The sequence below is a fragment of the Martes martes genome (genome assembly GCF_963455335.1).
Source record: "Martes martes genome assembly, chromosome: 3".
NCBI lineage: Eukaryota > Metazoa > Chordata > Mammalia > Carnivora > Mustelidae > Martes > Martes martes.
Window position 1 is genome coordinate 2224681 of NC_137890.1, and position 70008 is coordinate 2294688.

General features: G+C 54.1%; 1 protein-coding gene across 2 annotated transcripts; it reads left to right on the forward strand.

Annotated features, from left to right (window-relative positions):
- Positions 1-2377: 2377 nt before the first annotated feature.
- On the forward strand, positions 2378-34460 carry ANKRD10 (ankyrin repeat domain 10). Of its 2 annotated transcripts, none has more exons than XM_080799861.1 (6): positions 2378-2729; positions 5627-5779; positions 9857-9948; positions 21138-21373; positions 29588-29830; positions 32919-34460. In XM_080799861.1, the coding sequence occupies exons 1-6, from the start codon at positions 2520-2522 to the stop codon at positions 33392-33394; spliced, it is 1410 nt and encodes a 469-aa protein (XP_080655987.1). In that variant the 5' UTR covers positions 2378-2519; the 3' UTR covers positions 33395-34460. The 2 variants fall into 2 exon arrangements, with proteins under 2 accessions (XP_080655987.1, XP_080655988.1); XM_080799862.1 differs by having other exon boundaries at positions 2382-2729; positions 29588-29683.
- Positions 34461-70008: the final 35548 nt, after the last annotated feature.

The following is a 70008-nucleotide window of genomic DNA, read 5'->3' on the forward strand; positions in this document are numbered from 1 at the left end:
GCAAACCAGCTAGATCTGGCTAAGCCCACGCGGCAGGGGTCTTGCTGAAGGCAGGTGGCAGGGAGCTGACCCCACCTGGGGGAGCCTGGGAGGGGTGAGGGACTTGATCAGATACCAAGGACGGTGGGGTACTGGGGATAGCAATTGTAGCTAAACCAAGTTAGCGGGAATCTTACTAAAATTGGACAATGCAGAGACAAACACCTAAGGCCTAAAGTCTAAGCCTAGCTGAAATTCAGGGAAACCGGAGTAGAGTTTGGTGAAGGAGGGAATGTTCTCTCCATATTTATGGTTGTTTTGTCAAATAAATTGAAGCACATAAGTAATGAATCTAGCTCCCCCCGCCTTTTCCCCAGAGCAAGAATCCCAAAGAAAGGGGCGCCTGGGTGGCTCAGAGGGTTAAAGCCTCTGCCTTCGGCTCAGGTCATGATTCCAGGGTCCTGGGATCGAGCCCCGCATCGGGCTCTCTGCTCCGCGGGGAGCCTGCTTCCTCCTCTCTCTCTCTGCCTGCCTCTCTGCCTACCTGTGATCTCTGTCTGTCCAATAAATAAATAAAATCTATAAAAAAAAAAAGAATCCCAAAGAAAATCTGTAATTGGTAATGTAATGAATTGGGCAGAACTTGGGGCCAACCAACTAGAACAGTGGCGTTTGGAAGCCCTTATAACCCTCATATCCAAAGTTATCACGCAGGGACCCATCGCGGTTTCTGTGTTGATCTATTTCAGCTACGTAAGCACTTACTCAGTCCCAGAACTCAGAAAACCAGAAAGTCACGGCATTCTACGCATGGTGCCACTCCAACCCACTTCAGTTTGCTAAGCCTTAAGGCTCTTCATGCCAACTAAATTCCAAGGGTAAGAAAATGTAAGTGGTTTGGAAACGAGGTCTGGCTATTATTCTCAGCTCTGCCCCAGGCACCAGGTTTGTCCTTGTGCGAGCGTTCGGCGTCTCTGTGTCTCAGTTTGGTCCCCCTCAGCGGGCACAGTCAAGAGGGGTCGTCCCTCCCCGTCCACCTGACGGATGACAAGGCATGCTCGCGTCCTTTTCAAAATGGGGTGCCTCTTCCCCGGGAAGGACGGAAGTCATCCTCTGGGGCAAGCAGATGAACATCACCGCGGTCTATGCAGAACAAACGGCCGGCTCCCGGAGCGGACCGGGCTCGCCACGCGTGGACACCACAGCTCCACCCTTTCGGTCCAAAGGAAGGAGGTATTGCTTCCACCCTGGACAGGTTCTTTCTCGGAAGTATTTTCCTTTCTCGCCTCCTCTACTAGACGGCGACCCCCCGAGACAGAGTCCGTCTCATTCACACCGGCCACGCACTGAACTCCGTCCTGCTGTTGCCCACGCGCGGGACCAGCAGCGCCTGCCCAGTGCCGCCTGCACACGGCCGTCAGCACCTGGTCGTACGACCAGAGGCCGCGCGGGGCGCTCTCACCGCACACCGCAGCGCCCCCCGCTCGCAGCGCCCCCGCCGGGCATCAGGCCGTCCGCTTCCGCCCGCTTCGCCAACGCGGCCCGGCGGTCTCCACCGCGCCAGGCCCCCGCTCCCTGCGGATCACCGGGATCCCGAACTCTGCGCCAGACGGGAGGGGAGCGCCGCGGGAGGGAAGGGACGGCGCAGGCGAAGCCGCCCGGGACAAAGTGCCGCGAGGGAACCCCGCGAGCGCGGGCGGCGGAGGGTCCTCGACGGGGAAAGGCGGCTGTGCACGCACGACTCACAACCACTAGAAAACCTGTTAGAAAACTATGCTTTTCGGTCACCGACGGAGGACGCGCCCCCGTTCCGCCGGCTGCGCCCGCGGCTCGGCCGACAGGCGGGCGCCCCGCGAGGGCGGAGCCGGGCGGGACTCGGGTGCCCGCGGGCCGGTCGGGGCCGTGCGCGGCGGGGGTCCGGACGGCGCACGCGGCCGAGACGACCCCACCGGCCGGGCCCGGGGTCGGGCGCCGCGGCTCCAGGATGCCCAGGATCCCCGAGCTCCCCCGGCTCCCCCGGCTCCCCCGGCTCCCCCGGCTCCCCCGGCTCCCCCGGCTCCCCCGGCTCCCCCGGCTCCCCCGGCTCCCCCGGCTCCCCCGGCTCCCCCGGCTCCCCCGGCTGCGGCCCGCCTCCTAGTCCGGGCCCCGCCTCCTGCCCCGGGCCCCGCCTCCCGCAACAGGCGTCCGCCGCATCCCCGCCCCGCTAGGCCCCAGCTCGGGTCCAGACCCCGCCTCCTACTCCGGGCGCCGGCGCCTGCCCCCCGCCCCGCTAGGCCCCGCCTCTGGCCCAGGCCCCGCCCTCCGACGCGCTAGGCCCCGCCCTCAGCCCCGGCGTCCGCGGGCGCCGGCCTCCGACCGGCGCGCGGCAGGCCCCGCCCCCGCCCCGCCCCTCGCGCGCGCTGCGCTCGGCTCCGCTCTGCAGCCGGCGGGACGCGGCGGCGGCACTCGCGCTCCTTTGTGCTCCGGCGGCGGCCTCTCGGGTGCTCACCGCGCGTCCTCTCCCTCTCGGCCGGGTAGCCCGAGCTCTCCGGTGGCGGACCATGTCGACGGCAGGAACGGGCGCAGGCGTGGAGGCGGGCTTCTCCAGCGAGGAGCTGCTGTCGCTCCGCTTCCCGCTGCACCGCGCCTGCCGCGACGGGGACCTTGCCGCGCTCTGCTCGCTGCTGCAGCAGACGCCGCGCGCCCACCTGGCCGCCGAGGACTCCTTCTACGGCTGGACGCCCGTGCACTGGGCCGCGCACTTCGGCAAGGTGGGCGCGGGCGCTTTAAGGCGCCATTTTCCGCGGCTTTCCGGTGGTGGGCCGCGGGGGGCGGGGGCTGGGGCGCGGGGGGCGCGGGGACTGCCGGGAGCGCGGGGCGGAAGCGGGGTCGGCGGCCCTGGCGCCCCGAGCGGGGGGTCCGGGGCGCATGTGCGGCGGCGCGGACGGCCGGGGGGCCCGCGGGGGGCGCGCGGGGCGTGCCGGGAGCGCGGGGCGGAAGCGGGCCCCGCGGCGACGGCGCCCCGAGGGGCCCCGGGGCGCATGTGCGGCGGCGCAAGTTTCAAACCGCCGGCCCCGCGGGCTCGCCGGCCCTGGCGGAGGCGGTTGGCGCCTGCGGCGGCCTGGCTCGCGGGGCGGCGGCGCGGCCCCTCGGGGCGGCGGCGGGTGCGAGGCCGGGCGCTGCGGGCGGGGGAGCGGCCGCGGCCGGAGTCGGGCGGCTCTCCCGTGCGGGCCGCCGCGTCTGAGGAGTGCGGGAGTCCGGGCCGACGGGCTTCGGGAGCGCCGTCCCCCTCGGGCGGCCGTTCCCGGCGGCCCCCGCGGCTCCGAGGGCAGTGCTCGCCCTGGGGGGCCGTGCGGCCGCGGCGCCGGCAGGAAGGGGCTGCCTGGCCGCCGCTGCCGTCCGCACGGTCGGGGAGGCCGCGTGTCTCGGGACGCGGGCGCTCCGGTCCGGGAGGCCGCGGGAGGGGGCCGGGGCCGCGAGACCCGCAGCCTGCCCCCCCCCGGCCCCCGAGGAGGGGTGTTCGTCCCTGAGGTCGGCGCGACCCAGCATCTGCGCTCCCGCGTGCTGCGCGCCGACAGCCTCCCGACAGGCAGGCCCGCCCTTTGCCTTCGGTCCTCCCTTGGAGCGCGACACGGTGCGGTGGGACGGTGCGGTCGGGCGCTCGCAGTCTCACTGCAGTGTCCCCTCCGGGTGTTACCGGCCCAGGGAGCCTGCGGGTCCCGCCGGGGCTGGAGCCGGAACCGGCTTGAACGCGCTTGCCGGGTGCGGTGCAACAGTAGGGCGAGCCCCCCGAATTCAGGGCGGCGGATCTCCTTCTGCGGGTCTCCAGGAGGCCAGCCGTGGGCTCCAGATGTCCCCAGAGGCTGTTCGGGATTGGGCCGGGAGTGGGGCTCGGAGATCTCGGGCAGCCCCTCCCACCCGGGGCCCAGCTCCCCTGTTTGTACCTGCGCGAGGCCTGCCCCGTGCTGGGGCCTGGGCCGGAGCCAAGCTGGCGTGTAGCCCTTCGTGAGCCCTTCCCATCTTTCAGGCGGGCTTTCCTAGAATGTGCCGGCGCACCTCGCCTGACCCTTCACGGGGACCGGGCATCATTTAGAGTCTCTGATCGCGCTGGCTGTTCCAAGCTGTTGTGCAGAGCAGCGTCTCCCCCAGTTTCCTAAAGCAAGCCCCCGGGCACCGGATCGAGGTCTGGGGAGCTCTTGCTGGATCTTAGTAAGTACCAGCTTTTGGCAAGCCCGCTGATTTTGATCCTGTTTCATTTATTTTGGAGTTGAAACCGTTGGCCTTGTCATTACCGTGGGCACTTTTACTGCCCCCCAGTACGGGAGTAACGGCGACGTGCAAAAGCACATAGGAGGTCGTGCAAAAGCACATAGGAGGTGGGTCTCCTTGTCAGCTGTCCCTCCCAGACTCTAGTTCCTGAAGCTGGAGATGGTGTTGAACCTGCGTGCTCCCGGCACCAGAGTCCGTCTCCCACAAACAGGGATGGCGGTGACCTGTCCCTTGCAAGGAAAGGCTCGAACTGTGGAAAGGATAAGGGATGCAGGGTGACATCAGGGTGTGGCCGTCTATTCTTTCTCCAAGCTCTGTCCTCTGGAAGAGGATTGTTGGCACTGGAGCTTTTCCACGGCTCTGTGCCCCCGGAGGGGAGATGGGCCGAGGGCCATCTGAGGACGCATGGGCGGAGCAGTGTCAGTCTGCGGACAGCGGGCCTCGTGGGACAGCTCCTGGCTTGCGGGGGGCACTCGTGGAGTGTGCGGAGCTCCTCCAGCCAGAGGCCGGCTGATCATCGGTGCCTGGCTCCGAACTGTCATCTTACCACATGCATGGTCCCCTTCAGTCCCCTGGGCGGCCACAGCTTGGATGTGCTGTAGGCCTTTTCCTCCCCGGGCAGGGGTGTTCGGGGCCGGGGATGGGGGGCCGTGCACCCTCACTCTGCACATGGGGACAAGAGGATGGGCCTCAGCCGGGCTCTCCTCCAACGCGGCATGTGTAAAGGTGTACAGAGCGCCCTCGCGTACGGTCGAGAATGGGCCTTCACTGAGGTGTTCACTGCGGCTGCACCACTTTTTAATGACTGGTCACTGGTTTTGTCCTGTGGCATGGTGTGCGAAAGTGGCAAGACCCGGTTTGGTTTTTGTTTTTGTTTTTTTTTTTTACATTTTGTTTATGTATCTGATAGAGATCACAAGTAGGCAGAGAGGCAGGCAGAGAGAGAGGAGGAAGCAGGCTTCCTGCTGAGCAGAGAGCCCGATGTGGGGCTCGATCCCAGGACCCTGGGACCATGACCTGAGCCGAAGGCAGAGGCTTAACCCACTGAGTCACCCAGGTGGCTCCAAGACCCAGTTTTGATGGAAGTCTTGGAGTTTCAGTCTTCTGACTTTTTCAGTTGTAGGAAAAACAGAATATTTAAACATCTGTGGCATCAGTGTTTTTGACTCTATTCCTGTGTACCAACTTTTTTTTTAACCAGAACAAGGAAAAATACTTTTTCTTAATGCTTTTTTAAAATTTGTATTGGGAAGGAATGACTTCTGTTGTTCCTTTAAGCAGAGACAATGCTGGGTAACAAAAAATGCCACTTGTCTTCATCATGGACTTGAAACTGTTGGGGTAGCATGTGCAAGTGTACGACATTGACACGTGTCATCCCCTCCTGCCGTTTTCATAGCTGGAGTGCCTGATCCAGTTGGTGAGAGCCGGGGCCACGCTGGACGTTTCCACTACGCGCTATGCACAGACCCCTGCCCACATCGCTGCTTTCGGGGGACACCCGCAGTGCCTCCTCTGGTTGATCCAAGCTGGAGCCAGCATTAACAAACCGGTAAGGGCGTGCCGAGGACTAATGTGGTCTTTGTTTTCTTTTTCCAGTTATAATTACATGGTGTTGAGTTTTAAACGGAGGCCCTAATTAGAGTTTGATATGTTAACCTGTGGGCTAGCTGGGATTCGTGGGTACGGAGTCACTCATGGCCAGGAGGCCCTTCCCGCAGCCGCGCTCTCTGCTCCGAGAGCCCTTTGGCCCGTTCCGTGACTTAGCGAGATCCTCGGCGACCCAAAGTGGTTTGCCCGCGTCCCTGCTGGTGACTGAAGGCAACTGGCCCGGAGCCCAGATTTCCTGGCTCCCCTGCCCACGCAGCGGCTGCGCTTCCCTTGCACACGCAGCGGCTGCGCTTCCCTTGCACACGCAGCCGTGAGACGCCCGGATGCCGGCAGGAGGGTCGGGCCGCCGTCTGCCTGCCTCGGTTAGCACCGCGGCTCCTGGCGTGGAAGTGTGCGCCCCGGGCGTGCGCGGCTTCTCGCGGGGCGTGTCACTGTTGCTTTCACTTCCTCGAAAAGACCTCAAGGAGAGAGTTTCGCTTCCTGGGGACTCTTGTGTGGGCACGTGTGTGGGTATAGATGACTCGAGAATGTGTGGCCGGGGGTCCCCGCGAAGACCCCGCCCCAAGGGTGGACCTGTGTAGGGGCTTGTGCCCGCGGCTCTGCAGGGCCGCCCCACTTTCCTCTTTCCCTCTCACCTGTCTGCGTTTGCCTCTTCTGTCAGCCGTCCTCACGGGCCTGCCCTCTGCAGGACGGCGCGTGTTTCCTCTCTGCTTCGCCGTCTCTCCCAAGATTCACCCCTTGCTGGTGACCAGCCGCCCCCCCCCCACGGGTCACTCAGTGGCCACCTTCAGGGCGGGGCGAAGCACATGTCACCGTGATCTGTGTGTTCAGGGGCTGCGGGCTCTTGGCCCCACACCATCCCTGCGCCAGGCGTGCCTGTCCGCACCTGCCCCTTCCTGGCGCTGCCTCCTCTCTGCCCCGTCCTCCTAGCAGAGCACCTGGGGCCCCGGGGGTGCCGTGCTCACCTGGCTCTGCTCCCTGGCCTGGGGCAAGTCCTCGTGCTCGATGTCCTTGTTAATGAAGTAGGGATAATCCACGAATGGTATGGGTAGATGTTTCGGACCTTTAGAATATTCTGTTGGTTTTCTTTTTTTTTTTTTTTTTTAAAGATTTTATTTATTTATGTATTAGTTTGAGAGAGAGTATGAGCAGGTGGGGTGAGGGGTGGGGAATAGAGGGAGAAGCGATTCCCCGCTGAGCCCAGGGCGCACGGGGCTCCATCCCAGGACCCTGAGATTAGGACCTGAGCCCAAGGCGGACACTTCCCTCCTGAGCCCCCCAGGTACCCCTCTGGTGGTTCTGCTTTTCAGAGCATCTAAATCTAGAAGCTTTTTCTCACGTGCCCTGGGACAGCAGCCCAGTCTCTGCTCTGGACTAGGGGCTGCCGGTCTGGGTAGTGCCGTACGGGGCCCTGTGCGCTCTGCTCCGGGCACAGGAGTCCCCAGACCCCACCCCTCCCAGCACCCCCAAGCCCTCTGGCATCCGAGGCTGTCACCCAGGGTCACTGGGTGTCTGGGCATGGCTGCCAACAGGGTCTCGGCTGCGGTTTGCACATCAGCTGTCACCTTGTGTGGGGCATGGCAGCCGGCCTGCTGGGACAGGCCCCCGCTGACCTCGGAGGTCATAGCAGCCCTTGTGTTAGCTCCCCCCACCCCCAGTGTTGACTCAGCCTGAGGCAGACAGTTTCTCGTCTCCTGTGCAGACTCTTCTAGAACCAGATCCAGGATTTCCTAAACCCGTCTCCACGCGCTGTTTTTCTGGACCTGCCCTGGCATTTCTTCTCCTGCGTTAGTTCCCACCCACCTTCCAGATACCATCTTCTGGCCCAGTGGTTGCTGTCGTCAGTTCATTGTTCTCAGGTCTGACAGACACTGTGTTTGCGGCCTCCAGACTTGGCGCGAGGGGTCACCGAGACTCAGCCTGTGCCGTCTGGAGCCTCCGTTTACCCCCAGAGAAAGGAAGTCTGTCTCCGGGTGATTTATTCTCGGTGGGTCTGAGGCCACGACCCACGGGCCACAGTCCTGCAAGGATTACTAGCCATCATTTCTTTACTCCCTAGAATTCTAGAGTTTTGGTGACGCTGGTCCCTCTTTTAGCTTCTTGTAGCCAGATTAGAAGTAGACTTTTCTGTAACCGCCGTTCAAGGTGACCTGCCTGTCTTCAGACTCGTGGCGCGGCTCCCACTTTCCCCTGCTACTCAGTTTGCCCACAGTAGTTCTGGAATCACACTCCAAAGTAGTTGGTATTTTTGGAATGTGACTTGCCTGGGCTGGAGACGTGAGTAATTGAAATGGCTCCTGGTCTCGCCGTCTGGGCCACGTGTTCTTCGGTGCTTGTCCCTTCCCTCCCGGCCTGACGGTGTTCTTGGAGGGCGTGTTCTTGGAGGGCGTGCGGGAGCGGGTTTGGTTTCCTCCTCTGTCCTCTGCTACTGTCCCACCATCTTCTTGAATTGAGAGACTTTGACGTTCCTTTCTTGCTCCAAAGATAGCTTTAAAACCCTTTTCTGTCTCTGGGGGGTGGGGGACATCAGAGGCTCTGCCACCTCCCATCAGTGTCCTCGCCACTCCTCCTGGCAGTTCTCAGGTACAAGTGTCACTTGTCCTGATTATATTTCTCCTGTCCCCTCCGCACCTGTTTGGGAGGATGGCGTAGGTTTTTGCTTTGTTAAGCAGCTGAGGGGCGCCTGGGGGCTCAGTCGGTTGAGCGTCTGCCTTTGGCTCAGGTCATGATCCCACAGTCCCGGGATCGGGTCCCGCATCAGCTTCTTGCTCCACGGGGCACTTGTTCTCCCTCTGCTCTTCTCCCTGCTCATGCTCTCTCACTTTCACCGTTCCCTCTAATAAATAAATAAGCCTTTAAAAAAAAAGAGAATCTGAGTTCATTCATTGGATGGCTCCCTGGGTAGCCACGTGGAATTCTGTTTCTTTCTTCAGAAATGGGCTCACTCTTACTCTGAGCGCACGTCCAGTCGGGACTCACACCTTTCTGTCCACGGCACGCTGGAGCGTCTGAGGTTACGTGCTGCTGGCGGAGCAGCTAGCGCTCTTCTCCTGGGCTGGCTCCCTGGGACCGGCCCGTGAGCTCGGGTGCGCAGGGGAAGGGGCTCGGCTGTGTGCTGGTTTGAGTGAACTGTCCTCGGTGCCCTGCGCCGCCCCCCCCCCCCCGCTTTGTTATGGGGCGGCGGGGGTGCTGCTCTGCTGCCAGGCTCGACTTCCAGGGTCCGGGAGGTGTGATGACTCGGGCGCGGTGCTGCGGGGCCAGGCGGGAGGTCCTGCCTCTTTGTTCCCAACAGAAACGACTTCCTCCTTGATGGCTGCCTCCCTCTCCCGCTGGCAGACCAGAGCGCCTGGGAATGGCGGCGTGTTTCGGACGTTGTCCCGCTCATGCAGCGTGAACTGATCCGTCTTTGCTGTCCTTCCCAGCGCCGCTCGCCTTCCCTGCCTTCTCCGGCGGTGTTCCGAAGCGTGAGTCCCGCTTTGCTGCAGCCTTCCTCGGGGTCTTTGGGTGAAGCTGGCTGTGTGTGACCCCACGTCCTCTTCCTCCTCATTCGTGGTCCTTTGACCTCAACCCTCCTTGTCTAAAGTGTAGGCATAATTAGGACTCGAGGTGCAGGGGGGCACCCCGTGTGGGTAGACCAGACACCAGATAGTGTGTGCTGGTCCTTGGCCTCGGTTCCCTTTTTTAACCTGTTAGAGGATCATTGTTCTGGGTTTTGTGTACAACTCATTTGTGCTGAGATCCACCAGAAGATGATTTCCCGCCGTCCCTGTGGCGTGTCCGTGCCGTCCCTGCTGGAGAGGCCCCGTGACGCTCTGGTCTTGATGCAGGGGTTCAGGAGAACGCGCCCCTTCCGTGGCCGACTTTGATTTTCCGCCCCGTGCCTCTGGCCACGTCAGATCTGACTTGCGTGGCGTTTGGTCTCCAGGACGGATGAGGTGCTCGCTCTGTGTCCGTTATCTTACGTGAAAACGTCCGGCTCCTGTCGGGTCTGACGCCGCGTGTCCTTCTGTTGTTGCAGGACTGTGAGGGCGAGACCCCCATTCACAAGGCGGCTCGCTCCGGGAGCCTGGACTGCGTCAGTGCCCTGGTGGCCAACGGGGCCCACATCGAGTAAGTGCCTTCACGTATCCGTCCCGCAGAGACGCGGTCGGGGCGCTGTGCTCACAGGCGGCTCGTCCTGAGCAAGCGGCAGCCCTCCCCCCAGTGTCTCCGTTAGCGGGACAGCCCCGCATGGTAGGTCCGCTCGCGCGGGTGCAGGCTCTGGTGCGGGCTGGCGGCTGGCGGGGGGAGCTGCTTCTCAGCACCCCAGGCGTGTTGCCGCGACAGCGTGCGACGAGGGAGAGGGCAGTGAGCTAAGTACGTCGGAACCTGGCATTGTTGACTCGGCCGCTAACTAGTTGTGTCACCACGGGCAAGTCGCCAGACTTACTCCTGCCAGTGTTCGTTTCGCAGTGAGGCCCTTGCACTGGACTAGAACATCTCGTCGGGCCTCTCTGGCCCAGCCCTGGCAGGCAGTTAGCCGCACTAAGTCGCGATTTTCTCATCTCTTAGCAGATGTGAAAACCTTACGTTTCAGAGCCTATTTTGACTCTTAATGATTTATCACTACTTGTGAAACAGAGCCGTATACGTTAGAGACTTCAGACTCCCTCTGAGCCCTTGAGGCCGGTGACACTACTATAGTCTTGTTTTATCCAGTTTACGTGAGCTAGTTATGTGTGGTTTGATAGAAGAGCATTAATGTTTCAGTGCATTAGTTTAAAGGTGTGGGCTTATGTGCAGAAGTCATTAGCTAGCCATGGCATTAAACGTTTATATTAGGTATTAAGTTCATTTGTATTAACTTTATCTGAAAGATTGATATTGTAAACATTTTTCTCCTGCAGTTCACGGCATTAACACAATGGATGCGGTTTTTACCCTTAAATGTTGATGTAAGCTCTAGAGCTGTGATAACCTGAGTAACTATGATGTCAGCTTTTCTGTTTTGAGTGTCTTGAATATTTCTCAAAGATTAATTACAGACCACACTATTCTAATTGGAAATGTGAAAATCTAGACTTTGGGAGAAGTAAACCCCCAGAACTAACCTAGTTTAACCCTTTGGTTTCCACTTCATTGTTTTGACTCTGTGTTATAACAGATTCGTTGAAAACAGATCCTGGGTAGCAAACCATGTAGCTTAACTAATGCCACGCTTAATGCCAGGGGCTGTCTTTGGCTCCTAGGATCTTAGCTTCTGTTTCATTTAAGTATTATATCGTTCAGTCATTAGTTTGGGCTTGGATCTTTTATTTCTGTAGAAATCTGGTACTATAAGCACGCCCTGTGTTAACTGTTACATTGCAGGGCACCTCGTGATTTCATATAGCTCTGACTTCAGGTAATGTAAAAACGCTGGATAGTACGAATATGTATTATGCAATTTGAGATGATTCTCAATGGATTGCTTCAAAGTGAAGTTATATGTGCATTTTTTTTAGCTGCGTTTAAATTAAAAACTCAAATCTTTAATTTTAATAACAGAAGCTTTGATTATGAAATATAGAGTCATATAAGATCAATAATTAAATCGCTTGTCATTTGTTGAAATAATAATTAGAAATTGACCTTTTTAATGACTTGTTTTTCTAAACAATAGTCTAATTGATCCTGAACATTCTACTACTACATATTAGCTCTCTTCATTTCAATGACTACCTTAATACTTTGAGCCAATAAATATTTATTTCTATATCCTTTTTTTAATAGATGTCTTTCTAAAATAAGAATCTTTTATTTACAATTCTGTCCTTGGTTACAGGACCCTCGAGTGTCTCTTTCCCACCAAGTGTGACTGAGCCTGGCCTCGAGTGCCGGGCTGGTTTTCCTTCTCACTATGAGAGCCACTCCCTCGAGACCCTGCACTATGGTGATTTCCCTTGCCTGAACCTTCAGATGTTTTTTAGAAGAAATACTTAGCCTGAGCCACCTAGCCAAAAGCGATTCTTAAAATTCTAAGTCTTTGGCCTGGAGACAGAGCACAAAGAATCAATTGTATATGTGCTTACTTAGTGGTTACTTAGTTTTAACATCTGGAGAAATTGCTAGTTTTGCTGGGAAGCTAATTTGTAAATTGCTTTTTGATGTCTGTTCTGTACATTTTTATAGTTTAACACTTTTAGCCTACCTACAGGTGATAGTTTGAGTCCCCCAAATTATGGTACTTAGATCTGTCTTTTACTGCTCACATGGTAAAGAGTAGTCCTAGCGAATACAATGCCTTTTTTTGTTCTGTTTTATGTCTTAAGAGGATCGAGGGGCACAGTGTTAATTTACTTACCTAAAGTGATTTATGTTTTTTCCAGTTCACAATGGGCCAGATTATTAATTCTTCATATTACATGCTATAATGTGAACCTTTCCTTTTCCTGTGAAGAGATCGAAAGCTGTCTCCTATCAGTATTTTGTCACACTTGGTGGTGATTATTAATTTTGTCATTAATTCCTGCTTTTTTTTTTTTTTTTTTAATGTATCAGCTTCATAAAGTGGCCAAAATCTTAAGTTGCTGCTTTTTTGGTCACTGCGTAGATAATGATGAGGGCAAGCGTGCCCCATGTCTGTGGCTAGAGTGGTTTGTTGTGTAACTCACTTGTCGATATAGGCCGCATCTGTACGGTGAGGCATGTCAGCCGCTGGGCACCATGTGTAACATTTTCTAGCACCACACGTGAGTATGTTGATGGAGTTTTTTTTTCCTTCTCTTATTTTACATCTCGAGTTTTGGTGCCAAGTTTTCTTTTTCTCGTGAGGTTTTATTTCTGGCTTCTACGATGGTCATTGTCGTTTGCCACTGTTGACATCCCACAGTAGAGCTCCTGAGGACGGAGTGGTCCTTCTGTGGCCGGGTTCAGCGTTTGCATACTTTAAACTACCGGAACCTCTGCAGACTCTTGTCATCCTCGTGCTTCTCAAGCACGGCCGGCAGCTTTCGAGTTCTTGAAAGCGAGGTTGTCCCCGTCCTTCATTTGGCTCGTGTGACGGTTCCGTCTGTCCCTGCAACCACTGCCGAGTGCTGCCCGTCTCGGGGGTTTGCATCAGAGGAAAGGCACGGGCTAACCTGTAAACCGCCATTGCCTCTTCTTTCTTTTTGGTGATTAAATGAGTAGCAGTGTAAGAGTCTGCCTGTGAGTTTGGAGAGAGCAAGACTTGCTGTCTGTCTGTCTGCTGATAATTAAGACTGTCCAAGTACTGACATGGTAAACTGCAGATTCCAAGCCTCAGATTATCTTTATTCTCAGTATCTGGGCACCATTTAATTTCGGTTACTCTGTTTTCTTGACGGTAAAGTGAGTGTTTCCGTATCAACCAGGTATTGAAATTGCCTCTTTCATGCCTCCGAGTGGAAATACAGGGACCAGGGGATTTGGAGGGAAGCCACCGTTGGCCGGGGGTTCGGGCAGATTTGCTGGCCCATGTCGTGCCCCGCCACACGGGTGCTACTGTTGAGTGAGGTCGTGGCAGAGTCTCGGAGCAACCGAACGGGAGAGCGTTTCCGTGGAAGCCACCGATTCCGTGGCGACCGGCTCTCCAGGTGGGCGGCCCCTGCATTCCAGCGGAAGTGGTCTGACCCTGCGGATCCAGGCGTCATCAGATAACGGAGAAGCATTGGTAGCCTGACGTAAGCCAGTTCAGTGACTCGCTCTGGAAGCATCCTTCTTGCCTAATTTAGAAAACAGGCACAGCTGGCTGGAGTCACAATCGTCTAAAATGTGATCTTAATGGATTTTGTTTTCGTGTCGCAAAAACATCTACACTACTGAACTTTGAGCCATTCTCAATGGAAATTGAGTAGGTTTAGATGGGTTTGTCGTTGGTGGTCACGTTTACGATCCAGCCCCGTGCGCTTACTTACCCAGAGAGCCCTCTGGAGGCAGAACTCCCTTTAGGGCATTGCCTGCCTCGAGCACATGTCATGTCCCCTTGGGAGTTTGTCCATAGCTCCTGCCCGAGGCCACATGTATGTAGCGCACGCTCCCTGTGGTGGCCGATTCTTCGCTCGTGTTTGGAATTTGTGGTTTCTTTTCATTGGTTCATGTATTTGCCCCTAAGAGTAATCGTCTGTGGATTTTATTGGAACTGTAACCCGGAACTCGTTTCTGACTTTGGGGGTCTGCGTTTGCACCCTCCTCCCCCTAGTCTTGCCTCCCTGACCTCGGTGTCCCTCCGGCAGATGTGTCCCGTCTTGCTGGTGCCTGGCTCTTCCCCTTGTGCCGGAGAAGCTGCCGGCCCGGGGCAGGAGGGGCTTCCCCAAACAGCTCTGAGGCGCTTTCCGCCCACCCAGAGCCCCTGGAGCTGTTGACGCGTGTGGAGTTTTGATTCGTTTCGTGACACCTTGAGTAACGTGGACTCGGATAATTGTTTAATCACTGCTTTTCTAAACAGTGCTTTCGAGTAGCCAGTGATTTCCAAATCTCTTTTTCCTCCGCTAAATTATCGTGGGAGCACATGAAGCCTTTTATCAACCCCCTGAAATAACACTCTTGTTCTGTTTAACGTATGCAAACATGATTGGGCTTCACTTGCAGAGTAAAACTGCCCTCAGCGATGTTGACCTTGAAATGAAAACTTGGCACCAAATGTATTCAGGTAAATACTTTAAAAAATAGTTTCTTCCTCTTGTTATCTGAAGACTGTATTTAAAGTCTTCGTAATTTAAGAGTTTGGATACCAAAGGGTTAAAAATACATGTTTTTCTTTTACTGAAGAAATCTTAGATGTTTGCTAATGTTGTCTGTACAAATGGACATTTAGTGATTTTTTTTTATCTTTTTTTTTTAATGATTCCATGTATTTGCTTATTTCCATCTAGGAATAGTTACTAATGTATTTGAGATTCAGCATACCAAATTTTAAAGTACCCAGAATCGTGAGTGAATGGTTTTTAGTCCATACTGTGAAACTTGTGTTGAAATATTGACGTATTTAAATGGGCTTCCTGCTGGAGCGGCCGCAGGCGGAAGGGCGGCGGCGTGGAGCCGCAGCTCCGGCCCAGGCGGTCCCGTGACAGCGGCCCCGCGCGCCGACCGCGCCTCTGCACCCCGCGTGTGTCTGTGTACTTTTAATCCGAATGTTGCCTGCGAATATGTGATCCCTTATTATTTCAGTGTCCTGTGTCATGAACCATTGCCCGTTTTAAATCACAGAGAAGATTCTGAATCTGTAAAACCTACACGTGTCAATGTCTTACAGCTACGTAATTCGAATTGACTTGATTTTTTCAAGTAATCCTAGAAAGGGGGAGCATTCCATATAGAAACCGCTGAGAACTGCCACAGGTGCTTCTCCGAAAACCTTACGGTTGTGGCATTGAGTGCTCAGTATGGCTTCCTCTCTCCACACGGTTGAGGTATTTGTTGCGGTGATTGGTTTTAATGCTAATCTAGGAATTCAGATATAGAGTCTAGATTTGCATGCTTTGCTTACCCTAATTTATGATACGTACCTTTTATTTGTAACTAACAATAGTTAAGTTGAGATCAGAATTTTAACAGAAATACTATTTATAGAAAAATTGTGGTTATCTTTTCATTGTCCCATGGCATTAACAAAAGGAAAGCATCCTGAAGGAGATGTGACGGCTCAGATGCCAAACGTGATATTTCGGTGATTGCCTGATCCGTGGTTTCTCAAATTAAAGAAAAAACTGTTCCTCCCAGAACGGCTTCTCGCCTCTTGCAGGGCCGTGACACTGTAAGTGGACAATGAAGGACTGGCCGCCGCCGGGGGCGCTTGTCTCCGGGGGCTCTAGGGAGGGTCCCTCCACACGAGACACTGGAACTGTCTGTCCAGAACGTCACCGCAGAAAGCACAGTGTCTCGGCATTTGCGTGTTAGTCAGTAAAGCTTCAAAAAGGAACAGTTTCTTTGCGGTGGAAGACGGAGGATCGAACTCAGTGACGATTATTCCGTGTCTTCCGTGGTTCCACACCGCACTTCGGGGACAATGCTAGGCACCCCGGGAGGACACGGGCGGCTTGCTCTGAGATCACTTTCATAGTCTCTGTGAGTGTCCCAGGAGCCACAGGTGCTGGCGCTGTGGCAGAGTGACCCCACCCCCCACCCCCCAAAAATTTGGTCCTGTCAACTCTTTCTTTTTTTCTTTAAGACCGTTGACTTGGGAAATTCAACACACTAGACCCACTTTGAACATCAAGGTGATCGATGTCTAATTTTTAAAATCTCTGCCCAGTTTCAAAGATTTTTCAGCTGGATATCAGAGCGGGTGAATGGAGAGCTTTTAGAAACGACCTCACGGCGCGTCCACGGGGTCCTCGTCTTCCGAAATGGACAGAGGTGAATTTCGGATCACACGTGGTCTGCCTTCACCCAAGTGCATCACACTGAAGATGCGAAATTCAAAATCATATGCTTTTTTAAAAGATTTGGCTAAAAATAATGTGTATGCTGCCATTACTATCCCAGTTTCCATGTAAAGTATAGGTTTTGATAGTATTTCTGAATGACTTCTTCCAGATACCGTAGAATGTTCCCTTTGGACTAGCATGTGTAGACTAGTTGAGACTGACCCCAGCCCCGCACCTGACCTTGAGAGGAGCGCTCAGCGGCGAGTGCGGCGCAGCCATGCCCCACGTGCCTGTGCACACCGCAGGGTGAAAAGTACCGTGCGGGGGCGGCGCGGTCGGGTGAGTGGCCAGGCTCTTGGTTTCGGCTCAGGTTGTGAAATCGAACCCTGAGCCCCACACAGGCTCCTCACTCAGCCGGCGTTGGGGGGGGTGGTGTCTGCTTGGGATTTTCTCTCTCTCACCTGTCCCTCCCCCTGCTTGCGCACGCCCTGTCTTCCTCTCTCTAAAATGAATGAAGTAAAAAGTACTGTTCAGACCTAGCGCGGCACAGGGATGGGGAGCCGTCCTGCCCCCTTCCAGGTCGCAGTCACAGCCCCTGACAGGAAGATAAGGGACGGAGCTGAGTTTTAATTTCTGTTTCAACTCGGACCACCAGAGTTTGGTTTGATAAATTGATGGTACATTGTCACCAGGGTCACTGTTTCAGCTCTTACAACAAAAAAATTGAAACACTCTGGAACGAGGTGGAAAAGCATATGTGGAAAACAGATTGAAAGAGCTGAGCCTCTCTTGTTAAAAAGTCCAGGTTTTGAGAACAATTCCATTTGATGATTCCTTATTCTAGTCCTTGATGTGGAAACCCACGTGATTTTCAGACTGAGGCACGTTTGAAAGTCTCCTCTGCTTATTGAGCTGTGAAAAGGTGGCTTGAGGGAGTCCGGCTGCTGAAGGCCATTTTCACCTCCCTCATTGTAAGCACATGGCCTGATCGTAAGACACCAGAACTTTTTTTTTTTTTTTTTTTTTTTTGACAGAGAGAGAGATTACAAGCAGGCAGAGAGAGAGAGGGAGAAGCAGGCTCCCCGCTGAGCAGAGAGCCCGATGCGGGGCTCGATCCCAGGATCCTGAGATCATGACCTGAGCCGAAGGCAGAGGCTTTAACCCACTGAGCCACCCAGGCACCCCAACACCAGAACTTTTAACAGAAAACACACAGTGGAATAGGGACGACTGTCCTGCTGCTTTCCGTATGCTCTTGGTGGCTTGTACTTTCCCTCTGGATACTTTTCTTGGTACTTAACATTCTGTGATTTAACCGATTTGGCAGCTTTTTAAAAGTTGTTTGTTTGAATTGACGAGTGCATAAAACTTCTAGAAAGAGAGCTTTGAGGAACCCATGGACAGATACGTTTCATAAAAAGAGAGGACCAGTTAGCAGGATCATCTGCCAGTCACGTGCTACTCAGCAGCTCCCATCTGCTGTTGGTTTGTGTGTGGCCCGTGAACTAAGAATGATCTGTACCCTTTTTAAGTGGTTGAACAAAAATTGAAAGAAGAGTAATTATTTTGTGATAAGTTAAAATTACGTGAAATTCTTGTGTTAACGTCCACGAATGAAATTTCACTAGAATCTAGCCTTGCTCTATTGCTCCGTATCGTCCGTGGCCACCTTGAGGCCAAAAGGACAGACCTGAGTGGTTGTGAGCAGGCGTGGCCCAGAGAGCCAGCGGTCGGTAGCATGTAGCCCTCCAAAGGGAAAGCACCCGCCTCGGGATCAGCATGCCCCAGCGCTCCTGTCCAGGCAGTGTCTTAGCGTGCACTCTACAGTGTAAGCAGAACAGAATTCGGGGGTCGGACGTTTGGCAGGGTAGACAATGGGAAGGTGACAGTAAGCAAGTGGGGAGGCCTGTTGATATGTGACCAAGTCAGGTGTTCGGAGATCCTCTGGCTGGAGAGGAGCGTGAACCGTATGTCGTGTACATTCAGTGCTCAGTGACAAGGGAAGGAATATACGGTTGACCCTTGAACAACGGGGGCCTGAACTGTGCATGTCCTTTCATACGTGGATTTAATAACAATTTCTTTTCTCTGGCTTACTTTATTGTAAGTATATAGTATATAATATGTATAACATATAAAATACGTATTCATCAACACTGTGATATCGGTAGATATTCTGGATGACAGTAGGCTCTCAGTGGTAAAGTTTTGGGGAGTCAGAAGCTACAGGTGGATTTGCGGCTGCACAGGGGTCAGTACCCCCCAGCCCCTCCTTGTTCAAGGGTCTGCTCATGTCGATGGAAGTCTAGCTTACTGGGAGCAGAGAGAAGATAGTGTGCATCCCTGTTTCTGATAATCCTGTAGGGACAGTGCCAAAATTATTAGCTCCTAATTAATTGTTCCACAGTCATCTTATGTCCCAGATTCTGCTCCTTTGTCTTCTAGAATGTCTTGATCTCCCTTTTGGATCCCTCTGACTTCTCGTCCCGCCAAGGTGTGTGCGGACCAGCATCCGTCCAGTCTGAGCCGTGACCGTTCCTTCTTGCCTGCTTGGTCCACACGCGGGGCGCACATTGTGTGGGTTGGCCCCAGTCCTTCTTTTGAGTTTTGAAGTCTGTAACTCGTGTGTGCGAGTGTTCGACGGCCGGGGGGGACCTTGCCTTCCTGCCCCAGGTCCCGGCACATGCCCCCACCCAAACGCAGGCCGTCCCCAGAGTCCCCGGAGGTCGGTGCCGGTTGGTGCTTGTTTTTCTCTAAGGCTGTATTTCCTTGGGGAAACAGTCAACTTGCTCTTCTCACAGAAGTCCGGTCTGGTGTTCTGTTTCCGAATGGAAAGTGAAGGCTTTGAGTGTGTTTTGGAAATTCTTCTCCACAGCTTGAGCCTGTTGGCTGCTCTGTCAGCGGCTCTGTTTTCCTCCGTGAGGTCGTGGCGGCGGGTGCCGCTTCACACCGTGGGTGCTGCTCTCCGTCATCCTCTGGGCTGCCCGAGAGTCCTCCCTCCCGTCAGCCTGGCTCCGTGTTCTCGGATGCTGGAGAGCAAGTCCCTATATCCGTGTAGAAGTGATCATTTCATAAACTTTGCGTATGTTCCAGGTCTTCATTTTTCCAAATTTTTTGAAGAATTAGACTTTTTTTTCCATGTGGCTACCTGTTACCCTGTTCACATTCTTTTTTTTTTTTTTTTTTTAAAGATTTTATTTATTTGACAGAGATCACAAGCAGGCAGAGAGGAAGAGAGAGAGAGAGGAGGAAGCAGGCCCCCTGCTGAGCAGAGAGCCCGATGTGGGGCTCGATCCCGGGACCCTGGGATCACGACCTGAGCCGAAGGCAGAGGCTTAACCCACTGAGCCACCGAGGCGCCCCCACATTTTTGACAGAGTAGACCTTTCTGGACGATGGCACTGGGGGCGGCCCCTGAAAATTAAAAAACTCACTCAGCTAAATACCCGGCTTACTGTTGTCATATCAGGAGCGTGACAGCTTCGGAAACTAAGTGTGTGGTCACTTTATGTACGAGGAAGTGACGTAGTTCACGTTGTCCTAATGTCGGTGCTGCCTTTCCGCTTAGCTCCTCCATCCCCATCAAAATAGTACCCCGCTGTAGAATACTCGTTAGGGTTCCTAGCCACAAACTCAGAGTGGCAGGTCTGGGCCCCAGTGGTTCTGCGCGCAAGTAGGAAACGTGCTGGGTTTCTGCGATTCTCGGGTCTTATCTTTTTTATATCTGATCAAACCGAGTTTGGGCTTTGGCCTGTCTCTGGCACGTAGGATACATTTCTTTATCTGGGGCTTTAAAGAGCAGAGACATGTTAGCGATTATCTAAATCTGTACAGGTTTTTCATTTCTGAGTTGGAGCATTAGGCTCATGAGGGCTGGAAAGGCTCGTTGTTCTCTTCACGGTGAGAACCCCCGTCTGTCCCTGCTGGGCGGTCGATCATTCGGTGAGACCGCAGGCTGGTGGCCTCGCTCAGCCGAGCACATGCGGGAGCCGGCCCCCGTCTGGTGCTCACACTCTTACTCCATCAGCCTGTCTGTCTCCCTGGCTCGCACTTGACCTCACGGGGCAGGGTGTTTTTCTTGTCTTGCCGCTAGTATTTAGTATTTCCTAGTGGAGGTTTACAGGTGGCTCTTTCACATTTGTGGGATTGAGGTGGTTCCCTTCACCTTCTGCCAGCACCTCCTACTTTAGTCTGTGTCTTGGCTGCTGTAGGGGACCCCGACCTTCACCTGTTGGCGTGGCCGGCCACGCGAGCTGCCGCGGTGTACACTCTGAGCAGTGATAGGACTCCCCTCGCCCCGCGACGGGACCCCAGGAATCCCCCGCTCAAATGCTCTCGATGCCGGCGCCCTCCCACCGCAGGCTTTCCGGAGCAGGCCAGAGAGCCGCATCAGACACACAAACTGGGCCTCTCACATCTCCCCCAGTGGTAAGTCGTCCGCCGTCAGGGCCTCCTTCCGGACCTCCGCTTACAGTGTCACGGGCCAGCGTCAGATCTGGCGTGTCGTGCGCTGTTCTGAGGAAGCCGATCGTTACAAATGCCATGGACAATTCCAGTACATGTTTGTTTGTTACGATTTCACTCGCGCTAAAGGAGTGGATTATTACAGTTATGCAGATAACGTAGAACTCCGTTCCAGTTAAGTCTGAGGTCAGCGTAAATCTAGGTTCTTCAGACTGACCTAAGAAATGATTTTGAGAAGTTAAATAGGAAGATGCCTTTTCTAAAGTTGAGCGTGTTGATTTTTAAATGCCTATCTCCCGCCCTCGCTTAGCGATCAGATGTGCGCAAGAGCCCAGTTAGCACGGCCGCAGGACCAGAGCTCCCCCGTAAGGGAGGCTCGCGGTACCTGCGTGTCCTCTTGCCGCCCCTTGAGCTAGTCAGTCAGGTCAGCAGGAGCAGAGACCGGTGAGCGCTCGGCGGGGTGTAATTCGGTGTTTTTGTGTCACACAGCCTGAGTAACGCCAGTGGCCTGACAGCAGCAGACATTGCTCAAACCCAGGGTTTCCAGGAGTGCACCCAGTTTCTCTTGAACCTGCAGAATTGTCACCTGAGCCGTTTCTATGATAACGGCCCCATAAACGGGGGCCCTCAGAGCCGATTCCCTAATCATACTAGTGCGGGAGCCAATCGCAAGAGATGCTTGGAAGATCCGGAGCCCTTTGGAGTGAAGAAGGCTCGAACCGAAGGTGAGACCCCTTGGTGGACGGGAGGGGGGCACTCTCCTCTTTCCTGTAACGTGTGCTCTCTTTTATGGCCGGAGGCGCCTTCGAGAGGAGACCTTCGCTTGAGGGTCCTGTGCCCGGAGGAGCCTGGTGCAGTGGTGGTGTTTTCCCCCTGTGGCCCCTGGAAGATTGGCCCTTAACCAAAGGGGAGCGGTGAGAGGGCGGTGTTGACAGCTCAGATGGAAGTGCGTGTGTGTACCTTTGTGCACACCCAGGGTTTTCTGCCGCGAATTAGAAAGATTTTTCTCTTTCCTGTACCTGTTTGAAATATAACTATTAAAAAAAATCCGCCACCGTGCCTGATTTTTGTTTGTTCGTTTCCTGTGAGTGTCCCTGAGCTTATGAATAACATTGCTGGTCTGGTAGCAAAACACGGTTTCACGTCTGGGCAGGGAGAGGTTTGGTCGGCCGGTCTCCGCACCCGCAGTGCGGTGTGTGTGTTTTGGCGAGACCCGAGGATATGCCTGGAAGGTAAGTGAGTTGTAGGTGAATTGTAAGTGTTCTCCCGCCTTTTTATCTTCAGATGACTTCGGAGTTCACGGTGAAGCAGAGTCACTGGTCAGTCTCAGATGAAAACACCTCCCCTTCACCTAGAGAAAAATGTGTGTGTGCACCTGTCTGTAAGAGATCTTACCAGACAGACCAGTGGCCGGGCAAGAGTATTTAACAAAGTGACACAGAGAGGGACACGTAGAGGTGGCGGTGAAAAGAATCACATTGAAATTAGGAGCTCGGGTAAGAGAGCTGAGCATAAGGACAAAGTTGTGCCCTTTGATTAAAAAAATAAAAACAGCTGTGCAAGGAAAGGAGGAGGGAGACCCGGGCGGCCGAGGGACTCCGTTGCCTACACCCCACGTGGGTCAACATGATCCTCTTTCCAACACTGTACATTTTCAGTCTGACCGGACAGTGTTTGGATGAAAACGGTGTTCTTTTACTATAAAGTTGATAAAATTGTATTATCTGCTTTTAAATACTTAGTGACTGTGGAAACTTTGGACTTTGTGAAAATGAATGTATGAACTTGAGGTGGTGGTTTACGAAACTCCTGGCTTCTGTGAGTTTCAGAACTCTAAGGATGCTGGAAGGGCATAAGCACGAACGACGTGAACGGGTGTCTGCCCTCACGGGCGCCTGAACGATGAGCTGTCGTCCAGCACGGTCACTGATGTGTACGTGTTCCCGCTGAGTCTTTCCTAACGTATTCTAAAAGCCCTTTAGGAGCATCCACTTTTTAAAAATAGTCTTTTTTCGTCTGCTTCATGCCTGGTTTCGTATTTTGGAATGACGTGAAGTGTCGGCCTCGTGGGCCCTCGGGCAGCAGACCAGTATGTGTCCATGTGTGCTGGTTCACAGCAGAAATCTTAGATTCTGCTAGTAGGCTAAGACGGATGTCCCCGGACGTTCTAACAAGACTCAGACACGGGCCAAAGAGTTTTTCCAACCAGGCTCTGCAGCGCTCAGGTCCGTCGGATCTGCCAGCGTCTCCTTGTTGACGCCCCTGAAAAGACCTGAACGTACGTTTCCTAGACCTTGTCACCACACAGACGGATCCAAAGAATCGGGCGGGTGGATAGATGTGGAGGGGGGTTATTTCCCTCCTCCAGGCAGGTTTGTTTTGGTCAACAAGGGGAGAGATGCACGTTTTGCCCCTGAGACTCCCCGGGCAGCCCGTTCTCACTGCTCGGCCGGGGCACTGGCTCGGAAGAAGATGCGGCTGGAGTCTGGGCTTTGAGGCACACGGCCCCCGACGCTGGGCTCTGCTGCCCGCCCCGGCGGTGGTCCTGTCCGTCAACCAGCGCGGGAGACATCAGAGTCAGACCGTCCTCGCTCCCGTCCCCCAGGCAGTGCTGGTCCCGGGCAGCGTCTCCCACGGCCCTGAGCGTGTGCGTGTATGTCTGGTCATGGCTGTGGGAGCACGGACAGGCCTGCAGCCTGTGCCTCTTTCCTTGGGGGCTGGGGGATGAGTGGCGATGACCGCTTTCGTTTTATCATTACGTGTTCGCCATGAGTCGGGGCCGGGGGGTGGGTCTCACGACTTTGCCCCAGCTGCCGGGGTTTTCGGAAGGAAGTTGAGTTTGCCTGTGTGAGGACTTCAGCCCCGGGCTCGGGTTATAGTAGGCGATTCAATATACGTTGTTTGTAGTTCATTTTCACTTAATATCTGGCATCTCATTTTGATTTGCTATTTAAATGTGTGAGCTTCAGGTTTTGCTCATTCTGAATTATTCATTTTGCAAATAAGTTTTTGGCTCTCACACCAGAGTAAAAATAAGCATTTTTTCCTTATACAATACATGCATATAAAATACTTTTGAATAACTTCTCATGTCAACGTATTTAAGAGTTTAAAATTTTCTATCTCCATTCTTCCCTCAGTACAAGTTAGGCTTTACTTTTAAGTGCCAGGAGTGCTGTCTGGGCCATATGAAGGCCTAGCTTAGACCTTATCAATGAGACTCAGGCCAGTCTTTCTGCAACTTAAGAGTCACACACTCATGTTTTTAGTGTGCACTTTATGTTCATAAAGTTATTTCCAGAAGTTTTTCTGACTAAGCCAACTTTTTAAAGCGTGCCTTGTGAGTATTTTTTTTTTAACTTTTTTGTCTTTTTTTTTTTAACTTTGGAATCCTGAGACTGAAAGTTCCCTACTCTTCTCCACAGAAAGTAGCCTCTGTCCCTGCTTCCACTAAACTATTTTCAGATGTTTTAATGTCATTGGTGTGATTTTCCCTTGGAAAGTACGGATGGAAAAGAACTTGAAGGATTAATGACACCACAGCCTGTCCGTGCTGCTTGACCGTCTGCTGCGCTGGGGGAGTGGGCTGGACCTCGAGCGGGTCCTACGTGAAATGCCCCCGCCCCACCATTCACACCAGGATCCCCTCCACCCTGGTCAGAGCGCAGACCTAGTCCGTGGGGCCATGAACTCGAGCGTAAAGTCAAGTCCAAAGTCACTTCAACGGTTGATTCTATTTAAAGGTATTTTGGTGTAAAATGGGGTTTTGTTCATTTGGGGTGGCACAAGGAAGCACGAATGTGTAAGTGGGTTTGGGGGTGTTTTTCCCCCATTTATCAGCCGTTGGCTCGAGGTGGGATGACAGATGTCCTTCAGTGACAGCTGCTCTGTAACGGTTCTGTTAGTGTTGCTGTTAACCTTCAGGAGTAGCGGTACCGTTACTCGTGTGTGTGGTCCTTGGAAACCTGCCCAGATACCAGGGAGACTGGTTGGGAAAGAATGCCTGTCCTGTCCATGGGAGACCTCTCTTGTTTTAATCAGGAGTTGCTTTGGGTGCAGCTCCCGCGTCAGGAGCAGGGAGGGGCGGTGTGATTTGCAGACTGAGCCAGCGGCTGGCGTTTTGTGACTGGGAACAGTTGCCATAGGAAGGAGCCTGTGTTGATACCAGATCTCGTTAAATCAGTTTTTAATTCAGATGGATATAGTACTGATCTTAGAATTTCATACATAATGTATAGGTATTTAACTTACAGAAACACCTTTTTGGAAAACTACAGCATTATGGTTCTGTTTAAAATCAGCAATGAGAAGTTTCTCGGCACACTTTCCCCCTGGATAAACTTCACATTAAAAAATCTGCACTCTGGTCTTCAGTATCCGTCCGGACCACATGCGGAGACGGGCGGGAGGAGTGACACATCTGCCTAGTTAGAGCCTCAGCAGATCCGCTGCCTCCCCAGTTAAAAATGTGGCTCCTGCCGGTTTGATCCCATACATTAGAGACACACACGACTGACTTCAGGTGCAGAGTTTAAGTGTTTGACCAGAGTAAGAGAACAGTGCAGTTGGAATACCAAAGGATTGTTTTGTCTTAATACCTGAAGACTTAGCATCCTGTAAAGGTGATCTGAATGACACTTGAGAACCAAGCACTCTCTGTGATTTGCACCGTTTCCGTCTTGAATTCCAGCCTCTGGAGGCTCCTCTGTTTCCAGAGCGATGTAGAGGCCGTGGCCAGAGTCAACTGTCCCCTGCACCTTCCCTCCTGTGTCCTTTCACAGAACCCCAAGGCCCCTCATGGTGTTTCCAGAACTCTCACTGCTGCACTTGGGGCCGTGGCGGGAGCTTAGAGTCTGTGAAACTTTCCCCCACGGTGGAACCATCTTCATTCCGGCCTCAGGTCCTGCTTTGATTTAAACAGAACCTTTCTTTAAAAAGTAGTTATTCAAGTAAAATGTGCTAGTGGATAAGAAATCGTTCTGCTTAATTAAGGCTGGTGGGAACCCCTCAAGGGAGACTTTCTTTCCCGACTCCTTTAAAGGGGACGTGAGGGCTTGCCAGTGGTCGGGGCTCCCAGTTCCGCAGGGAGACCACAGGCGTGCGGAGCATCCTGGGGCTCCTGGCCAACTCCCCTTGGGGGCTGACCCACACCTGGGACCCCCCCCCACACTGGCACCTTGAAAACGCACAATGGGGGGTCACTAGTCCGTGTCACGAGCCCAGCCTCACCGAGGTCCGTCATGCAGACCTACTTGGCAGTGTTTGTGTGCCGGACAGCTCCCTCGTCCTGGGTCCAGGGGTCTGCACCCTGCTAGCCAGCCAGAGCACCGGTACCTCACAAGGATGTGACCATAGAGATTGAATTTCGCTTTATAAGAGATGTTTCTGCGTTGAACGTTAAAATAAGCCTGAGTGGGCATTCTTCAAGAGCCCTAGGTAAGCTTGCAGGTGTCTTTGGCAATCGGAATCTTGTGTTTGGGGGGTGCCGGGCTGGCTCAGTAGGAGCTTGTGGTCATGAGTTCAAGCCCCACACTGGGTGTAGAGTTCACTATTAAAAAGTGAGACATACCTCGTTTTTGTCCTGCACGTGCTCCTTCCCAGCGGTACCGAACCAGCTCGGGAATCCTCTTCCCGGCAGCACCCTCCAGTGCTCCCTGCCTTCCAAAAGCCCAGGGATACCTCCCCCGGGCTTTCAGACTGCTCGCGCGTAAAGCAAACACGTGGCTGTAGGATCTTGCTGAGAGCTGGCCGCGGGCTTCCGGCGGCCGTACCAGTGCCCAGTTCTGCGTTTGGACCATGGTCAGTCATGCTTGCAAAGTCGCCTCTGCAGGAAGGAGGCCGGGAGGGTTTTTGTTGAGCCACCGCTAGGCAGTGTCCTGCCGCGGATGGTCCGCGGCTAACGCGTGCTAGAATCTTGTGTCCTCGACAAATGCCTCCTGTGGCCGAGTAGGAGGTAAGGACTTCTTTTAACGAAAAGTGTCGTGGTCTTGGCTTCCTGTGGAGGTCGGTAGAGAGATGGGAAGAGAAGGTGCTGCTGCTCCGAACCCCAGAGAGCATCAAAACTGACAGCTTGGGGAGAGACACCTCGCGCTCTGTCTGCGAGGCTGCCTTTCTCAGACGCAGCGTGGCACGTCTCTGGCTCCTTTGGCAGAGACCAGCGGGTGTAGGAGAGGGGAGTCTGGTCGGAGCCAATGTTCCAACAGTTCTGAGAGGCCAGCGTCAATCTCGGTTCATAAAACACAGGTTGAAAAAGTAAATTATTTGCACCTGTGCTGCTGAGTCATAGATGCTGGAATGACCCAGGGTCCTGGGGCCGCTGGACTCTGCCACGGAGTTTTTAAAAAGCCTTGCGGGTGCTTCGTGGCAGCGACGCTCTACAAAGACGGCCTGTCTGTGGAGAGCCCTGGCCTGAGTGTGTTAGCATACGCTCCCCCGTTAAGAGTTTCTTGACTACGAATAGGAGAGCCTTCGGTCGGTTTCGTTTCTGTCCCGTTCTGTTACGAGGAGCCGTGGGCACTGACGGCGCACCTGCGAGATGGCAGGGTTTCAGAGTAGGCCCTGTGCTCTGCATGGGTCTCTCGTTCCCGGAGTCATTTCCACGGCAAACTGGCCTTGTCCCCAGCTCCTCCTCTTCGTTTGACCTTGGATGACCCCAGACTCTTCTGCCTGTGGCCCCGCCGGGGCTCACTGCTCTTCATAGCCGGCCTTTCCGGGAGGCCAGTCTCCTGATTCTGTTACTGGTCGTTCCAGGACTAGTCGTTTTGTTTGCTTTCTGTGTGTGTGCCTTTTCAGGCTGGAGAGTGGGCTTCGTTCATGGATACGGTCCCCCTTCTGAGCACTGGGCTTAGGGGACGAGAAGATAAGTAGCTCTGCTCTCCGGAAGCACGTTCGGATTTGTCCTCTGTCGGGGTTTTTGTAACCTGCTTTCCTTCTCAGACATGTGAAATGGCACACTTAGCTTAGGGCTCACCGTCCCCAGGAACCCTGGCCCCCGGATCCTGAAGAGCTGACCTCACGAGTACAGACACTGAGCGCCGCCCTGTAGCCCCGTTCACAGGGGCGTCCGTCCATGGCTTTGCTGGTTTGGTGCGTGCGCCTGTTCTCCGCGGACCACCGGATTCCCAGGGCGGCTTACCAGGCGTAGGAGAAGAAGGAGCAGGACCTGAGCCCACGCAGACCGCAGGCTCCTCGTTTCTGAAATGACCGGCTGGGGTCTCCCCGAAGGTCCTGAACACCCCCCGCCCCCTCATGAAGGTGGCTAGTTTGCCACGGACTTGTTGAAAGTACCTGCTTCTGCGGGGGGGTGGCAGCTTGCCTGTCGCTGATGGGGGCCCGTGGAGGAAGGAGGAGAGCCTTGAGTGGGAAAGCCGGAATCCATGACTTAATGCCTCGGGCTTAAAAGCACCTGTGTTGTGAGTGCCCTTGGCCTCCTGCCTGTGCAGACCAGCTACACAGGTCACACTGCTCTGTTTCTCCCACATGCCGGTCGTCCGGGACTTGCATTCCTCTTCGTGAAGACCGTGCATTATTCTCCGGTCTCCGCGGTTTGGCTTGGGGTTAGTGGCAGCCTGGAGCCTGGTCGCTCGCTCCTTCCCTTTGTATCTGTAAAAAAACGACTCCTGCCTCCAAATCAGAAGTAATTGAAGCTGCAGAGTTCATGTCTGTTTTTAAATGTTTATTGGAAAGATTTAGCACCGAAAGTTGTTTATTGTATATATACTTTGACCCAGAAATTTATCTGATTAAAGACCCAGAAGTACACACAAAGGTGCCGTGATGAGGATGTGGATTGTGGTGCTCACGACAGGACAGCCGGGGAGTAGCAGGGGGTTATAATGCGACCCTACAGCGGATTATTTGACTTTAAAAGGTTCTTGTGGACTTTGTTCACGAGCTGCGTTCATGCCATGGTAGATGAAGAAAAGCAAAGCACGAAGGCAGTCTGGGGGTCCGGTTTTGTAACAGCACATGCGTGCTGAGACCAGAGAACCACATAATCACGGGAACGTGGCTGCTGGGGGTGGGGCGGGGGCGCCCAGGGGACTGTTTCCACACAATGAGTGTGATTCTTGCAGCAAACGTGATTAAATGTGCATGTTCGTTTTCCTCCAAGAGCCAGAGAATGATCCTTTTTTGAGGAATGTGCGCAACTTCAGCTCCAAAAATCTTGGAACTAGGACTGTAATGTTCGTTTCCGGTGTTATTGTATCTTGGTGCACAGGCCCACGCCCCCAGGACAATATTTAATCTTGGCTTTTACTTTCCTTTCTACTACTGAAATTAGTGAATTTTTTTTAATTTAGGATAATTTTAATTGCTTTTATGTTATTCAAGAATTGTCTTCATATTTCTTTTTAAGATTTTATTTATTTATTTGACAGAGATCACAGGTAGGCAGAGAGGCAGGCAGAGAGAGAGGCGGAGGCAGGCTCCCTGCTGAGCAGAGAGCCCGATGCGAGGCTCGATCCCAGGACCCTGGGATCGTGACCTGAGCCAAAGGCAGAGGCTTTAACCCACTGAGCCACCCAGGCGCCCCGTCTTCATGTTTCTTTCTGAAAAATAACTGAAGGAACATTTCGGGGCATAATACAGAGTCTGCTGAACTTAGAAACATATTTAGAAACCTCTGTGGGTTGTAGAACTGCTTTATTTCCTCCGGGGACCAGCCATGAAGGAGAATTTGTGCCATTGGGTACGTATAGAGTAAGTGTCCGAAATCCCGTGACTTCTTGAAACTGCACAGCTCAGGAAGTGTTTTTCTGCCGTGGAGGAATCAGTTTCCCAGTCGTGCTCTAGGCTCCTTGCTAATCCCAAGATTATTCCGTTGTTTTCACAGATTGGGAGCATTCAGGGCTCTTAGAGGAAAAAAGGAGGGAGAAACCATTGTCTTAAAAGCTTGCGGTTGCAGGGATCTAAAATTGCTTTTGTGTTCTGTGCAGCTCGGAGCTCGGGTCCCTGCACGCCGCTGGGGAACAGCGACGCGGACGACGAAGCTGACAAAATGCTGGTCGACAGAGAGCTCGCGGCTGTCACAGGTGGGAGTGGACAGTTCCCTGTTAGCTGCGGCAGCAGCCCCATGGTCGAAGACACCAGACAGCAGGAGGGTGGTTCTGTCGGACCCAGAGAAATAGAAGTGTACACGGTCTCAGCGATGCAGACGCCTTGTCGCTGCAGGAGCCAGTGTGCGTACTATTTCTGACCCGAGTCTCCTCCCCAGCGTTGCACTTTGCTGTCCGGCGTTTTAAAGAATGTTACGCTACCGTTTGCATATCTTGGGCGAGTCTGTAGATACGAGGATAAGTGTTTCGGGTGCATTCTGTAGATAGGAGACGTTTAAGTGCAATCTTCCTACTTTGGTTTGAAGCTTCCGCTTCACGTGCCTTGTTTAATTTCAAAGAGGTTTCGCATGCTTACTTTCCTGACATGTAACCTTTGGGTGAACACATCAGACATCTGTTGTTAGTGGTTTCCGCCTGGTGCGCAGCGAGAGGGATGGCTTGCTGTGGACACGGAGGACGGGTGGGTGGTTTTGACCTGTGACTGGTCTCGCCCGCGTGGGGCCTCCCGCTCGCCTCTGCTGGCTGCTGTGGTTTCCGGGACGGCGACTCCAAGTCCGGCCACGTGCTGAGCGCCGCGGCCCCCAGACACGTACACGCCACAGGTGTGATGTCTCCGCACGGTTGACGGTTAAAGGCTGTTTCTTGCAGCATTCAGAATCTCTCAAGACTTTTCCTTGGAGTTAACACTTTTCTCTGCCAATTTTCTCTTTAGGTGACCGTGAAAACATCTTAGCCGTTTCTTACTGTGTTAATATATGTAGGAATAGATACTGGTTTGTTTAAGGTTTTATTATGTCTCTATGCTGAATTCTTCACTGGGTAAGAGATTATGCATTACGCTTCCCAGACATACACAAAAAATCATTTCTGTGACTAAAAATGGAAGGAAAATGTGTACATCTTTCTAGAAGCTACAGGTTTACAGATGGAATCACCTTTTTGCCAGATAATTAAATGGGTAGATTTTCTATGGAAAATTCTAATACATTAATAATTTAAAGGCCTTGGCTAAAGACAAGTAACAAAACTCAAAGCTTTTCAAAACAAATGACATAGCTACATGCTTTAAAAGGCAGAAGTAACCTCTAAACTTCAAGCGTTAATATCCTGCGTTTTCAGGCCAAATTTAATAGCCAGTGTGGGTGTCGCGTTGAAAAGGCCACACTTTTATTTCAAGCCCAGCTCGTCCTGTGTGACGGGCGCCATACTTCTGGTCACCTTGCGTACAGCGCCGTCTGCCCATGTGCACAAAACAGGCTGAACTCCTGGGGGCCGTGCCGTGGGCAGACAGGTGGTGTGCGGGAGCCCGGGCCCGGAGAGGCATGAGGGGCAAGGAGCTAGGACGGTGTTGGAGGCGGCCAGGCAGGGTCACGAATAGCCAGTCTCTAGGATGCCCGCCGTTCTCGTGCTCAGCTGGACTAGATTTTCCGCAAGGACATGAGGTCATCAAGTAGCCTTGGTGTTGACGTTGCGTCCCGGCGCTCGTCCTTGCCCCCCCCCCCCCCGGGTGCTAGAAGAGACACCTGCACACGGAGCTCGAACGGAGAACTGAGTCGAGGTGACTCTGGTGTCTGAGCCTGTGCTCCTGGACCTTTTCAGTGCTGATCCCCTGGAAACCTCATGTCCGTGTCTGTTACTAGGACACAGTTATTTGTCTTAGTGACCGTCAAGGTCACCATCATACTCATGAATTTCACCACCCAGGAACACTGATAAAAGTTCTCTGGGATTAGCTCATTTTATTTCTTTTTATTCTACTTCATGTTCAGTTCTTGAAATACTTCTTCTCTAGCCTTGAGTTTTAACTAAATAAAAGAGCTGTCCTTTAATTGGGGAAAAAAAAAAGTCCCTTATCCTCTGAAGAATTTATAGCAGTTATAAAGTATGATTATCACTTAAACTGCCAGAAAAATGATTAGCGGAATGTGTAGAAGGTGTTTTTGTTCATTGAACAAGCCATGATTTTTTATCGGCAGGAAGATTTGCGGGACACACAGAAACCTATGTCCAAGTGCAAATCAGAGGCACCTGGCTGGTGAGGTGGAAAGTCAGCCCTTCTGGGGGAGGGCCACGCTGTGTGTCAGGGGACCTGTGGGTGCGGAAACGTGTCCTCGTTCCAACGGTCGTGGGACTCTGCTCATGTGTTTAATGCCATACCTTGCTTTAACAGCTCAGAACATTGAGAGAAAATTTCCTATTACCAAGCAAGACCTAATTCTCAGTCATTCTTTGTACTGTTCTGTGAACTCCTGTGAACGTGAATATTGAATCCCGGGTTTCCTTGTACGGAAAAGTACCTTGTAATCGCTGTCCCCTTGGGCCCAGGTGTGTTGGGATTGACTCTGTCGTTCCCCGTAATACATCTCCTGAGTTGGTGGATGTCTGCCTATGCAGGTTAAGCAAGCAACATTTTCCCAACCTAAGCGTTTTTTTACCAAAGCCTCATTAGATGAAGCCTTGGACATCGGAGTCCACTCACCTGGCGAACTCAGAAGGCCCTGCCAGGGCTCGCGCTGCTGCGCCGCTGGTCCCAGACCGCACGCGTTAGAGCGCTTAGTGTCCCGTCCTCGCTGGCCGCTCGCCGAGCCACACAGGTGCCACGTGGACGCGAGGATCGCTAAGATCTGAGCTCCCGTGTCTGAGCGCCAGGCCTGAGCGGTGGGCCGCGTCCCCAGAGCTCGTGTGGCACTGCCTCACCCGGTCCCAGGAGCCCCCAGGTCCCCGTTTCGGCAGCCGCCTTTCTTTCTCCCCTTCCTTGAGAGCTGGAGAGGGGTGGGGTTTTATTTTAACCCTGTGGGAAACCTCCCACTTCGTTCTGCTGGACTGTCTCGCAGGTGATTTTTAAAACGTCTTCCTGAAAGTAGTCTTAACACGAGAGCACTTTTTCGATTCTGGGTGTTGCTGGCGGCTTTCCAGGGCTACTGGTCGTTTTCATGCCGCAGATCTGTCGGCTCAGGCGTTTGCATTCAGTCGCTCGGTGCAGCCGAAAGCCAGAGATGTGTCCTGTCTTACCGGGAACATGCTGCTGTTGGTTCTATTTTTAAATCTGCCTATGCAGTTTTTTACCTCCGGAAAAGGAACTGGTTTGTTTTAAAGAAAAAAAAAAAGAAGCTAAATAAATCCTTTAGAGTTGTGGCAGCAATGAAACTGTTCTAGTTCCTCTTCCCCCTCTGGTTCAGAATTTTGGTGACAGGTGTATTTCTCAATGCAGATATGAAAAACAGTAGCCCCGCGTCGGATACATTGACAAATGGATGTGTCATCAATGGACATTTGGACTTCCCCTCCACGACACAGCTCAATGGGACGGAGAGCAGGAGTGACCAGAGCTTATCAGGAGCTAATGGTGTTAGCAGTGGCGTAGTTCAAGGACGGCCTTTTCCGAGTAGCCAGGGTTTGCTTTGTGTCAATGGGACCGAGGAGCCGGAAAAGACCATGAGCGCTAACGCCGAGATGTGCGGCTCTCTGCACCTGAACGGGAGCCCAAGTAGCTGCGTGGCTAATAGACCTTCCTGGGTGGAGGGCATTGAGGAGAACCTGCACTACGGGCATTACCATGGGTTTGGGGACACCGCGGAAAGCATCCCTGAGCTTAGTAGCGTGGCGGAGCACCCCAGCTCTGCGAAAGGAGCAGAGAGACACGGCGGTGCCGCCCTCGGGGCCATGCACCTGTACCACGGCTCGTAGAGACCGGCAGCCTGGCCATGCGGATGCGCCCATCCCTCCTAGTAGCCGACCGCAAATACTCACGTAGCGCCCATTTGAGGGAATGTCACGACTTGTACTATTTTTGTATACTTCGGCTTTCTGACAAAGTCAGCTTGTATTTGAGAAGTTCCTCGTGAGTCCTGTTGTATGCACGAGGACGGCTGACTTAGTGCCCAGGTGTTTCCTCCGCCAGGTTGCGGGCCTCTTTCCGAGTCTAATTTTTCAGCTGCCAGCCTCGGTGTTTTCCTTTGAACGCCGTCACCGTAGGATGCCATCCTTCCAGACTCCTTGCCCACGGTCCTTTTGAAAAGCTTGCTTCTGCTCTTCCCCGTAGAATCTATGACAGAAGACGGCTCGTTCCCTATGCAAAGTACAGCCTTACAAAGATTTCTTGAAAAAAAAAATTTGTCTTTTTCAAAGTCTTTTCATTGAAACTTTGCAACTTGCCGTGTGGTGGGTCTTCTTCCAGGCACGCGTGGTGGTTTGGGGGCGGAAGCGGCCCCTTTGTCAACAACGTAGCTCCCTGCCCCGCGTTTCACTGAAAACACCTGCAGTCCGGGACTGACTTCTGCCCTATCGTGGTTTTATTCCACATTTCTTGCTTTGTCTCTGCGGTTTGTACCACAGATAACGGTTTCCTTTATATGTAGTGGAAATTACTATTTGTAGGAACTGTCAGGTCAGGATATTTATAACTGACTATTTTGACTTATATTTTCTTTTTTCTTGTTTTTTTGGGGGGGGAGGGAGTGGTTTCTGCTTTAAAATGTATACCACTATGTATATCCTGTCTACTGAGAGAATTTTGGATCTCTCTTAATAAAAGTGCACTAAGTTTATGGTTTTATAGAAATTAGCTTTTGTTTAAGCAGCTAGTGGTCACACTGTGCAAATATTGTAATGAATTTTTACTTTTCTGATTTTTGTAATGAAAATTGGTGAAGTTAGAGAAAATGTCCATTGAACAAGCCAATGTCCTAAGAGTGTTACTAACATCTTGTTTTTAAACTGTGCTTTACAGATTGAATAAAAAACTCACACTTGAGCCGTGCCTGGGGTGTGCTTGCTTTCTAGGGTGGAGGAGGGGGGTGGGGGGTGCCGTGCAGGGGACAGGAAGGGAGGGACAAGTGGAGTGTCCCCTTCTATTTTGCTTGTAAGATTTTACTTTACTCCTCTGGTCCTGCCCATGTAATTTCTGGCCACTTTTGGTTTCTTGATGAATATGTTCTAGTCTTAGGACCCTTTTCTCCCAGAGCCTCTTGGGGGGGTATCAGTTGCTCTCAGCTAGCAGTATTGTCCCTGCGTGCATATTTTCATAAAAAACAATGACCATGATTTACTGAACGTTGGGCCAGCAGACATTTATGAACATATGAAGCCTTTTAAAACTATAAATTACACTTAGTAAATGCCAACAAAATAATCTCTGGCATGCCTTGTATGTTATTTAGAGCACTGGTTTTTTTATGCATATTATTGTAAATTTAACATACCAGGGTGAGGGGGTATTAGCCTTTGGAAGTGTCACAAAAATTACTGGAGGCTGAGAACAGAAGCACGAATACACTTGCTGTGTCACTGCCGCCCAATCCCATGCCCACGGCAGGCATCAGTAATCGAGCTCTGATACCACCCAATCCCATGCCCACAGCAGGCATCAGTAATCGAGCCCTGAGCCCAGATGGCGGCTGCCGCCCTTCTAAATGACTGCACTGAGAAGCCACCCAGGGTGCTCTGAGTCTGCAGGAGGGGTAAAACCACGCAGTCCTGTGCTTGGACTAGTCCTTAATGTATTTCCGAGACTGTGCAGTGAGTTAATATTTGCTGGAAAACATGAAGTGAATCTCTTAAAATGCTCAAGGATCAACCTTTCATTTAGTCTTGGGAGTTGTTGGACAGAATCTCACGGCTTCTCGGGGACCACCTACTGTGTAGAACCTACAGGGGGCACCAGCCGTACGCGGTGTGACGGATGCAGTTTGCTTGTCTTGTCGCTCAGAGGCATTGACGTGAGCATGTGAGGTTCCCGTTTAGAGATCGTAACAACATTGTTACAGGAAAATTCCATTGTCCCTGGAATTGGCTTCAGAATGACACAGGAGTGGTAGAGTGCAGAAGGAACAAAGCCCACACGAGACGGGGTAGGAGCCGATGTTAACACTGGGTACATGAAGGTGTTTTGTTCTACCTTGTATATATTTGGGGAAGTTTTTCATACTTAGGACCTGACAAAGAAAAACAAAGTTCTAGTCCTTTAAAAACATGTGGACATCATTTTAACACTGACCCAAAAGAATAAGCTGAAATTTTACTCTGCCTGTCTCACCAAAATTAAGTGCATTCTAAGTTATAAGAGTTTATTGGGTCTTAACTTTTTTGGCCTGAAGACCCTTTTAGGGGCTTAAACAGTAATCACAAACAAATGGAAAATTAAACTTTAAAAACTCCATTGACAGTAACATCAAAACCATAAAACACCTAGGAATATACTTTAAAAGGTGTTCAAAACCTCCACACTAAAAACTAAAACATTTCAGAGAGAAAGAAGATTTAAACATTTTGGTTGAGAAAATCTGTTTTCAGATTGCACAGAGAAAACCCTAAACACGCCACCACAAACTACTGATGAATGAATTCAGTAAAGTTGCAGGTTACAAAATTAATATGCAGAAATCTGTTGCTTTCCATACACTATTGAAGTAGCAAAAAGAGAAATTAAGAAAATCCCATTTACAGTTGCACCGAGAATAATAAAGTACCGAGGAGCAAACTTAAGCAAGGAAAAGAAAGCTCCTCACTCTGAAAGCCATAAAGCAGTGAGGAAAGAAACTGAGGAGGACACAAGCGAAAGGAAAGACATTCCACGCATGTGCATCAGAAGAACAAATGTGCCCACACCACCCAAAGCAACCTGCAGATTTAATGCAGTCCCCATCAAAATACTAACATTTTTTACAGAACTAGAACAAATAGTAAGAAAATTTGTATGGAACCAGAAAAGATTTCAAATTGCCAAAGCAATCTTGAAAAAGAAAAACAAAGCTGAAGGTATCACAATCCCAAATTTGAAGGTGTGCTACAACGCTGCCATCTTCAAAACGATATGGTTCTGGTGCAAAAATGGACACGGATCAATGGAACAGTATAGGGAACCCAGCACGGGAGCCCACACTTATGTTATCTACAACAGAGGAGGCAAGAATATATAGTGGGAAAAAGTCTCTTCAAACAATGCTGTTGTTGGGGGGACACCTGACCTGAGTGGCACAGTTGGTTAAGCATCTGCCTTAACCGGGGGATCAAGCCCCGCATCAGGCTCCGTGCTCAGCAGGAAATCTGCTTCTCCTTCCATCCCTGCCCACACTCACGCTCCTTCTCTCTCTCTCTCTCTCTCTCAAATAATAAAATCTTTTTTTTTAAAGGTGTTGGGAAAACTGGATAGCTACATGCAAAGTAATGAAACCGGACCCCTTTCTCAGAGCATACACAAAAATAAGCTCGAAATGGATTAAAAAGTCCTATAGCTGAGACCTGAAAACATAGAACTCCTAGAAGAAAACAAAGGCCGTCCTTTCTTTGACAACGGCCAGAGACCTGTTTCTCAGTAGATCTCCTCAGGCAAGGGAAACAAAAGCAAAATCAGACTATTAGGACTATATCAAAATAAAAAGCGAAGGAAGCCACCACAAAGCCAAAGGCAGCCTGCTGAGTGGGAGGAGATAATTTGCCACTGATAAGGGATTAGTATCCAAAATACATAAAGAACTTATACAACTCAGCACCCAAAACAAAAGAAAGTAATCCAACAAAAATGACCGAGGACCCAAATAGACATTTTTCCAAAGAAAACGTACAGCTGGACAACGGACACATGAAAAGATGTTCATCATCACTCAGGGCAATGCAAAGCAGACCTACAGTGGGGTGTCCCCTCACACCTGTCAGAAGGGCTAAAATTAAAAAAAAAAAAAAAACAACAACAGATGTTGGTGAGGATATAGAAAAAGGGGAGCCCTCGTGTGTTGGTACGAATGCAAACTGGTGCAGCCACTGTGAAAACATTATGGAAGTTCCTCAATTAAAAATAGAACCACCATATGATCTAATAATTGTTTACCCAAAGAAAATGAAAACACTAATTGGAAAGGATACATTCACCCCGTGTTTATTGCAGCATTATTTATAATGGCCAAACTGTGGGAGCAAGCGGAGTGTCCGCTGACTGATGCGTGGATAAGGAGGATGTGATGTCCATACGGTGAGATGTAACTCAGCCATCAAGAGTGGAATCTTGCCGTTCACAACAACGTGGGTGGATCTAGAGGGTATAATGCGAAGTGAAGGAAGTCGGTCGGAGAGCAAAATGCCGTAGGGAGGGGATTCAGAGCACGCTAGCGAGGGGCACTGAAGTGTATAGAACTGTTGAATCGCTGTGTTGTACACCCGGAACTAGCGCAGTACTGTAGGTTAACTCTATTCGCACTGAAAAAGGGAGATGTTCAAGACCTCGACACAGAACTACAAAACGTTCCGAAAAGAAAGGAGGTTTAAATGAATGTTCCGATTGACGTGTGTGAAGAAAATCTGGACTCGTACAGATAAGTACTTGAGAAAGGGGGGGATATTTTCATTTTAATAGCCTTTGCAGTCCGCTGCGGGGATTTGACACCAGACCTGCACACTGGTAGTTCCTTTCGGGTTAGCTGCCGTGTTGAATCGGGCCATGGCGCTGGATTTCTTATACCCGGTTACTGGGCATTATCTTGCCCGCGAAATGGGCCTCTAATCCACGCGTCACTGTATAACATCCTGCATTAACTGTTCGGAGAACATTATTTGAGTTCTGCACATGTTCAAGTGTTGAAACGTTTTCTTATTAAGAAAATCACCTTAATGTCATTAACAATCTCATAAAAGTTCAGGCTGGAAAGTGTGTCAAGTGCATGGTGCGTGGTGGTGGATACAAGTTTGGAAATTGTCATTTTTGCTTGAAAGTTCAAATGTTGGGGCACCTGGGGGGGCTCCATCGGTGAAGCGTCTGCCTTCAGCTCAGGGGTCGAGTCCCGCAGCGGGCTCCCTGATCAGCAGGACGTGTGCTCCCCCCTCTCCTCTGCCCCTGCTCTTTCTCACGCACTCTCTGATAAATAAATAAAATCTTTTTAAAAAATAATTAAGTAAAGAGAAAATGTCTTCTCATGACCGTCATTGGCTGCTACGGCTTTTCCGACAGGTCATACAATTCAAGATCATCTAAGCCCGTTTTGTGAGCTGAACAGCGTGGACCACTGCGTCAAATAGCACGTGACGTTTCCATACAGAACGGTGACACTTGCTTTCTTTGAGTCATTTTGAAGTTCTCTCCGGCAGAGGAGGAGGGAGGTGGCAACGGCATCCGGTGGAACGAGACAGCCCCCCCTCCCAGGAACCGCGGCGCCTCTGCGGGGAGGCAGGGAGCAGGGTGCAAACCACAGTGTTTGACGCGCTCTCGAGAGTTGGGGTAACGAGCCGCTGACCGTGCCCACTGCCTTCTCTGCCTCCCGCGGGCAGCCTGGAGGGGGACAATGATGGCAAGATCCTGTAGCCGAGGGGACCGAGGTGGCACCGGCGTGGGGAGGGAAGACAGGCCGAGGGTCGGGCTGGCAGAGTGGACGCGGCTCAGACACGGCCATGAGGCTCGCCGTCGGAGGCCGGGGGGCAGCAGCGGGAGCCACAGTAGGAAGGCACACCGGGCTGGTGACAGCCAGAGGGAGGCCCGGCCGGAGCCCCTGCCGCGGGCGCTGCCCCTCTTCAAGACAGTTCTCACCTGGCCGGCGTTCTTTTCGGTAATTTCTCCCGTTAAGGTCACTGGGGCTGTCGCTGTCTCCTGCCAGGCCCCGACCGACGGAGCCGGCCAGGTTGCTCTCACCCGCGTTGGAGGCTGGCCTTCCAGAAACATGACGCTCCGCGGCCTCCCAGAGTGTCAGGCCACGACAAGCCGCGTTCGGCTCCGCATGGAGTGGCAGCTTTGAGCCAGGATGCGGATTTGCTGAGGTGACACCTGCCCAGGGCCCAGACCAGGGGGCCCTGAACCCGAAGTCAGGGCTGCTGCTCAGGGCCTCCACCGGGGACGGGGAGGGCACCCGTCACTCCTGAGGCTGCAGACGAGGGAGCAGCAGGAAGAGGAAGACAGGCCGTGTGAGCCGCCGCGGACGGTGGTTATGCAGCGGGGGTTCGGCACCAGCTGCCGGTGCTCGGCCGCGCTCAGCGCGACAGACGGAGCAGCGTGCGGTAGGGGTGGACGAGCACGGGCGGGTTTGAGCCTGTCCTTGTCCGGAGAAAGCACTGTTTTACCCAGATTTACCTGCGTGCGTCAAGCTTGCTCAAAGATTAGTTTTGTGGTTTGGGTGACACAGAAGCATCGCGACCACCCTGGGCTAAGAGGAGGGCGTCCCAGCAGGGCTATCGGTGGACACGGGGCTGTCAGGGTGGTCCAAAGTCTGAGGAACTCCCAGCGGGAAGCATAAGGAGACCTGAGTAGCATAACGTGAGACAGGAAAAGAAAGGATTTTGCTAAAAATTAGGGAAATCTGAATAAAGTATGGACCTTCATTATACTGTGCGCACACACTGGTTGCTTAGTCATAACAGACCACACGAATGAGAGATGTTAATAATAAAAGTGTTATATCAAGGGGCGGCTGGGGGGCTCAGTTGTTAAGCCTCTGCCTTCGGGTCAGGTCATGATCTCGGGGTCCTGGGATTGAGCCCCACATCGGGCTCTCTGCTCAGCGGGGAGCCTGCTTCCCCCTCTACCTCTGCTGCTCCCCCTGCTTGTGCGCGCTCTCTCTCTCTCTCTCTGTCAAATACTAAAATCTTTTTTTTTTTAAAAAGAAGTTATATGGGAACTCTGTACTGTTGTTAGTTTCCTATAAATGCAAGACTTCTAAAAAATTAAGTGTGTTCTGCAAAACTTGCCAACATTTGCAGGAGGGGGCCCAGGTGGGCCTGGAACTGACCCTCAGGGTGGGGAACGTGAGGTGTGCGGCAGCCTGGAGCACCTTCCCGCAGGTAACAGACGCTCCCACTAATGAATTATTCCACAGGTTTGAAAGGGAAGTCGTGTTTCACCCAGAATCCTGCTACCGACCAAGCCAGCAAGACTAAAACAGGGAGCACGCCAGTCAAACGGGGTGAGTCGGTCACTCTCATTCCAGCCAGACACCTCAGCCCCCAAAAAATGCATAACAGAGCAACAGTGCGCGTGACGGAGGAACGTTTCCTGTGGGCCGTATGATTGTTTGTATAAATGCGGTGCATCGGTCTGTGGCTGTGCGACCAAAGTCTCCGACTGTCTTATGACAAGGGGTAGGGGTGGGGCGCTCTGGGAAAGGACGCTGCGGGGCGGTGCCAGATGCCAGCTCTCCGGACATCGCTAGAAACAGAAGTTGGTCGTGATGCGCGTGGCCTTTGTGTCTTCGGACTCCGCTTATGATCAGAGCGCGGATGACCAGCCAGTGTTCTAGGGAGAGTGGCCCATTGGCAAGATGGGGAGAGACTGGGGGTGCTTGGCGGGAAGCGGAGGGACAGTGCCCTCTTGGGAACGAGGGACGGAGCGTAGAACAGTCTAGAAGTCTGCCGCTTGGAGTGACATTGGCACCAGGTAAGGTAGGGTCCCATTTGGGTGTACCCAAACCCGCCAAATGAGAGCGATGTAAAATAGATCTGGGGGTGCCAAGGGCGTGGGGGGGGCACGGTCAGCTCAGTGTCCGACTCTGGGTTGTGATCCCAGGGTCATGAGATCAAGCCCCGCGTCGGGCTCTGTGCTCAGTGCTCAGCGCTCAGCGGGGCGTCTGCTCCAGACTCTCTCCCTCTGCCCCGCCTCTCCCCGAATAAATAAATCTTAAAACAGAGGTTTGTTTCTCTCTCCTGTAAAACTAGCCTGAGAGAAGGTGGCCCAGGATGGGCACGATTGCTCCTCAGTGTCATGGGATCCAGGCCCCCAGTCACCTCCCTTTGCATGCACCTGCCTGCCATCCCCTGGTGTGTGGTGTCCAGAGTCCCTCTGCTGAGCGGGGTCTGGGGGAGGGTGGTTAAGAGAGCACCAGCGTGTCGGCCAGAGTGACTGAAAGAAGGGAAGACAACGTCTGCTGGGGGAGGGACCGCAGAGTGCTGGGAACAGGGGAGTCCTCGTCCTCGCAGCCGAGCATCAGGAGCTCACGTCTGATGTTGACAAATCAAGATACAGAGATAAAGACCATCAAAGACCTACTTTTTTGTGCATGTAAGAAGCAGGAATGGTGATAAGGTCTCTGGGAGGTAGGGGGAGGGGTGGAGGGTCCGTGTTCTTTACCTGCCCACCAGCTGCGCACATGAACTTGTTAAATATTAAAAATCGTTAGATCCGTGTAGACATCCGGCAGCGCGTGTTCACAGGAGCGGGAAGGGCCCGCTCCGGCGGCGGCGGGGCTGCACGTTCATTGCTTTGATGACAGAGTGTCCTCTGTTACCAACTGACACCTTCAGAACCTTGAACCTCGGCCCCCGTCCGGGAGATTTCTGTGGAAATATTCACAGGCGCATACAAGATGCACGAACGACAGTGGTTGCCGCAGTATCTTTTGTTGACAAAACATTGGCTCAGGGGCGCCTGGGTGGCTCAGGGGGTTAAGCCTCTGCCTTTGGCTCAGGTCATGATCTCAGGGTCCTGGGATCGAGCCCCGCATTGGGCTCTCTGCTCAGCAGGGAACCTGCTTCTCCCTTTCTCTCTGTCTGCCTCTCTGCCTACTTGTGATCTCTCTGTGTGTCAAATAAATAAATAAAATCTAAAAAAAAAATTGGCTGTAACCGCATCGTAAACCAAGGACAATCCGAGGGGTAAATGGACTGACAAGCTTGTGAGCACAGCAGTGCAGGGGAGATGATTTAACGGTTGTGGACATCTCATCCCAATGGGGAAAATCGGAAAGCCCCAAATGCCTTTCACACACCTAACCGGCCCCACGCCGTGTGTGCTCAGAGCCCACGTCAGCCAGCAGTTGACACAAAGCCGATCTGACGGTAAGGCGTGGGACACCTCTGTGCTGGAAACTGTCGTATGCGGAGAAAAGAGCTGTTCGTCCTCGTGACCACACGACTGTGTGGGTGCGAGGCCACCGCCCAGCATCACCAGAGAGGTGATCACCACAACATGCCAGCCCAGGCCAAGAGCTGCGTTCAGAGCCAGGCCGGCCTCTCGTGGACGTGGATCGCGCTCGCAGCATCGCGCAGTAGAACTGTCACGCGTCGGAGGCCGTCTTACTGCCTTGGTGTGTGACCCGGGTCCCTAGTAGGAGGGTAGGCGTGGGCACTGCTGAGACGGGGAAGGAGGCTGGACAGCCCCATCTTTCTGCATAAATAATGAAACATTTATATAAATAAACATTTATATCTTGGAATGTGTGGTTTCCTCCAGATTCCGTACTGCCTCCTTAAGATAGAATCCTGGAAGTAAAGTCATCGGATCGTAGCTTATGTCTGCAGGGTTCTTGACGCTCACAACCAGCTTCTTCTCTGCGAGGGAGACAGCATGTATGCTCTGGCACGCCCACTGGCTTACGGGTTTGTGCGGGGGGAGGGCCTGGGGTCAGGGGCGGGGAGGTGACTGTAGTCACCTGCAGAAGGCCGTTTTTTTTTCTTAAAGATTTTATTTATTTATCCGACAGAGAGAGATCACAGGTCGGCAGAGAGGCAGGCAGAGAGAGAGGAGGAAGCAGGCTCCCTGCTGAGCAGAGAGCCTGATGCGGGGCTCGATCCCAGGACCCTGAGACCATGACCCGAGCTGAAGGCAGCGGCTTAACCCACGGAGCCACCCAGGCGCCCCAGAAGGCCGTTTTAAACAAAGGCTAGTTTTGTGGTTGCGGGTCCTCTAAGAGGCTGATAGCTGAGTCTTCCTTTCTTGGGTGCCAGGAACCCAGAGCCGCCCACCATGCACCTGTGCTCTCTGTTGAAATCAGGTGACTCGGGTAATGGCAGATCACAAGTGTTGAAGGTTTAAAGACAGGCTGAGAGTTTCTCATTCCTCCCCAAACATGACAGGCTCATCAGTCTAATGAAAAACGTGTATAGAGCCAAGTCATAAAAGAAATCTCTTTTAAAGAGATGCCAAAAATTGGCGCAGGGGACGGAAAAAGATGGCAGAAGAAGTAGCATTTCTGGGGCCAGATGGAGCCAAGAGAATTTGCTTCCTGGGACAGAGTCAAGGACTTGGGTCTTGACCCAGCAGTGGGGGTGTCCTCACTGTCACGAAGAAGGGGGCCACCCAGAGAGCCGTGGGGCCGCTGTGGGTCCCTGACTTTCCGCAGATGCCCGTGGCCGTCCTGCCTGCACTCACTTGTCATCCTGCTGAAGCACTTCAGACACCAGTCCTGGAAACCAGCCTTGGCCAAGTGGGCTCCCTGACCGTGTGCGGAGTTTTAGAGTGGAACGGTCCTATTGAAGTATTCGTGGCTGCTCTTGAAACTGGAAAGGGAGTCGTTCATTTCACCTTGAGAGGCAGCCTGTGGACAAGCAGAAACACCTAAAAAAGAATTCAAAATGCGGTTGAAGCTACACCATCAAATTTGCTGAAGGAAGGGCGCCTGGGTGGCTCAGTTGGTTAAGCGGCTGCCTTCAGCTCAGGTCATGGTCCTGGAGTCCTGGGATGGAGTCCCACATCGGGCTGCCTGCTCACTGGGGAGTCTGCTTCTCCCTCTGACCCTCTCCCCTCTCATGTTCTCTCTTTCACTCTCATTCTCTCTCAAATAAATAAATAAAATCTCTGAAAAAAAAATTTGCTGAAGGCACATACCTAAACATGTGGGACATCTCCAACCCCATTCCTGCCCTGCTTTGACTTTCTGTACGGAGAGAAGGGAACATTTCCTCTGAAACTTATCTGTGAAAGGTGATAGAAGGGACTTCTGCCGAAGTCGGAAGTGTACCCTACGGAGCTGGGACAGCGCAGCTGCCCAGGGCGCACACTGAATAAAGATGCACAAGTTTTAGAGCTGAAGGATGGTCGCTAGTGCCTGTCGGATGCGATGGCACGGAAGAGGTCAGGTAACATGGATCGGGGGCAAGTGGGCCGCGGCACAACATCTCTCCAAGTACAGAGCATTGAGGATCGGTTTCCTAAAGTTTCAGTATTTTTTTATAGGACAAATATTTTCAACCTGATTTAAACAAGGGTGTGACCATAACTTTAAGCCTGTCTCAGTGCAGAGAAATTTCAATTACAATCTGTCATATGCTTACTGGTCATTTAAGTTACTTTTCTGCGACTCCTTTGCTCTGTCCGGTTTCCTCTGGATCGGCCTTTCTATTGATCTATGTAAGGTTCCGTCCACCGTCAGCCCTTCTGCATGCATGCCCCGTCGCTTTGTCTTTCTGTCCCTTGTTTTTAAATTTTGTTCTAGTGTCTTTTTTCACATTTCACTGAAAAGTTTTTATTGGCCTTTTGGATAGAAATGGGAATTTATCTGCCAGGGAGGACGATTCCATCAGACGCCTGCTGGGACCAGCGCCGGGCCCCCTCTTCGCTGGTTCTGTTTCTGGCCCGGCCAGCGCCCACACAGCACTTGAGACTGCAGATACCAATGCTTGGGGCACATTTGATCCCCAGATCCGAGTGTCCCGGCTCCCAAAACCAGTTTGCAGGATCAGAGAACTTCCTTTTTTCAACTCATACTCCCGCACCTTTAGACCTTTCCCCGGATCTCTCCCACCGTTGCCCCCCAGACTGTTCTGTGGAGAGCAGTCTCCTCTCTCCTGCTGCCGAAGGACCTGCGGCGGGTCTAGCCCTGGAGGGCACAGGTGTAGCCCGGGGCAGCCCCGCACGCGGACCAGACCCTGAGCTTGCAGAGCCCAAGTTCCCGCATGGGCTTCTCCTTTTCACCCTGATCCTGTGCCATGGTAGAGGACAGGAAGGGCGTTCGAGTGTCTTTGTCAGATCGGTTCTCCTCTTTGATGGTTTCTGAATTTAATCTCTTATATAAAACTGCTTTCCCAACCGCAGGATTTCAAAAATACTCTGCTGGATAGTCTTTGAGTTATTTTCTGATCTTTTTACATATAGTTGTTAATTACTTATAATATCTTTGCCTGTGGCCACCAGTGATGTATATTTTCTTCTAAATATGTAGGTCCTAGCAGAGTAGCGCAGCGGAAGCGTGCTGGGCCCATAAATATGTAGGTCCTGCCCCCCAAATATTTATTGCACGGCTTCATGTCACTGTGTTCAAGTGTTACCTTTATCGTATAGCAAATTCCTCTCTGTACCTGGAAGGGCCTCTAGGTTCTATCCTCTGTTCATGCAACTGTGGTTTTTTGGTTTTGTTTTTTTAATTTATTTGATAGAGATCACAAGTAGGCAGAGAGGCAGGCGGAGGGTGGGGGAAGCAGGCTCCCTGCTGAGCAGAGAGCCTGATGCGGGGCTCGATCCCAGGACCCCGATCATGATCCGAGCCGAAGGCAGATGCCTAACCGACTGAGCCACCCAGGTGCCCCGTGTTTGTTTTTTTAAAAAGATTTTATTTATTGGGGCGCCTGGGTGGCTCAGTTGGTTAGGCATCTGCCTTTAACTCAGGTCACGATCCTGGAGTCCTGAGATCGAGGCCCGCATCAGGCTCCCAGCTCCACCAGGAGTCCACGTCTCCCTCTGACCTTCTCTCTCTCAAACATAAATAAAATCTTTAAAAATAATTTAAAAAATAAAAAAAGATTTTATTTATTTACTTGAAAGAGAGAGTGTGTGTGAGCGGGAGGGAGAGGAAGAGAGAATCTCAAGCAGACGCCCCGCTGAGCGCGGAGCCCAACACGGGGCTCGATCCCACGACCGCGCGATCACGACCTGAGCTGAAACCAAGAGTCAGATGCTCAGCAGCCCGAGCCCCCAGGCGTCCCCATTGTGGCGTTCGCGCCCGTGTCCCACCGCGGGTTTTCTGCGACGTTCTTGTCCTGCTCGTGCGGTTCTTCCTGCTGACGGTCGCGATCAGCGCTTCTCGGCATCAGCGCTTCTCGGCATCAGCGCGAGAACAGCTGGCATTTCCGTGTCATTGTCCTCCCTCGCGCTTGGGTCCTGGTCATGCTGCTCCTCGCACGCACCACGTGGACGTGCGCTGTGCTCGCTCTCCGCTGTTTCTCCGTCTTCGCCGCTACTGTGAGTGTGACTTTCCCTCCCTTTCATGTTCAAACAATGTCAGCATAAAAGCATTTTTTATTGTGTAAATTTGTCTTCTGTCATCTTGCTGAGTTCTCCCAGCGCTTTTTTGCTTGGGCTTTTAAGTTTTCTACTTATACCTTGCCTTGGACCAGGCACAAATATTTTACACTCAGAATGGATTAAAGACTTAGGTGTAGGATACAAAACTGTGAAAGTCCTAGAAGGAAACAAAGGGGAGGATCCGCTTGACACGGGCGTCGGCGGCGATTTCTTAGATCCCAGGCCAGAAGCAAGAGTGGACCAGCGGGACGCTTCTAACCAAAAAGCTCACAGCAGAGCACACGCCGAGTGCGAAGGCAACACCCAGACTGGGCGAGAAATGCTTGCGAACCATGTATGTGAGGAGAGGACAGCTGCCACAACACGGAAGGAACTCCTCCAACTCAGTGACAAAAACACGAATAGCCCCATTAAAAAATGGGCAAAGGACCTGATAGACATTTCTCCAAAGAAGACATACAAAAGATGCCCAGCGTTTTTCACTGATCGTCAGGAAAAGCAAATCAAAACCCCATGAGATCTCACCTCACCTTCAGGATGACTATTATTAAAAAGTAACAGGAGGTGGGACCGGGGTGGCACAGTTAACCGTCGCACTCTTGGTTTCAGCTCAGGTCGCAAACTTCGGGTGGTGAGCTCAAGTGCCGGGTCAGGCCCTGCGGTCGGTGGGGGTCTGCTTGAGATCCTCTCTCTCCCTCTTCCTCTGCACCTGCCCCTGCTTGCAGGCGCACGCACTGTCTCGCTAAAAAGAATAATAATGATTAATTTTTTTTAAAGTGTTGGCAAGGAGTGGAGGCATTGGAACCTTTGTACACTGTTGACAGGGGTATGAAATGGTACAGGCGCTATAGTAAACTGTACAAAGCGTCCTCAAAAACTTAAAAAAAGAGCTGGCTTACCCAGCAATCCTCCTGCTGTGTATGTATCCAAAGGAAAGGAAATCAGGATCTCGAAGACGTATCTGCGCTCCCACGTTCGTTCCAGTGTTATTCACAACAGCCAGGATGTGGAAACAGCCCAGATGTCCATCGACAAATGAACGGATGGAGACAGTGTGGCATCACGCCCGCTGGATTAGTATTCAGCCTGGCAAAGGAGGAGCTCCTCCCGCTGGCAACAGTGTGGGTACGCTGGAGGCCCCTAAGCTAAGTGAAATAAGCCGGACACAGAAATAGACACCCGAAGCTGGGGAGCGGGGCCGGGGAGGCGTGGGGCGGGGAGAAGTGGTTTCAGGGGAACCGAGCTCGGTACTCAAGACAAGCAAATCCCAGAGACTAACAATAAGGGATTGTGCACTTAAAAATGTGTTACGGAAGTAACTTTCCTGTTACTTATTATTACCAAAACAAAAAAGAAAAGATACACAAGGAAACTTTCTAAGAAGGTGGATGTATTTGTTGCGTAGATGGTGGTGATGGTAAGGGGAGTGTGCCTCTGTCCAAGTCACCAAGCTGTACACCTTAATTATGTGCATTTTTATGTACCAATTATACCTCAATAAAGCTAGAAAAAAACGCATTAAACCTTAGCCCCTTAAAAAATTGAAACTAATGCTCGTTTGGCTTTTTTGGCAATACTGATAGACTCTGTTTCCCGGCTTTCTTGCTCTGGAATGTTAGAGACAGTATCGCGGAACGGGCATTTCTAAGCTGTTTCTGCCCTCGCTGGCTCTGGTGTTTGATCACGTGAGAGCGTATCTGTGCTTGCGCTCTGGAGAACAGACTTCGCTGCCTTCTCTACGGTTCGCTTCCACTTCTGTTCACATCGAGCTAGTGCTGGATTTTACCCAGTGCCTTTCGTCACAGCGTGATAAGGTCCCGTGACTTTCCACCGTGGCCTGCTGGACGGTATGGGGGGGGGGGGTGGGGGTCTGTCCCCGCGAAGCAGCTCCCTGTCCTTGGGGCCCGCGCAGCTTGGCCACAGCTGATGTTTCTGCTTCTCCCCCGTGTCCTCGCGTCCGCCCTCAGCCACGAGGAGTGTCTGTGACCCGCTGCACATGGGGGGGTCTGTATTAGGTTGTAGGGAAGGCTGTAGGAAATGATGGGTAGTTTGCCTCTTTTTCTCTGTTTGTGTAATAGGGGTTATGTGTTCTCTGGTAATTTGCTAAAATCACTTGCAGAGACGTCTGGCTTTGGCAGCTGCATCTCTGATGGGGTGAGAATTGCCGTCCTCGTCGCACGACTCCGTGGCTTTCGGGCTCTTCAGGCCGCTCTCCCCCGTGCGTCAACTTTCTTGCTCAACGATGAATGTAATTATGGGTAAAACTATCAGTTTTCCTCTGGCCATGACTTTAACTTCCTCTTAGAAGTTTTAGGGTAAAATGTGTTTACTTTTTTGACTTCTACGTCACTAGTCACAAGTTACATGTCTTTTGATCTGAGAATCATTTTTCATTTTTAAAAATTTTTTTAAGATTTTATTTATTCGTTCGAGAGAGGGAGAAACAGAGCCAGAGCACGCGCAGAGGGAGGAGCAGCGAGAGAAGGAGAAGCAGTCGCTCCGGGAGCCCGACGCGGGGCTCGACCCCGGGACCCGGAGGTCAGGACCTGAGCCGAAGGCAGAGGCTTAACCATCTGAGCCAGCCGGGTGCCCCTGAGAATCATTTTTCAAAGTTTTTTTTCAAATTTCCAAGTGAATAAATGTTTTCGCCCTCTTATTATTAATTTCTAGATGAGGCAGTGCGATCTGTAAGAACTCTACTTCTTACGATTTGTGAAAAACTCCTGGCACTCGGGAGTGTCAAGAACAGGAAAAACGGGAAATTTCTGTCATCACAGGGAAAGAATGTATAAAGCCCGCACGCCCGCACGCGCTTAATTCCTACTTGAACTCTGAATGTCCGTCTGTTCATTTCCTTCCTGACTGGTCAGGTTCTAGGGTGGGGGAGCGGGACTGGGATTCGAACAGACTCTCCGCGTATCTTTGATGGGTTTGCCTTGTGTGGGGTTTGGTGCCTTGACCGCTTATGTCTGTAAGCGGACTGTTCCGTTTCATTTTACAACACGCCCGTCTGCAGAGCCGAGGCCTGGACAGCCACCTGGGTCCCTCCGGGCCCCTTGCACCCCAGCCTCGGTCTCTGGAACTCAGAGCCACGGGCCGGCCAGGTCAGTCCCAGCCAGCGGAGGGCCAGGCAGACAGGAGGCCAGAAGCGCCACCTTCATTCCTTTCCGGGGCTTCGCCTCTCGCGGTGACCTTCCGCCCACCCTCTCCTCTGGGTCCACGAACCCCTCCCTCCCAGCGCTTTCAAGGCTCATCGGAAGAGCAGCTTGTGGTCGGCCGCCCCCGAAACCCCGGCCGCCCTGGGGACAGTCCTGCCACTTCACCCGCAAACCACCTGCACGGAGGGTGCCGTCGGCTTCCCGTGAGCACCCCCCGCCGGAGCCTCACACTCCACTTGCCTGCTTTTCAGCTGTTTGCGTCCGCCCGGTCTTTTATTTCTTTCGTATATCTTTGTCTCATAAAAATAATCATGTTTCGTTTTGTTTTGTTTGATCTAAGCTGAGGGACGGGGAGGGAAGACAAGGTGCTTCTGGGCAGTGCCGTTTCCTGCCCAGGATGGTGGCTTCGCAGGTGCTCCGTCTGCGACTGTCCCTCGCCACGCGGCTCGCACGTGCTGCCGTTGGCAAAGATGTCTGGGCGACAGCCGAGGACAAGAGTGTTTCAGTCGGGACTCCGGGAGGTCTAAGAAGGCATGGAGATTGCTGTGTTGTGAGTCCTGGCGGGTGATGGGCATGGGCGTGTTCACCCAGGGAGACGGCGTGTGGACAAAGGAGGGGACGAGTGTCACTTGAAGGACAGCAGAGGCAGAGCAGCCGGGCAGGGCGGCCCGGTGGACGACACGAGCAGACATGTTGGGGGGGCCTGGGAGGGGAGCAGGTGGGACCACGACAGGGGTTTGGGGAAGGCCTGCGTGCTCACCAGAGCCCAGACTGCGGAGAGAGGGAGGAGAGTAAGACCTGGGAGCGAAGGGGACGTCACGACAGTGGGTTAGCGAACCAGGGGACCAACATAGGGTGCAGCTGACGAGAGGTGGAAGGTGAGGGGAGGTGTGAGAGGAGGCTGCTGTCGTCACCTCCAGCGCTCCGGAGCTGGCTGGGGCAGTGACCAGAATGGTGACATACTGCACACGTGTGTGTGCACATGTGTGTGTGTACGACCGCGTGTCCCGGGGGGGTTCGGGATGCAGGGCACATTGACGTCTCAAGGGGAGAGAGGTTAGCAGGCGGAATGAGACAGAAGGGACACCCCACACATCAAGGGCCTTAAAAACTAGGGAACTCAGGGCACCTGGTGGGCTCAGTCAGGAGCGTATGACTCTTGATCTCAGGGCTGTGAGTTCAAGTCCCACGAGGGATGTAGAGATTCCTTAAAAATAAAATCTTGAAACAAGACAAAGCAAGGGCAGTCAGACATACCTCTGAGCGTGCTGCCTGCTGTCGTCAGTGCGGGAGCTGACATTGGGTGTAAAGAAAGAGCTGAGAGAGACCTCGGGCCACGCAGCTGGGGAGATGCTCGTGGGTTGTGTCCCCTCGGGCGTCCCGGGGCCAGACTGCGGGCCGGCTCACCTCTTCTTTTTGCTCATGACCAGTTCAAGGCAGGTCCCCCAGAGTAGCCAGAGGCCTGGTGTCAGGCTGGCGCCTGGAGGACAGGGGCCGCAAGCAGCAGGACCGCGTGACACACGGGACCCCGGGTGGAACTCGCTGTCTACTTGGTAACCCAAATTCCGTCTGGCTCTAGAGGTCCCGCTCTGCCGTGAAGCAGGACGGATGGATGGGTGGGTGGACAGAAGCACGAGGGGCTAACACAGAGCCTGTTTTCATTTGTGGAAACCAGAGTTCTCGTTGGAAGCTGAGTCATGGGACTCCAACTCCTTGGAACGCCAAGTCCCTGCAGCTGTTTATCCCGTGTGACTTTCCATCGAAGGTTGACCCTTGGTGGTGGGAAATAGGTGTCCATGGTCTCTGCTCAGCCTCCTTGTCCCCCCAGACTCCTCCACCAGGAAGAGGCCGTGGCGGGAGGCTGGGGACGGCGGGCGTGGGCTCTGGCGTGGCCCGTGTTTGCGCTCGCATGGGCACCGCCGCAACACTCTGCCATCCGGCCCATCGGCAGCCCCGTTGCCCACAAGGAGCACTGCTCTTATGATGATTAAAAACCCAAGTGGCTCAGTGGGTTAAAGCTTCTGCCTTCGGGGCACCTGGGTGGCTCAGGGGGTTAAAGCCTCTGCCTTCGGCTCAGGTCATGATCCCAGGGTCCTGAGATCGAGCCCCGCATTGGGATCCCTGCTTGGCGGGGAGCCTGCTTCCTCCCCTCTCTCTCTCTGCCTGCCTCTCTGCCGACTTGTGATCTCTGTCTGTCAAATAAATGAATACATAAATCTTTAAAAAAAAAAAAAAAACAAGTTTCTGCCCTTTCTACCCAGGCAGCCTCTGTGCCTATAACCCAGCCGGACTGAGATGCGTGTGTGCACACACACAACACACACACCCACAGCACACATAAACACAACATGTAAGACACACACGGACACACCACACACTAGGTGCACAACACACAGACACGCAACACTCATAGATACAACACACGCATAAGACAACACATACATGCAACACACAATGTACACACACAACATACTAGATACACAACACACGAGACCTACACACAGCATGCATATACAAGACACACACACAGACACACAACATACTGGATACACAGCGCAGCACATGAGGCCTACAGGAGACACACAGCACACACACAGACACACAACCCGACCCTTAGACACAGGACACACACACGACACACCAGACCTCCGCACACAACACAGAAGACACGCACAGACCCACAGTGCGCACACAGCCGAGAAGCGGCATCCTCGGGCTGGCGCCCACTCTCCTGGCCCGGAGGCCTCTGAGATCCCACGGCGAGACCGGCCCAGGCAGCTCTCCTAGTATCTGGAATTACCTCGTCTTTAAAGGAAAACGTCGAATAAGCTCTTGACCCAGCCGGAGGACCTGGAATTCGGAACCGTTTCTCCTCATCGCGATCGCTGTTCTTCACCGTGAGGCTGGCGACAGGACTGAGCCTCCGTCGTTGGGTCTCGAGCTACAGATGTTTCTGGCAAAATGCCCCACACACCGTGCGTCGGAGAAGCCGCATGTGAAACCGCGTGGGGGGCTCGGGCCCGAAACACCGAGTCGCTGGAGCTCTTGGTTCGCTCCGGGACCTGAGCGGCAGATCTGGTTTCAATAGACGTTCTGGCCGTTCCCCCTTCATTTGGGTTCTTGGACGCTTCGTGAGGCCCCTCAGGAACCTCGTGGAGGCGCAGACAGCGCGGCGGCCGCACAGCATCTGCGTCTGCTCTAGCTCAGCGTGGCCAAGTGACCCGCCCGGTGCCCGAGGCTTCCAGTCGCCGCCCACAGTGCTTCCGTGGGTAACACGTCCACGCGGAATAACACTGAGCGCGTTTGAGATCGGAGCTACTCAAGTGTCCCCTGGTGGGGCCCGTGGGGGGCGTGTGGGTCTGTGCCCCTCCCCGGGGCTGTGGCGGTGTCTGGGAGACTGACGACACATGAGGGAATGTTGCCAGGTCGAGCTGTCGCCTGCCCCCCAACACTGGCCCCTGACGGCATCCTGGGCAGCGTGAGACTCCCCTGCTGGCCTGAGGGCCTCCCCTCAGTGCCGTCCGCACGGCTACCGGCTGATCCCCGTCCCACGAGGGACAGGAGGAGGCAGCCACCCCCGCCCAACCCCGTGGCCCCGCTCGTGCGGCCCTCCACGGCACCCCTCCCACACTGACGCCCCGAGGACAGGATCCGCCCGCCCCCCATGCCAGGGCACCCGTCACACTGAAGCCAGAGAAACAAGGGGCCAAATCCTGGCGTTGGAGCCTCGTACCGAAGCCAGCGCCGCCGCAGGCCCAGGGTGGGAGTCACCGGAAGAATCCCGGGCCCGAGCGTCCTGCCGGGAGCCCGGCCTGCCCCAGCCCCCAGCGGCCCCGAGCCGAGCTGGCAGCGCGGCGGGGAAGCCGGTGCTCAAGGTTCGGCCGCCGCTAAATTGATGCCAGAGAGGAACGGTGCCCTCTGGCTCGGGGGCTACAGGGCCTGGGGGGCCTCGCCCCTGCCCACTGGAGGCCTCGGGTCCTGCGCTTCAGCCCAGCACCCAGCTGAGGCTGCTCTGGCTTCCCGGGGCGCGTGCACACCGCAGCGCCCCCGCCAGCCCCGGCCCCCCGGCTCAGTGCCACAGGCGGAGGTGCGACACCAAGGTGTCACGGGGCCACGCCCCCGCTGAGCCGCAGCCAAGTCCTCCCTCACCTCCTCCGGCTTCTGGGGGTCACCAGCACTCCTGGGGTTCCTCGACTTGGTGCATCACCCCGACGTCTTCCAGCGTCTTCCCGGGGCGTTGTCCCCGCGACTCTGTCCTCGCCCAGCCTGTCCCTCTTCCAAGGACCAGTCTTAGGGCCCTTCCTGCTGATCCCGTCTTTACTTCCTTGCGTCTGCGAAGACCCCGTCTGCAGGTCCGGTCCCCTGGGCAGCAGCACCTCGCAGGCTCCCCCCAGAGCGCCAGAGGGGGCCCTTTCTCCATCACAGCAGAAGCTGTCCATGTCCAGACCCCAACTCGGACAGAAACCTCTCTTCTGTCCCCCAGGCCCAGCATCTTCGCCACGCCCGCCTGTCCTTCCTCCCCCAGAAGCTCTCCCCCTTCTTGTCTCAGGGCCGTCCTGCCGGTTCAGGTAGGGACCCTGCTCCGCTCCCCCAGCCCGGCCCTCTGTCACTCCCTTGCACCCGGACCCCGGGGCGGGAAGAGATGTCCCTTGTGGTCAGGGGACTCCTCAGGCCCCAGAGCCCAATTCCAGCAGGTTCCTACAGGGCACAAACACACGCTTGGTAGGGACAGCCCCTTGGGAGGCCGGGTGCACAGGCGGTCCCGCTGTGGGATACCAGGCTCTCCCCCGTTTCCGTGAGCCAGAGAGAAGCTGGTTGTACACAGTGGCCGCTGCTGCAGACCAGGAGGACGGGGTCGCGGGAGGCACCTCGTGGAGCCTGGTGGCAGCACCTGAGGTCATGCGAGAGGGGGACAGCGGGAGCACCTGGTCTCCGGGTGGAGGGGACCCAGAGCCTCCCACGGCGGGTTACGGCTGTCACATCCCGAGTTCTGGGCACACATGACCTTGAGGAGGACCCTATTCAACCCACTATGGTGGGTGAGGTCATCAGGCTTGGGAGACGGAGAAGTGGAAGAAGTAAAAAGAAAAAACCCTCCCTCTGATTCGTGTGTCTGTGACCTCTGTGAGGACGTTCCAGGAAAACGCTCATACCCGAAAACAGCCTGATTTTGTGTCGAGGCAGTCCAGCCAGTTCCTGGTCTAAATACCGTTAAGATTCCCGCTGGACCCACTGCATCATGGGGTCTGGACTCGGGGCGTCTCAGCCGTGGGCCCTGGGGCGCAGCGCTGCCAGGACATGGGGCCACAGCGGCATGTTCCCGGGCAGGGGCTGGCAGAGCCGTGCAGGCCGACCGGTGCCCGAGTTCCAGCTAACTTCTTGGGGCTGCTTCCCAGCACACAGGTGTCGCCTCAGGTGATCTCTGATCCTGTTGGAGTCCGAGTTCATGCATCCGGGGGACAGTTCTGTGGCCTCTGGATTGTGCGATGATGTGCGCGCTGTGTTCTCTGGTGTCCCCGTGTGACCTCACTCAGTCCTTACAGCAACAGCAAGCAGTGGCCTCAGCGGCCAGGCACGTAGAAGAGAGGAACTGGCCCAGCATCACCCCGCTGTAAGTGGTGGGATGGGTTTGGACCCCGCGGCCTGGGGTCCTGACCCTGGACGACTCCCACTGGTGGACTTCAGGTGCGGTCGTCACAGGGACACGGGCATGACCCGGCACCCGTGGGCCTGCATGCAGCACGCCGTCTGCTGTCCACTGTCCGGGCCCTGCCGGGTGCTCGCCCGCCCGTCCCAGGTGCACCATGAAACCTCGGTGCTCAGGGTCCCGAGGGCGCGAGCGTGTCCGACCCCTACTTTCCGCTCCGTCCTCCGTGCCAGGGGTTGGTGAGGGGGGGGAGGTCTGATTCCTGGAAGGCCCCTCAGTCTGAGGGGTAAGCAGTCTGGATTTGGGGGGTTGGGAGATAATCTTCCCTCTAACTCGTGGTAAGAATGTGAAGGGAAGTGGACCCTTCGTTCATCCGTGCGGGCGGTCATCCATTCCGACTGCTGAGGACCGGCAAGGAGCCGGCCCGGAGCAGGAGGCCCAGGAGATGCGGAATCTGCAGACTGCGACGGGCCTAGCAGCCGGCAGCCCGCCATCGGCCGGAGACGGACACCCGCGGTCACGGGAGCAGCGCGGTGGCAAGGACTCCCCTCCGCCAGGGTGGGGGCGGGGCTGGGTCCATGGAAGGAACAGGGTGTTCCCGCAGCATCGTCGCTAGACATGGCTCCGTCCCTCCTCCGCGGACACTGGGCCGGCGCCTATCTGTCAGGTCTCTGCGGAATGGGGGCCCAGGTTCCCGCATTGTCTCGGCAGCAGACCAGGCCCTGGACTCGGGGACGTAGAGGGCAGCTGGCAGGCAGGACAGAAATCCTGCCGGGGTAACTCGTGCCCAGCAGCGATGGCTTTGTGCGGAGGACGGCAGGAAGAGACCGCAGCTCGGACAGCTGTCGGGTCTGAAGCTTTCGCCCTCGGTCGGGCTGCGTTTTCTACTAGATTTAAGTCAGTGGGGCGTTGAGTGAGACCCCGTTGGATCGGTGAAGGCTTGAAGCCTGAGGACGTTGATGCAATCCGTCACGCGCTATCAAACCTGATCCTTCTCCCTCTCAACCTGAGAAATTCTCCTCGGGACGCTGCCAGCAGTCCGTCCGGGCACCGCCCTCGGGAGCCCTCGTCGTGCAGGAGGTTTGGAAGCTGCGGTAGGGAAGGGGGGCGCAGGGCGTGCAGACCCTCAGCTACTCATCCAGCACCTACCGTGTGTCCGCACTGTCCCCGCGCGGGGCACCAGGACGTGTGAGGCAGCAGGCCGCCTGTGCCCCTGGAGCCTGCGCTCCCCAAGAACTCCCCTCGGTGCACAGAGACCATCTTCTGACCTCAAGCCCTTGCGTGACGCGGCTGCTGTGTCGTCCCCTGAGGCCGGCCTCCCGTCGTGGAGGGGGGAGAGCGGCCCGCGCCGTCCACCGGCAGAGGGGGAGTGGCGGCTGGAGGCTCTCCGGCAGGAGGGGGCTGTGGGGCAGGGCCGCGGAGGACCCGGCTTGCCTCAGTAGCTGCCATCGCATGTCCTCCCACAGACCGGGTGTTGTACAGGGAGGGGACCGCGCTGGACCTGTGTGCCTCCGCAGGGGAGGGTCCTCCGTCCTCAGACCCCCCGGTCTGGGAGAGGGGAGTTGGTGAGGCCACGCTTGAGGCTTCAGGAACTCGCTGGGGACCCCGGGGGGTACCACCTGCTGCTCTGCCCAGCGCACCTGCAGACCGTTGGGGAGGAGCTCGCGGAGCCCTCGCCTTGCTCCGGGCAGGCTAACTATATCCCCAGAGCCGGCTGTCCCCGCTGATGCCCTGCGCGGAACGTGGGAGCCAGGGACGTGTGTCCCGGAATGGCGGCCGCCCCTCGCCCCCACCCCCCAACCCGTCGGGCCTGTAGATGGTTTCCCCAGGTGTGCGTTTGCTCATCTAGATTGGGCCCCAGGACTTTACACAGCATGGTTTAATTAAAAGAAAGGAAGGAAGATAGGGTTCGTGTAAATACAATTTAATTTGGGGGGCACATTCGTAAATGTTACACCCTTTGCTTCCCCTCCCTTGGAAGAGCGGGCAGTAAGGTGTGCGTGAGGGAAGGCACAGCAGCCCGGCCCCTCCGTGCGCCCAGCTGGCCTTGGCATTGGGAGTCACCCCTTCTGAATGATTAATCACGAAGCCCCACATCATCCACCACCGGCCTCGGGACCCCCATTTTCCCTCAGGGACACAGTGGGAGAGGCAGTCTGCGGATGCCTGGCGGGAAGCCAGCTACGGGAGCCGTTACCCTCTGGTGGGTGCTGAGCCTGCCTGCCAGCCTCTGCCCCGGAAGACGGAGCCTGCACCGGCTGGGTGGGACCGTCACAGGGATCAGCCACCAGAGCCACTTCCCAGCTGGCACGAAAACTCCTTTAGGGAACCCGACCACTTGGAAAGCCGACCTCCCTCTGAGTGTGACCGACCTCCGCCTGGGCACGCGGGAGAGAGGTGCCCCCCGGCGGACCGGAGCTCCCTCTCGGGGCTGAGATTTGAGAAGCCCGGACGCCCTCTTGTGTCACATGCTGTTGCAAAGGAGCGTGCGTGGCTGGGGTCCTGGACCGGCAGCTCGGTCTGAGGGCGTCCCTCTGCGCAGTGACCGTGGGTTAGTGTCTTGGCACCAGGGCTCGCTTCCCCGTCTTGACTTGGAGGAAATACTACCCACCGACCACGACTGTTGGTGGGTTAGACTGTTCAACCCATGCTGGCCGGCACCCCGTGAATCACGATCGTGGAAGGAGGCCGTCCTAAACCAGCCTCGGGACTTGGGCGTCCTGGCTTTAAGCGGATCGATGAACACGCTCTAATGAAAGTGAGTGCGCGGTGTGGGACAGAGTAATGTGCCTGAAATGACTACAAGGTTGGGTATCCAGGGAAAGCCAAATTTCCCTCAGTATTTCCGACCTGGGGTGCAGGAGGGGAAACGAGACGCCAGAGCCAGCCTGAATCTGGTACCAGTGCCGCCGTCGCTGTGGACTCGTGTGTCCAGGAGGGAGTCGCTGCAGGAGTCAGGTGCCCCCGAAAAGTCCCAGCATCTGCATCTGAGGCGCTGCCTGGTCGGTGGGGAACGGTGCTCGGGAACCAGGCGTCCTTCACGGCTGTCACCATGCGCGCGTCCACCAGGAGGGGGCAGCAGTGCCATCCGCGTCCCCTTCCTGGCCACCTGCTAAGCCCTGCCAGGAGGGAATTGGAGGCAGAGTGCTCCTAGGGCATATTTTTTTTTCCCTAGTGCATATTTTTGAGGAAATAATACGTAGGGTCCTTAAAATAACAGAAATCCTCAATCATCTGGCCACGATAATTAGGGGACGCCACTGATAATTCCAGGTGAGAATCCAAACAAAACCGCAACCAACTCCAGTTACCTGGGAGAGTGAGGGGCTTACAGGCCGTCACCCAGAGTGTGAGGAAGGAGACCCAGCGGAGGGGACCACCTCCCCCTGCGACCCCCCAGCGGGAGCCGGCCCTGGTGCTAGTCAGCGCTGCCCTGTGTTCAAGGACGGGACCAACCACCCGCACACATCTCTGTAGCCCTCCGGAGAACCAGGGACATGTCGCTGTTCTAGATCCAGCTGAGAGAAAACAAAACTGTTTACAATTACATGAAAGAGAAAACAAAACATTGTTCTCTTAATGCTTAGCGTTCCTATTTTATACTCACCAAAACAGCTATCTTTGACTTATTTGGACATAGTTCTTCTGTTGTAATCCCATATCCCATCTTTGGATACGTACACAGGGAAACAGGGCACAGGAGGTGGGTGGGCCCTTGCTGGCTGTGTCTGGGCTGTCCCTGCGCAAAGCTGTGCCCTCGGGGAGCGAGCCTGTCGCACGTCTTTGGTGTGACTCGTCTGTGGAGACGCTTCCGAGAGGACCGATTTTCTTGTTTTCCTGTCATGCCCTCCCCTGCCTTGAGAATCTCCTTTCAAGCGCGAGCTTAGACAGATTGAAAAATGTGGCCTGAAACGTGATTTTGCCATTTCCCAGAGCAATCCCCTCTTTTAGGTAAATCAGAGCGGACACATTCACACTCTTGTGGCCACAGGAATGGACACCCGACCCTCAGAAATAAAGCCTCCCTGCTTTGACCAACAAGGGCACAGAAGGTCCCCAAGGCAATGCATCCACCAGCCCGTCCGTCCTTTGAGTTTTCCGGAAGGCCGCGTAATTACAACGTACCCTAAAGGCTTCCCAAGAGGAACCGACTGGAAGTCCCGTGCAGGAAGCGGGGTGTCGAGTAACGTAAAAATGCACGTGCATATAACGGACTGCCCCGTGAGCGCGGGCCTCCTCCGACACTCACCAAGGCCGTCCCCGCACGGGAACCCAGCACGTCGAGGCAGCAAGCTCCCATGGGACTGGAGAACAGAAGGCCTCTGATGCCAAGAGGTCAGAGGCTGGATGAGGGAGAGAGAAACTAAGAAAACCCAGTGGCAGAGGGGCCAGCACCCCACAAAGCCAGGCCCAGGCTCCCGACCCACAGGAACTGTGGGAAGTGTGTGCTGTTTCGAGCCATGAGCTGTAGCACTTTGCACACAGCGGAAGGAGATGAGTCCCGCCCCGTCGAGGTCATTCCTCCTGCAGGGGTGAGGGGAGCAGCTGGGCATTGGGACCGAGCCCCCGGGTCTCGGGAGCTGGGGGACCCGCCGTCAAGTCCCAGAGATGCCGAGCTGGTGACCCGGGCAGTCACCCGAGGTCTCTGAGTCTCCGGTTGACAACCGTAGACAGTCGATCCCTAAGGCCTTCCAGTGTCTGGAAATACTTTGTTCTAGAGACAAGAACGTGTGTAATTACAGGAAAGCAACTAAGAAACACCGGGGAGTCGCAGGGTCAGGGGCTCATTGGGAGGTGGGCGTCGCTCTCCCTCAGGGCCCCGTGTGTCTCGGCACCCCTCTTCTACCTCCGAGCCTCTGCTCCCAGCTGCCTCGGCCCCCCAACCTGATGCGCCCCCACCCAGGCCCCCGGTCTGCTCCCTCCTCCTCCCCACCTGGAAGGGCCCCTCCCCTTTGGCCCTGGCCCCATTTTGTTTCAGATTCTGGACATTCCCCGTGGCCGGCTCCCTCTAGCTGCCCTTTGCCCGCAGGACAGGCCGCAGGAGCACTGTCGAAGGGAGTCCAGCCCTCCAGGAGTCAGAGGAAAGAACAGAGCTCAGAGCCGAGGGGCTCCCTACCACGGGAAGGAAATGGCCCTGGTTGGTTGCCCGCCTCGGTCCTTCCCAGAACAGGAAGGAGCATAATAGAGCGAGGAGGATGGCAGGGAGCGGAACGGAGCAGAATGGAGCGGAAGGAACACGATGTCGTGCGATGGGGACGCCGGTGGGAGGGGAACTCTGGCCTCCGTAGGCCAGCTGGGTTCGAACCCACAGGCCCAGCACCCGCCAAGGGGGCCCACCCCAGGCTGGTGACCGGCTGTGCCCAGGCCCCACGTGGGCATGGTGGCGCCGGGCTGACTCTGGACGGGGCAGCCCGGAGGAGCCGGAGGGACGAGCCAGAGGCCCCCGATGCGAGCCTGTGCTCCGGGGAGACGGCTCCTTTGGTCAGAGACCCGGGCTCGACAGCCCGGCTTTGCAGGGTTTTGCTGAAGGCCCCAGCCCTGGAGCCAGTGTGAGAGGCCGCGGCGGGAAAGGCTTGACCTTGTCCGCCGGTGTCAAGGACAGAACAGACCTGCAAGAGCAAAACCCGTTTCCCGACGCCTCTCAGGGGCGCGGCCCGGCGGCCGGTGAGGGGCGGGAGCCTCCCCGGGGCCGCAGACGGGGGCTCGAGCTTCCGGAACATCCAACCTCGAACATCGCTTTCCTCTGGGACCGGGAGGAGACGAGCCGCCTGGGCGGACGGCGGAGGGTTAAGGGAAGGATTTGGCAAAGCGCTGAGGAAACACCCCCGCCGCGGTGAGCGGGGCGGGGGCGAGAGGGGAGAAAGCCCCCCCGCAGGTCCTGTTTTCGGTGCCCGCGGGCTCCGGGCTCCGAGCACTTCCTCAACCCTTAGTTCACTTCATTAATTCCCGTGAGACAAAGTGACAGAATTGCGCTCCGTCGAGCTTCCCGGGGGCGGGCCGGCGCCGGGGCCGGGCGCGACGGACTCCTCTGCCCCGTCTCCACGGGTTCAGAGAGCCCGGCCCGGCCCCGCACGTCCAGGTCGGGGGCCGCGGCGCCGGGCGGTGAGGCGGCTGGAGCGACGGCGGCCCGCGGGGGGGACGCGCCGGCCACTCGGGCGCGCACCTCCCGCCGAGGAAGTCGCCCTGGGCAGTGGGAGCCGAGAGAGGCCCCAGGCAAAGGGCCCCTCCGAGCTGTGGATGGCGGGGGCTGAGGAGACCCACCTCCGGGCAAGTGTTTCGTCTCAAACCCATAAACCCCTCGTGTTCCTGCTGAAGACCCGAGGTGCCTTCTGAGTCGCCGGCTTTGCTACATTCTTCGCGAGTCAATTAATGCCGCGATAGCCTTCCTCTGAACTAGAATATTCCGTTCGCCAGCTCGACCCCCGTCCCCAGCCGTCCTGCGTTTGTACCAGACAAACCCGAGGCCGACAAACCAGTGCCACGTTCAGCCTTCGGTTCCTCCCAGGCTGAGGGGCGGCTTCTCTTTCCCTGGACGCCGGAGCCCAAGCCCCCTGCAGGCAGAGATGGGGCGACGGTGGGTCGCTGGGCGCCTGGCCCGCAGACTGCCGTGTGGACCGGCCCGAGGTGGGAAACCCACGCGTGTCAGCCCTGTGGCCCCCAGCATCTGCCGCACATCAGCTTCCCAACATGCGACAGAGCCCTGCGTGGCGTCTGGCTTCTCGGGGGGCCCCCCGTTTCCCTGCTCCAGAACCTCATCCCAGAGCCACAGGCTGGTCCGGGCTCCAGGCTTTGCAGGAAAACGTCTCCGCACAGGGAAAAGTGACTTTGGCTTCGAGCTTCGTGTGTCTTCTCTCCACGTGATCACTTAGCGCAAGGTGAGCAGTGGGGCTACTTCGTAAACACTGTGGAAAGAATAAATGGAAAATGTCACAAGTCTTCTGTTTCGCTCTTCTGTGTTTGTGTCACTCTTTGTTTTCTTAAGACTTTATTTATTTGTTTATTTGAGAGAGAGAGAGAGAGAGAGTAGCAGTGGAGAGGGAGAAGCAGGTTCCCCGCCGAGCAAGGACTGGATCCCGGGAGGCTGGGATCCCGGCCTGAGCCAAGGCAGACGCTTACCGACGGAGCCACCCAGGCGCCACCCATCCTCTGACTGTGTAACGTGTGCCTGACACCACCTCCGTCCCTCGGGCTCTCGTTTCTTCTTTCCAGAGACAAGCACAGTTTCCTGACAACACAAGGGTTTACAGGACGCGTGATCCGTGAAAAGGACACGGCCCTAGCACCCGGTGCCCGCTTACACGTGTACAGGACACAGTTGACAAAGGAGGGCGCGCTAATAACACTTCCTCGTGTCATTTTTGTTTTTCTTTATATACTGAGACAGCTTCATTCGGTCCATGTAGAACCCCATTTTCCATGTCACCGCACGCTGGCGCACACGTGTATTTCCCGGCCCTGCAGACACGAAGTTATTTCTGTGACCGCGCTCTCAGGGATAGTGCTGTGCCCGACACCCTGGGCCGGAGGGTTTCGCGCACGGGGGGCCGTTGCTGCGGGAGGAAGGCTTCACGCATTTTAAATCTCGCCAGATACCAGATACGTTTTAAATCTCGTCGAACGTTTGTTCCCAGAGGTTCCAACTTAAGCTCCCTGCAGCAGCGTGCAAACTGCCTGTCTCCTCCTCACCTTTACAAACAGCGCGAGTGCAGAACCTTACTCGTAATAATCCTTGCGACCCTGAGAAATAAAGGACTTGCTCTCAGCTTCGTGCCAGTTTGCATCTTCTCGCGGTGGGTCTGAGCCCCGGAGAACCAGCTACGTCTTTTCCTATACCCTCTTCGTGTACTTCCCCCACCTTCCTATGAAATGCCTGGCCTTTTAAAATACCGATTTGGGGGAATTCATATGACCAAGTGTATTAGCCATGTTTCTGTTATGGGAACTACAAGCATTTTTCCTCATTCGCTGATTATCATTTAATTTTGTTTGTGATGGTGTTTGCCGACCAGTCAGCGGCGAGTGGGGTTGGTCCAATGTGTCCACCTTTCCTTTTCTGGCTTCCAGGTTTCGTCGGAGTGAAAGCGGTCGTTCTGGATCAGATGATTTGATGACCTCCCGTTTGTCCTTCTGTAACTTCTAAGGTTCCATCACTCACGTTCACATTTCACACTCCTGCGGTATTTACTTTGGTAACTCTGGGTGGGTGGCTGGAACTTTGTTTTTCAGGGGATTACACACTTTCCCACTGTTTCGAAATGCCACTTAATTATGTAATAATACTGTATTCATTTTCTGGACTTTAAAGACGATTCCACCGATCTTTCTGGGCGCACCCCTTCCTCCCAGGGCCAGCCTTCGGTTTCTTGTGCATCTTTCCAGAAACGATTCACATCAGTTTCCCACGTGTGTTTCTTACAGGCTTTATAATCTACTTGCCTCATGTTTCAAGAACTCCTCAACACTGCTAATATTTAAAATGGGATCGAGAGGTGCCTGGGGGACTCAGTTGTTAAGTGGCTGCCTTTGGCTCAGATCATGATCCTGGGGATCGAGACCCACGTCGGGCTCCCTGCTCGGCGGGAAGCCTTTTTCGCCCTCTCCCACTCCCCCTGCTCTTGCTTTATCTCTGTCAAATGGATGGAAAAAATCTTTTTTAAAAAAAGGTTAAATTTATTTAAAAAATAATAACAAAATAAAATGGGATGGAGTTCAGTATTTAAGTGAACTAGAGAACTGGTGCCTCTGTGATGAGCAGAGTTCCTACCCACGGACGCCAGTCCCTGTCCATCTGCATGTTTTCTTCTGTGTCCAGCAGCATTTAAAGTTGTTGCTGTCGTAAATGTAACTTTTATTCCATCAGATCTCTTATTTATAAATGAAAGTTATCAATTTTGCATATAATGTATATTTTGTACAATTAATGGCCCTAGCGGTCTCCTTAACTGCTCCGGTTGTGTAGAATTCTAGTTAAAACGAGCTGCCGTTCTGAGGCTTCACCACGTGCCCTGTGGGGCGGCGGGAGCAGACACACGAGGACGAGCCCTTCTCGGCAGCACAGTGCTTTGTGACTGTCCGCTCTGAAAGCAAGGCGCCACACGGAGCGCAGGTCCTCTCAGGGACCAGAGGAGCCCTGATCACCTGCCTGGGGACGTGGTTTGCCACACCTTGACTATGACATGGTTTTCATTGCATTTTTTCTGCTTGAGTTTCTTTCCTTTTTTTTTTTTTAAGATTTTATTTATTTATTTGACAGAAACACAGCGAGAGAGGGAACACAAGCAGGGGGAGTAGGAGAGGGAGTGCGAGGGGGAGAGGGAGATCGAGTGCGGGGAGAGGGAGATCGAGTGTGGGGCTCGATCCCAGGACCCTGAGATCATGACCTGAGCCGAAGGCAGATGCTTAACGACTGAGCCACCCAGGCGCCCCGTCTGCTTGAGTTTCTTAACTTATTCCTGAGTTTCTTAACTTCACTAATGTGTGATTTTATCAAGCATAAGAAAAATTAAGCCACTATTTCTTCAATTATTTTCCTGAGCCTCTCGCTCCTTCCTTCTGGGATTCCAAATACTCCTATACTCGACCTTTTGTTATTGTCCGCAAGGTCTTCAGGCTTGGTTGATTTGTCTATAAATCTCTTCCTCTCTATCGCTTCACATGGGCTAATTCCCGTCTTTCTGCCCCCGCGTTTACTGTCCCTTCCCGTTCTCATCGCCGTCCTACCACTAATCCCATCTATTCAACTTTGTGTTTCAGATAGAAATTCTGAAAATTAAGGTGGAGGGGAAGATGGTGGTGGAACAGGAGGACCTGAGGCTTGGAAAAAACTTGAAATTGAGATAGTATCTTTCTCTTTTCTAGAACTCCCATTGTGTTCTTTGCTACAGTTTCTCTTTCTGGGCTGAGATTTTTTAAAAAAAAATTAAATATGAGTCTATTTTCTTTTATATCATTGGGAATATTTATAATAGCTGTTTAAAATATATATCTGCGGGCGCCTGGGTGGCTCAGTGGGTTGAGGCCTCTGCCTTTGGCTCGGGTCATGATCTCGGGGTCCTGGGATCGAGCCCCGCATCAGGCTCTCTGCTTGGAAGGGAGCCTGCTTCCTCTCTCTCTCTCTCTCTCTCTCTCTGCCTGCCTGTGATCTCTCTCTGTTGAATAAATAAATAAAATCATTAAAAATATTTTTTTCTGCTAATTCTAGCATTTGGATTATCTTGATGTGAGTCTTCACTGCTTTTTTTTTTCTTGCAGATGGGTCATATTTTCCTTTTTCTTCAAATATGCCAGCTCTGTGGACACTTTGGACCAGATAATTCTTTGTTATAGGGACTGTCCTGTGCATTATACCATGTTTGTTCCCGGTCTCTCCCTTGCCTGTAGTCACAACAATCAAAAATCTCTCCAGACATTGCCAGATGTCCCCCCTGGCGGCAAAACTTCCCCCAGATGAGAACCCTTCAAAAACCCAATTTTGGATTATATCCTGGACATTGTAAATGTTTTGTCATGCAGACCAAGGTTCTGTTATATTCCTCTGAAGAGTGTTGATTTTTTTTGCTTTACGTTTTAATAACAGATTCACTTTGTTGAACTAAAACTACAGATGCTGTCTCCTGGGTCTTGGTTCAAATCTCAGTTCAGTTCTTTTATTCTTATCTGAGTTGCTTGGAGTCTGCTCCATGCACGCTTGGTTCAGGGCTCAGCAGAGACTCGAGCAGAATTTATGTACAAAATTTGGGGCTTCCCCTTCTGTGTTCCTCTTTCCAAAATTTTTCCTTCCTTTCCAGAGCCTGTGGTTGTCCCAAACTCTTCTTTTGGTCCAGGCAAAAGAGACTGCCAGTGTTCAAGTTTTAGCTGCCCCAGATGGTGAAGTCTGGATCCTGTCCTCAGGCCAGAAACCATGGAAACAGGAGACTCTACAAGTAGTGTGACCTTTGCCCACATGTCACCTCCCCTCCAGAATAGGCCTGTCTGTGGCCACTACCCAGTGTATTCAAGTAGTAATTTTATATATATATGTGTGTGTGTGTGTGTATTTTTCTTAGGAATTAATAGTTTTTAATGAGTTAAAACATCCAATCAGGTGTTTATGTGGCATTACCTGGAAGCAAAATCTGCACAGTCTTTAATCCTGCAGGAAGGGGGTGCTGCGGTGGCTCAACCGTTAAGCATCTGCCTTCGCTCAGGTCTGGATCCCAGGGTCCTGGGATCGAGCCCCGCATCGGGCTCCCTGCTCAGCGGGAAGTATGCTTCTCCCTCTCACACTCCCCCTGCTTGTGTTCCCTCTCTAGCTATCTGTCAAGTAAATAAATAAAATCTCAAAAAAAAAAATCCTGCAGGAAGATAGTTTTTGTTGTTTTTTTTTTTTAAAGATTTTATTTGTTGCATTGAGAGAGAGCACAAGTACGGGGAGCAGCGAGCAGAGAGAGAGGGAGAAGCAGACTCCCACTGAGCAGGGAGCCCGATGTGGGGCTCCATCCCAGGACCCTGAGATCATGACCTGAGCCGAAGGCAGATGCTTCACCCACTGAGCCCCCAGGCGCCCCAAGAGGATACCTTTTAGTGAGAAGTTTTCGTTTTGCCAGCAGTGGAAGAATTACTGCTTGTGGTCTTTCACTACCCGAGGCAACGGCCAGTCTTCTGGTTCAACTGAGCAGTCACTAACTGCACACGGAAAAGTTTCTTGACTATGTGAGTGTTTTTCGGGTAAGTGCTACGTTCCTACTTAGAGCACAGAACCGTGCTGATTCTGCGCACCCTGAGTACTCAGTTAGGACTGTCCTCTCTCATGACATCTAGGGTACCGTGCGGAGCAGTAAGGGAGTAGACGGAACGCCAGGACCTGTCTTGGTAAAGGTAGCGCTAAGCCCTTACGACAGAAAGACCCAGAGACCAGACACATGCGTCCCTTGCTCACGGACGGTCGCAAGGCAGCCGTCCAGGATGAAGAGTAGGGAGGACGTGAGTGCTCGGCGGCGGCCCCCGGTGCGGCCGTCAGCCGGGGGTCCACACCGGGTTGCAGCCAGAGAGAAGGGGTGACAGAGCGCGGAGGAGCGCGGACCTGCCAGAGACCGCACACCCGCACGCGGCACACTTCAGGCCTCTCCACCGCCCCACATCCGCCTGCCGGGCCCGAAGCGTCAGGTGAGCTGCTACCACCGTGGAAGCTGTGGGAAGGGCAGAGCGGACGGGTCTGGCCGCCCCCCAGCTTCCACCCCAGGGACTCAAAGTCAGGAGTTTGCATCGCGGCCTCGCAGGTGGACCTCGGCTCCCCCGAGCGCTCCTCTCAGCCTCCAGGACGCGCTGGAAGAGGGCGCTCCGCGCGGTTGACCAGAGATGTCCCGTGGACCAGAGAGACGGACCCTCTTGCCCAGCCGTTTTCTCAGACACACCGCGCGGGAGTGTCACCGGAGGGATGGCGGCCGCGGTCCATGGTGGGTCCCGCCGCGGACTCCTTTAGCTCAGCGTCCCGCCGAGAGGTTGCGCCGTCTGTGCTACAAACTACCAGGAAGGCTCGCGGTGGCCATCGCGACACCGACGCGAAAGAGAAACAAGAACTCGGCCTCGCTGCGGGCGGTGGGGTGGGGGAGCTTACCTCAGTCCTCGGCTTCCTTCCCCGGGAAGACCTGGGCAAGTCAAGAGATTCTCAGCCATGCTTTGGGGTTCCTTCCCGCTGGAGAATCGGGTACTTTCTCTGAGCTATGCCCCGGCTGTCTTTCTGTGGCACATTTTCTTTTGTTTCCCTGCCTGAGCCAAGCCCGGCCCACGAGGCACGGCTGCTCTCCTGTGTTCGCTTGGAAAATTACTGCGGTTTGGACCATATCGTACAACCCATTCCTTGCAAAGAGCATCACGACTTCTGCCTGGAAGTCATTCTTTAGATGGGAAAACTCAAGTGTGTGGCTTGTCATTGGCCTGACTTTCTTTTGTCATGGGCTGATGCAGACACAACTGGAAATCCCCAAAGGAAATCGTGCTATCTGGTCACCCTCCAGTGCCTAACTTAATGAGGGCCCTTAGTGGCGGAACTGCCCGTGGAGGTGACAGCTACCCGCGCACCCTGACCGCACAGCGTCCTCTCTCTCTGGGCACCTGTTTGCCCCGGAAGGAGCCTCAGGAGAGACCTAGGTAGCAGAAGTCAGTAGGATCGACGCTGGCAATCAGGGTGGCAGTAGGCGTGCTCGGGTCTGCATGAGAGCGGCTGCCTCTCCTCACCGTGTGCCCTCGGCTGGTCAGCCCCGTGCCCGCCCCCCGCCCCCCATGCCGGGGGTCCTCGGTTCCCCGCCTCGTCCCGGGACAGCCACAGCCCAGCAGCACCGGGCAGCCTTCCCAGGGCTAGATGGGGCTTCCCCGGCCTCTGGAGCCACAGCCACCCTGTCTCCCTGTGTTCCAGGCTTACCTGGCACAGCACACGGGCCGGTGCGTGTGTGCCTGGGCAGAGGCTTATGTTAGAATCTCGAAGCAGTGCACCCCCTGAGACGCTCAGGACGGTAGACACGCGTGTATTTCCGTTTGTTTGTTTCCAGTAAGGGCAGCTGCGGAATGAGAGGTGTTTGCTGCTACTACGCTCCTCTGGTTGAAGTGAGGTGGCGTTACCGTGAGCAGACTGGAGTCCTTCAGCTGAAGGAAGGGGCAGAGGGAACAGCGTGGAACAGAACGGCGTCTGTCTCTGTGCTTCACGCACGTGCGAGATCTCATCGCGCTTCTGGACGACCAGGTGAGGCAGGCGTTCTCTTCCTCTTTACAAACAAGGACGCCAAGGCCCAGCCGTTTAGGAACTTGCCCAAGAAAGGGGAAGGACCGGGAAGGGAGCCCAGGGACATCTGACTTCAAAACTCCCCAGGACGCCACGGACGCTTTCGGAACAGCGCGTTTGGGTGTGGCCGGAGCGAAGAAGAGGCCGTTCCAGAGCAGAGGCCGTTCCAGGAACCACCTAGAATGTGGAAAGGGGGAAGTACACACGCCGTCCGGCCACTTCCCCGGCGGTTCGGGCATCATTTCCCAGGGAGGCTCTGGTACCCGACGGCGAGCCACAGGCCAGGGCTGCGCAGGTCTGGGACTGTCCCACGTTACGGTCGGCACCTGTACGGTACCAGTACGCTCTAGGCTCAGATAATGGCAAACACGCAACAGAAGCATTTTTTAAAGCGCCCCGTGGGCCACCGTAAAGCTAGGCGCTTCCCCCTGTGTGGGATACCTGCCCTTCACGGGACCTTCACCCTCCCTGGTCCACCCCCCCAGAGACCGGAGGTGCTGGCATCCACTGACACAAGCAAAAATGTCCCCACAGGTATCTGAAACAGCCCCTCGGAGCCAGAGCTGCCCCTGCTAAGAACCACTGAAATGAAGCTTCAGTAAACAGAGGAAGTCAGAGCAGAACGGTTTGGGACGCAAGACCTCCAACCGTGTCCAACCGTGTCCAACCGTGTCCAACCGTGTGACTTTAAGAAAGTCCTGGAATCCCCCCTTCTGAGCCCGAGGCAATCCATCTGCGAAGGGGGTGTCAGAATCACCTGCTCTCCTTCCTCACTCAGCTGGTGTAAACAACCAACGTGACCCCTGTCACGAAATG

Bases quoted from the DNA above. Each gene is read 5' to 3' on its own strand.
- ANKRD10 (XM_080799861.1), top strand. From the start codon at position 2,520: ATGTCGACGGCAGGAACGGGCGCAGGCGTGGAGGCGGGCTTCTCCAGC. The intron at 9,949-21,137 runs GTAAGTGCCTTC...TGTGTCACACAG, and splicing joins GCCAACGGGGCCCACATCGA to CCTGAGTAACGCCAGTGGCC. The intron at 21,374-29,587 runs GTGAGACCCCTT...TGTTCTGTGCAG, and splicing joins GAAGAAGGCTCGAACCGAAG to CTCGGAGCTCGGGTCCCTGC.